This window comes from Puma concolor, unplaced genomic scaffold (genome assembly GCF_028749965.1).
Source record: "Puma concolor isolate L17-30 unplaced genomic scaffold, mPumCon1.1.hap2 unalloc_scaffold_5, whole genome shotgun sequence".
Classification (NCBI taxonomy): domain Eukaryota; kingdom Metazoa; phylum Chordata; class Mammalia; order Carnivora; family Felidae; genus Puma; species Puma concolor.
The window spans coordinates 1,715,309-1,787,397 of record NW_028240258.1 but is presented as its reverse complement, the minus strand read 5'-3'; the positions used below and the strand labels follow the sequence as shown (position 1 = coordinate 1,787,397).

Genomic DNA, 72,089 nt, shown 5'->3' with positions numbered 1-72,089 from the left:
ATATTAACTTCTTCCTTTACATCTGCAAATAGTTCCATATATACTTCACTGCTCCCATCTTCTCTCTCTTTTCTTAAAGCCTTTGTCTTAAAGTCCATTTTGTCTGATACAGTATTGCTACCCCAGATTTCTCTTTGCTTCCATTTGCATTGTATTTTTTCATCACTTCACCTTATTATTTTTTAATGTTTGTTTATTTTTGAGAGACGGAGGGAGAGAGAGAGCAAGCAGGGGAGGAACAGAGAAAGACAGAATCCAAAGCAGACTCCAGGCTCTGAGCTGTCAGCACAGACGCTGATGTGGGGCTCAAATTCACAAGCTGTGAGAGCATGACCTGAACCTGAAGTCAGACACTTAACTGACTGAGTCACCCAGGCACCCCTCCATCACTCTATTTTAGATCTACATGTGTCTTTAGGTCTGAAGTGAGCCTCCTTTAGACAACATATAGATTGGTCTTGTTTTTTATCCATTCATTCTCTGTATTTTTTTATTGAAGCATTTAACCCATTTACATTCAAAGCAATTATTGATAGGTATGTATATTTTGCCATTTTTAGAATTGTTTTTTGTAGTCCTTCTCTGTTCCTTTCTTCTCTTGGTCTTCTTCCCTTGTGGTTTTATGACCTTCTTTATTGATATACTTGGATTCCTTTCTCTTTTTTCTTTTCATATCTATTACTGGTTCTTGATTTGTGTTTATTATTATGTTTGTATACAAGTCTTCTCTAATAGTAGTCTATATTAAGTTCATGGTGGCTAAGGTTTGAACCCATTCTAAAAGCGTTAAATTTTTACTCCTTATAGACATACACACACACTTGTATATATAACATATCTTTTTATTCTGTGAATCCTTTAATTTTTTTTTTTTTTTGAGAGAGATAGCAAGTGCATGTGTGAGCATGGGAGGGCAGAAGGAGATGTAGTATTCCAAGCAACCTCCATGCTTGGTATGGAGCCAACACAGGGCTCAATCCTACAACCCTGGGATAATGATCTGAATGAAAATCAAGAGTTGCATGCTTAACTAAGTCACCCAGGTGCTCCCACCTTTGAATGGTTTTTATAGATACAATTGAATTTACTGCTTTTGTGCTTTAAACTCCACAGTGGTTGTATATGTGATTAATCTACTTTTATTACGTTATCATTTATCTGTTGATTTTTTTTTTCCTTTCATAGTTTTGTTACTGTTGACTGTAGCCTTTTATTTCTATTCAAAGAATTTGCTCTAAGGTTTCTCCTAAGGCTGGTTTAGTGGTGATGAAATTCTTAAACTATTCTTTTTTTTCTGGAAACTTGTTATCTCTCCTATTCTGAATTACAGCCTTGTTGGATAGATTATTCTTTTTTTATTTTATTTTTTATTTTTTTAAATTTACTTCCAAATTAGTTAGTGTATAGTGCAACAATGATTTCAGGAATAGATTCCTTAGTGCCCCTTCCCCATTTAGCCCACAACCCCTCCAGTAACCCTCTGTTTGTTCTCCATATTTATGAGTCTCTTCTGTTTTGTCCCCCTCCCTGTTTTTAGATTATTTTTGTTTCCCTTCCCTTAGGTTCATCTGTTTTGTCCCTTAAAGTCCTCATATGAGTGAAGTCATATGATTTTTGTCTTTCTCTGACTAATTTCACTTAGCATAATACCCTCCAGTTCCATCCACGTAGTTGCAAATGGCAAGATTTCATTCTTTTTGATTGCCGAGTAATACTCCAATGTGTGTGTGTGTGTGTGTGTGTGTGTGTGTGTGTGTGTGTGTGTGTGTATACCACATCTTTTTTATCCATTCATCCATCGATGGACATTTGGACTCTTTCCACACTTTGGCTATTGTTGATAGTGCTGCTCTAAACATTGGGGTGCATGCGTCCCTTTGAAACAGCACCCCTGTATCTTGTGGATAATTGCCTAGTAGTGCAATGCTGGGATGTAGGCTAGTTCTATTTTTAGCTTTTTGAGGAACCTCCATAATGTTTTCCAGAGTGGCTGCACCAGCTGGAATTGCCACCCACAATGCAAAATAAACCACATCTTCTTTATCCATTTGTCAGTTGATGGACATTTAGGCTCTTTCCATACTTTGGCTATTGTTGATATTACTGCTGTAAATATTGGGGTGCATATGCCCCTTCAAATCAGCATTTTTGTATCCTTTGGATAAATACCTAGTAGTGCAGTTGCTGGGTCAGAGGGTAGTTCTATTTTCAGTTTTTTGAGGAACCTCCATACTGTTCTCCAGAGCGGCTGCACCAGTTTGCATTCCCACCGACGGTGCAGGAGGGTTCCCCATTCTCCACATCCTCGCCAGCATCTGTTGTTTCCCGAGTGGTTAATTTTAGCCACTCTGACCGGGTGTGAGGTGGTATCTCATTGCGGTTTTGATTTGTATTTCCCTGATGATGAGTGACGTTGAGCATCTTTTCATGTGCCTGTTAGAATGCTTTTCTCTTTTCTTCAGCCGTATGTAGGTTATTCTGTTAGAGAGCTGCACTGACGCTTCAGATGAAGTGTTGTTACCTCTTGTTTCCACGAGGTGGCAGGCTACTGCGTTTTCGCCTTAAAGGAAAATGGTGCAGGGCTGCCTGTACACTTGTCAGCTACCAGGAGTTTTTAGCGCTGTGCTGAGGTCTGGGGGGAGCGCGCTGCCTGTTCCTGCAAATCAGATTGCAGAACTTTGGAGGACTTGAAGTGGTTAGAAAAGGGGAATGAGGGGCGTGATGTTTTTATGCACAGGAGCGACCCTGAACCCCCATAAAGGTACTTGTGATTTCTTGTCTTCAAATAGAAGTAATTCTCTACCTTGCATTTTGTAGTTGGCTAATTCACACTAAAGTGTTTGCATGCCCCTCCTCTTTTTTTTTTTTTTTAAGTGGAATTAGTGTATTCTTTCAAGTTTAACTGTAAATTTTAAAAAATAAATGGACTCAGGAGCCTGAGTGGCTCAGTTAAGCGTCCGACTTCGGCTCAGGTCATGATCTCATGGGTTTGTGGATTCGAGCCCCGCGTGGGGCTCTGTGCTGACAGCTCGAGCCTGGAGCCTGCTTCGGATTCCGTCTCCCTCTCTCTTTCTGCCCCTCCCCCGCTTGTGCTCTCTCTCTCTCTCTCTCTCTCTCTCTCTCTCTTTCTCTTTCTCTCAAAAATAAATAAACATTATTTTTTTTTTTAAAGAGTCAGACATTTAACCCACACAGCCACCCAGATGCCCCTGTTCTTAGTTTTAATTTTTAAAGATATTGTGGTGCAATACATATAACAGAAAATTTACCATCTTGGGAATGCAAGCTGGTGCAGCCACTCTGGAAAACAGTATGGAGGAGGTTCCTCAAAAAAACTAAAAATAGAACTACCCTAGACCCAGCAATTGCACTACTAGGCATGTATCCATGGGATACAAGTGTGCTGTTTCAAAGGGACACATGCACCCCCATGTTTATAGCAGCACCATCAACAATAGCCGAAGTGTGGAAAGAGCCCAAATGTCCATTGATGGATGAATGGATAAAGAAAATGTGGTACATATATACAATGGAGTCTTACTCGGCAATCAAAAAGAATGAAATCTTGCCATTTGCAACTACGTGGATGGAACTGGAGGGTATTATGCTAAGTGAAATGAGTCAGTCACAGAAAGACAAATATCCAATGACTTCACTCACATGAGGACTTTAAGAGACAAAACAGATGAACGTAAGGAAGGGAAACAAAAATAATCTAAAACCAGGCAGGGGGACAAAACAGAAGAGACTCCTAAATATGGAGAACAAACTGAGGGTAACTGGAGGGGGTGTGGGAGGGGGGATGGGCTAAATGGGGAAGTGGCACTAAGGAATCTACTCCTGAAGTCGTTGTTGACTATATGCTAACTAATTTGGATAAAAATTAAAAATAAATAAATAAATAAATAAATAAATAAATAAATAAATAAATAAATAAATAAATAAAAGTATATTTATCATGGTGAGCAATAAAAAAAAGAAAATTTACCATCTTAAACATTTTTAAATCTACATTTAAGTAACATGTTACTTATTACTTTTATAGTACTTTATAAATTATATTATTATACTCACAAGTTACGTTTATAACAATAAAAACTAGCATTAAAAAAAGCTCACTCTATTTTTATTTTAATTTTTTATATTAAATTTTTTTTCTTAATTTAAAAAAATTTAATTAAGTTTATTTTGAGAGAGTGTGAGTGGGGTAGGGCAGAGAGAGAGGGAGAGAGAGAATCCCAAGCAGGCTCCGTGCTGACAGCACAGAGCCTAGCACGGGGCTTGAACTCGCGAAACCATGACCTCATGATCTAAGCCTGAAACCAAGAGTCGGACACTTTAACCAGCTGAGCCCCCCAAGCACCCCAGCTCGTTGCATTTTTAAAGAGGAAAAGCTTTGGGGGTTCAGTGTGCCTGTGCTCGTAGGAGTCAGCAGGAGGGTTGGTCCCCAGGAAACCGTCAGCTGTGCACCCTGTTCTGTTCTAGGCAGTGCCCCAGAGAAGGTCTGTTTATTGCTCTGTGATCGGGACAAGAAGAAGGACGCTAAGAAGGCCGGTGTTGGAGTGCTGGCTACGATATACTCTAAGGCTAACATGTACTTCTGCATTTATTCAGTTCTTAAAGTAACACCAGGGCGCAGTCGACTCCCCGGGCTCAGAAGGGCATTGGGTGGACCAGGGGCCTTGCACCACTGTTGTGTGTCTCCGGAGAGCAGCATTGGCACTCACTGCTGATCTTGGGCTTCTTTGTATCATACACGTTCTTGTGCACTTAACGTCTGTATCCGCAGAGATCGTTCCGGGTTGACTGCGCTGAGGTCTGAGTCGCGATTTCTCTTAACGACCCCACGCTGCTCCACAGTCTGGATCCTCCGCTGTTCTACAGAACCTCTGTAGACGGATATTTCTGGTGCCTCTGGTGAAAGCCTGTAACTGCAGCATGTGGTGTCTCTGTACCCGAGTCTCTGTACCTGTACGTACAGGTCGTTGCAGTCCATTTCCAACCTGGGGTTCTTGAATCAGAAGTTTGGGGAGCACGAACTGCGACAGCCACCTCCAAATTTCTCGGGCCGCTTTTCAGGCTCACGTCCACTCTAGCAGAGGTTATTTTCAGTTTAGTTCTGTACTCTTTTCGAATGTGACGGGTGAAAAATGGCTTCATTGGTTAAATGAGCATTTTTCAGGGCACCAGGTGGCTCAGTCAGTTAAACATCTGACTCTTGATTTCGGCTCAGGTCATGATCTCACGGTTTGTGAGGTTGAGCCTCGCATCTGCGCTGTTAGCGTGGACCCTGCTTGGGATTCTCTCTCCCTCTCTCCGCCCCTCCCCTTCTCTCTCTTATGCACACTCTATCTCAAAAATAAAATAAACATTTTTAAAATTTCAAAACAATTTAAATGGGCACTTTTCATTATGAATGAAGTTGGGCCTCTTCCCTTATATTTAGAAGCTTTTTTTTTTTTTTTTTTTTTTTTTTTTTAAGTAGAGGAACATCTTTAAGGATATCAGAATGATCGGAATTCTGTTCCAAGCAAAGCATCTATGCCGGAGAACTGGCCAGTGGAGGGACAGGGAGGAGATGCAGGGCGCCTGCTAGCTGATGGAGGTGACGAGTTATCTAAATAAAAGACCCTTGGGGAGAAGGAAGAGACTTTTGCCCCGAAGGATTGATGGGAGCCACTGTGTAGAACTCCACTTTTGCGTTCTGTATGTCCAGTTTTCTTTAAATGAGGGGTGCACAGGATAATTTTCTGGTTTAGGTGGGAATTAATGTTTTTTTTTTTTAATTTTTTTTAACGTTTATTTATTTTTGAGACAGAGAGAGACAGAGCATGAACGGGGGAGGGTCAGAGAGAGGGAGACACAGAATCTGAAACAGGCTGCAGGCTCTGAGCAGTCAGCACAGAGCCTGACGCGGGGCTCGAACTCACGGACCGCGAGATCTTGACCTGAGCCTAAATCGGCCGCCCAACCGACGGAGCCACCCAGGCGCCCCGGGAATTAATGTTTTAAGCAATACGTATAACAAGATAATGATTGTTCACTTCTGTTTTTATGAAAACATACTTTATTTTGATCACTTTTTAAAATATATATTTGACATATACCATTGTGCAATTTGAAATACTTTTAATAACACTTAGGTATTACAACAATTTTTAAAATAACTTTGTATTAATTTTTAATACGATATGTCGATATTATTTTTTGCCTAATAGAAAAAAGTCTAAGGGGTGCCTGGGTGGCTCAGTTAAGAACCCAACTCTTGATTTCAACTCAGGTCATGATCCCAGGGTCATGGGGTGGAGCCACATCTGGCTCTGTGTTGAGATTCTGTCAGTCTCTTTGCCCCTCTCCCCTGCTTGCTTCTCTCTCTCTCTCTCTCAAAAAAAAAAAAAAAAAATTAAAAAGTCTGAAATGGTGCTTTGTTCAGAAACATGAATGAAATTCTGTAACCTGGTTAATTAGTTAGTATTAGGGTCTGTTGCTGTCACCCAGCACATGGCAATTCACTGCTACAAAATCCTGAAGATGCTCAGAGGAAGGACCACTAAAACTTCAAACTGAGTTTTACGTTGTCCTTATTACAGAGGCACCAGTGGGTACTTTTAAAACAATTTCTCAGGGCGCCTGGGTGGCGCAGTCGGTTAAGTGTCCGACTTCAGCCAGGTCACGATCTCGCGGTCCGGGAGTTCGAGCCCCGCGTCGGGCTCCGGGCTGATGGCTCAGAGCCTGGAGCCTGTTTCCGATTCTGTGTCTCCCTCTCTCTCTCTGCCCCTCGCCCGTTCATGCTCTGTCTCTCTCTGTCCCCAAAATGAATAAACGTTGAAAAAAAAAATTAAAAAAAAAACAACAAAAAAAACCAATTTCTCTGGAATTGGTAATGTGTATTCTTTTCTGCCTAAATTTAAATCTCTGTTTAAAGCCTGCCATTCTCCTCCTTCTCCATCCCCAGGCAACCACTTACCGGACTTCTGTCTCACAGATCAGTTAGCATTTTCTAGAACTTTATGTACAGCTGCAAAGTAAATCATGTGCTCTTAAAAATACAAACAGACAAAACCCGACCAGTTTATAAAAAAGCACTCTGGGGGTGCCTGGGTGGTTCAGTCGGTTAAGCATCTGACTTCAGGCTAGGTCATGATCTCACAGTTTGTGAGTTCGAGCCCCACATCGAGTGAGCTCAAGCCCTGCTTCGGGTGAGCCCTGCTTCTGTTTCTCTCTGCCCCTCACTCACTTGTGCCCCCTTTCTCTTTCTCTCTTTCTCTCTCTGTCTCTCTCTCTCTCAAAAAAAAAAAAGGCACTCTGTAAATTATTCATAGACTGAACCACAAACACATAAATATCCTGTGTTGCCCTGCCCGAGAGTATGGCCAAATGATGAATTAGCTTGCTCAACTCTTATTTAACTTGATTGTACTCCCAGCCCGTCCTCAGAGGCCCAGAGAAGGGCTGACATTTATGACAAAGACTGAGAGTGGCCAGTGCAGGTATGGTGGTTCTCGGAGGTTCTGGGGAAATGTACCTCCATGCAAACTACGTACCCAGAGTTTCATGAGTAGAAACAGCTGTTCACATGCTAACTCCTTCCTGCTAGTATATCTCTTACCCGTAGGCTTGTTTTGTTTCGTTGTGTGTGGTGATCAGGGGAGCGAGCAGGCAGGATGGGATCGAGGGAGGCCGCTTGGACAAAGCCGTGGCGTCTGGTTTCCTGGGCCGTGGGCAGTGCTATCTTGTCATCGCTTAGGAGCCGGGAAGGGAAGGTGAGTCAGGAGGTGCGAGTGGCTCTTACCTCTCCCTGTGAAGTTTCTTTCCCAGACACAAGAGAGAGAGCGCTTCCTTTCTCCCCATGTGGGGTCAGCTGGAAACAGAGACCTGTAACCGTGATCCCCACCAAGTGCACATCTGTTCTCCTGCACGATGCCCAGGTGGTCAGGGAGGGGGCGGGGGTGTCTGCCCGGGAGTCAGGTGAACTGTTAGGCCATGAAGAGAGGCTGAGCCGAAAGCTCCTGCCTAGATCTTCCCTCCGGGCTACTCTGTTGTTCCAACTTTGCTTGGCGGAGGAAGGAAGTGCTACTCACGGGAAAGTTCGGGGCAGATGCGGTAACCTTTTCTTCTGTGTCGCTGACAGTTGTCATCTGCACCTTTGTCCTGTGTGTCCAGGCCACCTCCCTGGGAGAGCTGCCGGGCGGGTCTGGAGTGGCTCCTGTGCCCCTGTTTTCACAGACAGCCACGGCTGTTGTCCTGGGCAGGCACAGAGGGTACACCATGGCCTAAGATGGGCTCGGAACAGGTGAACACCAGAAACTGGGTCACTTGTGGCATTTTCCTGGTCCTACTAGCCGAGTAGATCAGCCTCGGTTGTGGGAGATGTGCTCAGGGTCTGCCTGATGCGCACAGCGTGTTGGGAAAGGGGGCGTCTTGCTCAGACCTGGGGTTAAGGCTGCTGCGCTCTGATCCTATCGAATGTGCACTGAAATGGCATGAAGAGTGCTGGGACACAGTCCTCTCTCTTTGGAGGCAAAATTACCATAGCCTCAGCTTCTAAAATGTACATATAATTTCAAATATCCTCGGGAAAATTTCTTTTAAATACCACGCTATCCATTACTTTGGAAAGCTTGCAACTGCTCTGGCTTTTTTTTTTCTTTCAACTTTGTATGGGAACAGATAGTTTTGGTTACAATGAAACACGCCTGCCCACCTCATCATTTATGGTACTCTCAAACCATCATCCGGTGTTGCAGGTAGTTTTGCCGGGTCTGGATTATCGATAGGGTTGGTTCATGTGATTTTCTGCCTCTTTGCCGGCGGCTCTAAATCCTTTTGTGTCTCTAATTACAGCCCCTAAACTTGCGTTCAGGAGCAGATTAACGCCCAAGGGTAGAGGTTCTCCGCTGGAGGCTGAAAGGGTTAGCCAGACTTCGGGCCGAGTTAGAGATTTCAAGAAAGGGACTTTCAAATCTAGTGACAACAGCTGTGCTCGCTAGGAGCACATTTCTTGCAGCCTGCTTTGTTTTCTGGATGCCACTAAACTACAGTGAACTCCGCACCGCCCCTGTGTTGTGCTGGGAGCCCCTCTGCTCCTGGCTCCTTGGAGCTATCCTGCAGCAGGTGGGTCTGCACGCAGCCCTGACATTGGTTGGCACCGATGTTCTTGGAAGCAGCTATGCGTGGCGATGCGGCAGGATTACAGGCAGGGCTAGGGCGTCGGCAGGCTTCGTTCCTCCCCGCTTCCCTCCCAGGAGCTCTTCCTGGCCCAGAAACCATATATGTGTTTTGCTGGAGGGTGTGTGCCTTGGTGGGGGTGTCGGCAAAAACCTGTGCTTTCGAAGGGTCTGCCATCATTTGTTCGAGTCTCAGGGGAAAAGTTTCTATTTCGAGCATGTTGGGGGTTACAGCCGTTTGCAAATGCTCGTACCCAGAGACTTACGCTGGACAGACACCCTGTCTTGGGGCTGTTTTCCATTCTTTGTTATTAAATGGAATCAGGAGAAAAAAGAAAAACATGCAGATCAGAGTTGTTTTATTTTGGGAAAAGTTGCTTCTATTCCAATTTAGCCTCATTGTATGGCTTGAGCAATTTAATCAGGTGAATTTCCAATTAAGTGAGGTTATTTCATATTCTAAGTCAAATAGAAAGTGGAACAAAGTTAAGATTTTGTTTTTCATTGCAAAGCATGTAAGTGATGTTTATAAAGTTTATTGTGAAAACATCGATGGTTTCTGTTATGTTAAGACATGCAGAGAAAGGTTTTTTTTTACTTCTTTCATATATGACTCATCAGCACTGTTGCTAATGCTTAGAGCTATTTATAATTAGTTTTACTAATGGTTGCACATTTGAATATCCTGAGTTTCTTTGCCAGAAAATCCATTCTCTTGAAATGTAGCCAGTAGGTTGGGCTGGCACCCTTCTGAAACACTCAGTTGAACTTGCTCGAGCATTAGTCCCTCGAAGTTGTACTGTGAACACACGTGGGTGAGATAGTCTTTTTTCCCCTTTTTTCTTACATGAATAGATTTATTGACCTGAAGATTTTAAAAGTTAGTAGAAAAACCAAATCGTTTTGGTCTGCTCCAGTTCTGCCTGCGTTCATATGTGACATTAAAAAAATATATGTATCTTTTTAATGTTTATTTGAGACAGTGAGAGGGGGAGACACAGAATCCCAAGCAAGCTCTGTGCTGTCAGCACGGTGCCCGAAATCAAGAGTCAGGCACTTTACCGACTGATCCACCCAGACGCCCCCGTTATGTGACATTTCTGCACATAACGGCTTCTCTGCGGAAGCACCCAGGAAGAGTGCCGAAGGCTGAAAGACGAACCATGCACCCGCCCTTACTGGGGGAAGGGGAAGGACCAGGGGTGCCCCGGGCCTGTGGAGAGGCGCCCTGCCTCTTTCATTCTGTGGGAATGCTGCCTCTCAGCCTGGCGTTTGTTCCAAATGCAGCTTTGATGTCCTGTATCAGTCTCAGCTCTTTAGGCCGTTTGGGAATTTTTATCTTAATTCTTCTCATGTATAAAGGCAGGAACTCTGTGGCTCGCATCCCATAGGACTATATGGATTCAATCCAGCATGACATCACCGTCCACAGCAGTATGTGTCTGACCACTGCAGGGGAAGGGAGCCCTTTGCCGTTTCTCGAGTGCTCGGCCCTGTGTCTTCATACATTCGTGTAACGTGTTAGAAGCGCTCCGTGCAATCATACCATTAGGTCCTGCCATCCAGGAGCTGCCTGCTGAGGGTGCTCTCATAGGCCTGGATTGGGAAAGCTGTGACAGGTGGTGAGCCAACAGATGTGAGGAGGCCGGGAAGCAGACTGCAGCAGAGTCTTACCTGAGGCTGGGCCACTGACCTGCCCTTGGAAGGCTGAGCCAGGTTTGAGCCGCAAATCTGGTCCTACCTCGGCAATACCAGGGAAGGGCAGAGGGGGTGCAGGCAAACGGACTGCAGGGGGACGGGTGACTAGGTGGCTGGGGGCAGAACGGTGCTGGCCCTGAGCTTGCCTCTGAGCTGCCGGGAGGGCTAGTGCAAGGCCACCAGCCTGCCCACATGTGTCTCCAGCTGATGCCCACGCTGCTGGCCCTGGGGCACCCTCCAGACCACAGCTTGGCTAGATGCCTGAGAGTGTGGGAGCTTGGGCTCCTGTGGCAGCTGCGAGCAGTTGAAGGTTCCGGAGTGAGAGCAAGAGCTGTCTAGAGCAGCGTGGCTAGGAGGTTGATCTAGCAGGAGGTAGGCAGACCAGCAGAGGGAGAGGCTGGTCAGGACGTAGTCATCCACAGGCTTGGCTGGGTCAGAACAAGGTTCATTTTGTGTTTGTAGAGTGCTGGTTTTTATGTGTTTCCTTTGGAAGGACTAAAAAGGGTGCTTGCAGTCACCTTCTCCAGTGCACGCTCCCCCCCCCCCCACCACCACCTTCCACCTCCCCTGCTGGCCTGTACCCCCTCCTTTCCTTGAATTCTAAAGTCTTCACACAGGGCTGTTCCCCTCACCCACGGGTCACCGAGGCACCTTTGCAGTCCTGCCCAGACCACCCCTTCTCTGAAATCCAGGCCTCTTCCCCCCTCGGGCCCCCCGATTCTTTTCTCTAAGATGCCCCCAACGGATCACTATTGATTTCCTCCCGCCAAGGAGCCTTCCCCAACCCCAGGGTTGCCTAAAAGCCCCAGATCCCATCATAACCCCTGGCACAATGCACACCCAAAGCCAAGGCACCTGGCCTCCCCCTCTGGCCTCCCCGGCCTCCCAGCCAGCAGGCCCAGTACAGTCAGGCTGACGCAGCTTGTGGTGACCAAGCACAGACTGTTTGTTTTGTGAGATGGTGCCTGTTGGCTTCATTCTAAAAGACTATGAAAATAACCCAGCACTCACGAAATTTTTTTTAGGCAAGGAAGGGATTCTGTTCTTTATGAGAATGACAAACATTTCACTGAAGCATTTATTTTAATAATTCCTTTTTTTTGTTGTTTATTTATTTATTTTTTTTTATAAATTTTTTTTTTCAACGTTTATTTATTTTTGGGACAGAGAGAGACAGAGCATGAATGGGGGAGGGGCAGAGAGAGAGGGAGACACAGAATCGGAAACAGGCTCCAGGCTCCGAGCCATCAGCCCAGAGCCCGACGCGGGGCTCGAACTCCCGGACCGCGAGATCGTGACCTGGCTGAAGTCGGACGCTTAACCGACTGCGCCACCCAGGCGCCCCAATAATTCCTTTTTTAAGAGAGAGAGTGCACACGAGCAGGGGAGGGGGGCAGAGAGAAAGGGGGACACAGAATCTAAAGCAGGCTCCAGGCTCTGAGCTGTCATCATGGAGCCCGATGCGGGCTCGAACTTACGAACCATGAGATCATGACCTGGGCCGAAGCCAGACGCTTAACCGACTGAGCCACGCAGGCGCCCCTGGATTCATTCTTAATTTTAAATGATACGCTAGCATTTTTCATATTTGTGGTGTAAACCCTGTCCTTCCAAAAATCCCCCAAAGACTACCTCGCTTATAAAATTATTTCTAAAAATTGAAGTAAATTTTTATTAATCTTGGTATGTAATTTGTGGGAAAGGCTTCAGGGGAACAACCCTCATTAGGATGAATAATTTCATCTGTAGGAGTAGAAAATGTTCGTAGCCAGTACTATGGCTTTTCTGTATTTATATGAAAGGAATAGTAAGCACTGATTAGAGGTGCCATTTGGGAAGAGTGACAGTGGCATGAGAGAATACTCCCAAAACCAGGCGGGCCGCAGAGTGAAATGGAGACACAGAGTCTGCAGGCTTCTCCAAATTGTCTAGAGACAGAGAGGAGGTCGTGCAGAGGGCTGTCTTTAGATCATGGCTTCTTTTCCTTGGGTGTCTTTCTGGCCTTTTAATTTTTAAATATTCCATATTTTCTACAATAAGCATGTGTTTTAAGGATTCCAAACATCAACAGCCGTTTGAACAAACAGGGTTCCTTTCCTATATACACTGGGCTGACCCTGGCCTGGTGTGAGCACGAACGAAGCCCCACTGCCTATCCAGTGATTCTGGGATTGCGCAGCCCCCGGCTCAACGTGGGGCGTTGCTGGTCCATCTGTCACATCCCTGCCCACAGCACCTGCTCAGAAGCAGGACCTTCGGCATCTCTGGGTTGGGCTGCACAGGCCTTTGTGGCTCTCGCGCTCCCATTCGCCCCTCATGGCTGTTTGTGAGGCCAGAAATCACCCTCTGTGTTTCTCCCTCCCAGAATGGGCTTCCTTACCGGTCTCTCCAGTTGGCTCACATCTGACTGCGGCCAAGGAAGGAGCATTCTTTCGGTAGCGTCCCTATTCATTCCCGTTCGATATTTGTCTTGGGGCTGTCTCGACCGTAGCAGACATCCCACAGGAAGGAGTGATTCGGGACTGGTTTGCTGTATGCCATTTTGCATTTACTCCCTTCTTTGTTTTTATTTATTATTTTTCTTCCAGAGGGAATGCTTTTTTTTTTTTTTTTAATCTTTGTAATATAATTTACTGTCAAATTGTGTAACATACGGTGTGTAAAGCATGCTCTTGGTTTTTGGGGTAGATTCCCATGGTTCATCGCTTACATACAACACCCAGTGCTCATCCCAACAAGCGCCCCCCTCAATGCCCATCACCCATTTTCCCCTCTCCCCCCCTCCATCAACCCTCCGTTTATTCTCTTCATTTAAGAGTCTCTTATGGTTTGCCTCCCTCCCTCTCTGTAACTATTTTTTTCCTTCTCTTCCCCCATGCTCTTCTGTTAAGTTTCTCAAGATCCACATATGAGCAAAAACATACAGTATCTGTCATTTTTCTGACTCATTTATTTCACTCAGCATAATACCCTCCAGTTCCTTCCACGTTGCTGCAAATGACTGGGTTCCATTCTTTCTCATTGCCAAGTAGTATTCCATTGTATATATAAACCACATCTTCTTTATCCATTCATCAGTTGATGGACATTTAGGCTCTTTCCATAATTTGGCTATTGTTGATAGCGCTGCTGTAAACATGGGGGTACACGTGCCCCTATGAATCAGCACTCCTGTATCCTTTGGATAAATTCCTAGTAGTGCTATTGACGGGTCATAGAGTAGTTCTATTTTTAATTTTTTGAGGAGCCTCCACACTGTTTTCCAGAGCGGCTGCACCAGTTTGCATTCCCGCCAACAGTGCAAGAGGGTTCCCGTCTCTCCACATCCTCTCCAGCATCTATATAGTCTCCTGATTTGTGCATTTTAGCCACGCTGACCAGTGTGAGGTGGTATATCAGTGTGGCTTTGATTTGTATTTCCCTGATGGTGAGTGACGTTGAGCATCTTTTCATGTGTCAGTTGGCCATCTGGAGGTCTTCTTTGGAGAAGTGTCTGTTCATGTCTTCCACCCATTTCTTCAGTGGATTATTTGTTTTTCAGGTTCTGAGTTTGATAGGTTCTGTATAGATTTTGGGTACTAGCCCTTTATCCGATATGTCCTTTGCAGATATCTTCTCCCATTCCGTTGGTTGCCTTTTTGTTTTGTTGATTGTTTCCTTCACTGTGCAGACGCTTTTTATCTTGATGAGGTCCCAATAGTTCATTTTTGCTTTTAATTCCTTGTCTTTGGTGATGTGTTGAGCAAGAAATTGCTGGGGCTGAGGTCAAAGAGGTAGTTGCCTGCTTCCTCCTCTAGGGTTTTGATGGCTTCCTGTCTCACGTTTAGGTCTTTCATCCATGTTGAGTTTACTTTGTGTATGGTGTAAGAAATGGTCTAGTTTCATTCTTCTGCATGTTGCTGTCCAGTTCTCCCAGCACCATTTGCTAAAGAGACTGTCTTTTTTCCACTGGATACTCTTTCCTGCTTTGTCAAAGATTAATTGGCCATACATTTGTGGGTCCAATTCTGGGTTCTCTATTCTATTCCTTTGGTCTATGTGTCTGTTTTGTGCCAATACCATACCGTCTTGATGATTACAGCTTTGTAATAGAGGCTAAAGTCTGGGATTATGATGCTTCCTGCTTTGGTTTTCTTTTTCAATATTACTTTGGCTATTTGGGGCTTTTGTGGTTCCATACAAATTATAGGATTGTTTGTTCTAGCTTTGAGAAGAATGTCGGTACAATTTTGGTTGAGATTTCATTGTATTTTATTATTACTTTAAAAAAAATTTAATGTTTATTTTTGAGACAGAGAGACAGAGCATGAGCAGGGGAGGGGCAGAGGGAGAGGGAGACACAGAATCTGAAGCAGGCTCCAGGCTCCGAGCTGTCAGCACGGATCCCGATGCGGGGCGCGAACTCACAAACGGTGAGATCATGACTTGAACTGAAGTCAGACGCTTAACCGACTGAGCCACCCAGGCACCTCTGCATTTTATTATTTTTTAAAAAAATTGTAAGTTTATTTATTTACTTTGTGTGTGAGAGAGACAGAGGGAGCAGGGGAAGGGCAGAGAGAGAGGGAGAGAGAGAGAATCCCAAGCAGGCTCTGCACCGTCAGCACAGGGCCTGACGTGGGGCTCGAACTCACGAACTGTGAGATCATGACCTGAGCCGAAGTCGGCCGCCTAACCGACTGAGCCACCCAGGCGCCCCTGTATTGCCTTTTTAAAAAGGACGGAGTGCGTGTACTTCTGGAGCCCTGCTGCCCCCCCCCCCCCCAAGTAAGCCAGCACATACCCCAGTCTTGCCATGTGCTGGGTTGGAAGATGTTGCCACAGATTATAAGGCATTTTCTTTTTCAGGCTTCCTTTTTTTATTTGTTTCCTTTGCCTCCACTCTCAGTCTAGTTTATTTCCTTCGTTAATTAAGTATAAAGGAAGATGAAACACATTCTTGATGCGTTAGCACAGAAAATGCCATCTGAACACGAGACTCACGTAGCCAGAACCTTCCTCACGAGGATTTGGAGAAACTCGACGAGGTACATTTTGGGATTGCAATCCTCTTACTTCTGTGGTGTGATGAAGTTGTCCGTTTTTTTGCTCTTGTTCATGGGGAAACTCCTGAAGTCAACACATTCCACATTTTGCCACCCATCTACTTTTCCTCCTTAAGTATGAGTTGTCAGAACGTTTTTATTTTAACGTTTATGTATTTGTTTTTGAGGGAGGCGCAGAGAGAGAGAGGGAGAGAGAGAGAATCCCAAGCAGGCTCCACACTGTCAGCGTGGCTGGGACACAGGAACCATGAGGTCACGACCTGCGCCGAAATCAAGAGTCAGACACTTAAGTGACTCGGCCACTCGGGCACCCCGTGAGTTGTCAGAAGGTTTAAGTTATACATACTTTTCAGATTTCTTTAATACTCTTTACTACTGTTTTGAGAGAGAGTGTGTGTGTTAGAACACACGAGCAGGGCAAGGGCAGAGGAGGAGAGAGAGTCCCAAGCAGGCTCCACACCCAGCCCAGAGCCCATCGTGGGGCTCAGTCTCATGACGCTGGGATCATGACCTGAGCCGAAGTCAAGAATCAGACGCTCAGCTGACTGAGCCACCCAAGCACCCCGGGTTTCTTTAATATGCTTTTAACATTAATACCCTTTAATGTCTTTGCCTGCCTGGAAGAATGTCTGCTCTCTGTCAAGCACCTACAGAGGCTCAGTTTGAGCCTCTTGAGCTGCAGACTGGCCACAGTCAGTGAGTTCTGTCCCAAATTGGAGATGTGGAGGCAATGGAGACTGGGAGAAGCAGATGCGTGGCTCTCCTCACACACCACCGTTCTCTTGGATGCTCTGTGAACATTTACATGGCAGCTGTAGGGATTTGCGACTGAACCTCCCTTATCGTTCCCAGGCGGTGTAGCCAAAAAAAGAATAAGCCACCGATGGGAGGGTGCGGACAGAGGCACAGGAGCCCAGGAAGACGCTGCATAGGGTGTTCACAAGTCCTGGCTGAACGGACTAGAGCCGTCGTTCTAGGGCATCATGAATTCACACGATGGGGACCCTTGGCTGACTTCACAGACACTCTGAGAGGCTCAGAGGAATGAATCCGCCCCTGCTAGTCTCAGTTAATGTCAAGATGTCTGCGTTTACTTAGTGAAGTGAGTAAATAGAAGTCATCCAGGGATGCCTGGGGGTCAGTCGGTTAAGCATCTGACTCTTGATTTTGGCTCAGGTCGTGATCTCACAGTGCAGGAGTTTGAGCCCTGCAATGGGCTTTGTGCTCACAGTGCAGAACCTGCTCAGGATTCTCTCTCTCTCTCTCTCTCTCTCTCTCTCTCTCTCTCTCTCTCTGCCCCTCCCCTGCTCTCTGTCTCTCTCTCAAAATAAATAAATAAACTTAAAAAAAAAGGAAGTGGTCTAAACTGTGTGTGACCCGGCTGAGCTGGGGTCCCCCTGCACTTCTCTCTAGTGCATCTCTCCCCCTCAAGGAGGCTGACAGCTGTGTGCATAGGTATGCTGAAACAGGAAAGACAGAAGACTCCATCCAGGGTCCTACTGATGGCTGAGGCGAGGACAAGATTTATTTACCTGTTCAGAGCAAAAATTGAAGAATAAGGCTTAGTTCACATTTTGGAGCTCATGACTCTCACTCTGCCTTAGGATGGGTTCTGCATTAATAAAAGTTAACAATTTTTCATATCCAGATACCGTGGAAAGCCCCGGAAGCAATGCTATCAGTCACGCGGGAGTAGCTGTAACATATTTCCGTGTCTCACTCCCATCTTGGCACAGGGTTGTCCTTTATTTGCAATTCCTGAGTTGTCTGCGTTTTTTTTTGTTTTGTTGTTTTTTTCAGGAAGAATGAGCTGAGCTGGAGGCCTCACTCCTGGCATGCCACCAAGTTTTCTGATAGCCACCCCGACACATCAGCATCTCCATTCCCCTCTGCCAGCTCCTGTCCTTCCTGGCATGGCCGTCACCACCCCAGGTAGGCACTGTTTCCCACTGGGATGGACGGTGTTCGACATTCCACCAACATCCATGACTTCCCAGCCCTGCCACAAGAGCACCTTTCTTGACTTCAGCGTGATTTTCTTGCCTTGCCTTGCCTTGCCTAACAGCACCTTTCTTGACTTCAGCATGATTTCATTTCCTTTCCTTTCCTTTCCTTCCCTTCCCTTCCCTTCCCTTCCCTTCCCTTCCCTTCCCTTCCCTTCCCTTCCCTTCCCTTCCCTTCCCTTCCCTTCCCTTCCCTTCCCTTCCCTTCCCTTCCCTTCCCTTCCCTTCCCTTCCCTTCCCTTCCCTTCCCTTCCCTCTTCTAATATTTATCTATCTTTGAGACAGAGAGACAAAGAGCGAGCAGAGGAGGGGCAGAGAGAGGGAGGGAGACACAGAATCTGAAGGAGGCTCCAGACTCTGAGCAGTCAGCATAGAGCCCGATTTGGGGCTTGAACTCATGAACAGCGAGATCATGACCTGAGTCAAAGTCCTATGTTTAACCAACTGAGCCACCCAGGCACCCCTCTTTTTTTTTTTAATTTATTTATTTTGAGAGAGAGAGAGAGAGAGAGAGAGAGAGACACAGTGCCAGTGGTGGAGGAGCAGAGAGAGAGGAAGAGAGAGAATCCCAAGCAGGTTCTGCACTGTCAGCACAGAGCCCCATGCAGGTCTCTAACTCACAAACGGTACAATCGTGACCTGAGCCGAAATCAACAGTCAGAGGCTTTTTTTCTGATGAGGAAAAGCTGCTGACACACCATTACCAGTAGAAATGTCTAAATTCTTCACTGGGTAGGTAGGTGTCCAAGCCTTGAAAACAAAAACTAGGGGCACCTGGGTGGCCCAGTTGGTTAAGCCTCTGACTTCGGCTCAGGTCATGATGTCGTGGTTCGCAAACCCCATGTCAGGCTCTATGCTGACAGCTCAGAGCCTGGAACCTGCTTTGGATTCTGTGTCTCCCTCTCTCTCTTCCCCCGCCCCTGCCCATGCTTTGTCTCTCTCTCTCTCTCTCTCCCTCTCTCTGTGTGTGTCTCTGTCTCTGTCTCTCTCTCTCTCAAAAAAGAAAGAAAGAAAGAAAGAAAGAAAGAAAGAAAGAAAGAAAGAAAGAAAGAAAGAAAGAAAGAAAGAAAGAAAGAAAGAAAGAAAGAAAGAAAGAAAGAAAGAAAGAAAGAAAGAAAGAAAGAAAAAAAAGAAAACAAAAACTAAAACACCAAGGGCAAGGATGAACAAGTGTGCTTTCTCATTTATGTTGTTTAATAAATCAGGAGCTTGGGGACTTACCTTTTTGGGCTGAATCCCTTTGGGCCAGCCAGGTCAGTGGTCCTGAGGGCTGTCCGTCCACCCATGTGCCTACAGCAACCACCCTTCTTCTGAGAGTTTTACGTACACATTAGAAGGCAGAAGCGGGGCGCCTGGGTGGCTCAGTTGGTTGAGCCTCTGACTTCGGCTCAGGTCATAATCTCATGGTCCGTGAGTTTGAGCCCCTCGTCAGGCTCTGTGCTGACAGCTCAGAGCCTGGAGCCTGCTTGGGATTCTGTGTCTCCCTCTCTCGCTGCCCCTCCCCCTCACACTCTGTCTTTCTCTGTCTCTCAAAAATAAATAAACATTAAAAAAACTTAAGAAAAAGAAGACAGGATCTGCCTAAGGGTTCGGCAAGTGTATTCCAGTGAGGCTCCCAGGCTGTTCTCTTAAGCATCAACACCCTCTCCCCAGCCCCCAGGGCTCTCCTTATAGAGGAAATCAGGGCTTCACAGCCCACATGCCAGGGTGCCATCCAGCCTCGGGGGCCCAGGGGTGCTTTCCCACTGAGCGGGAGACCCAGATGCTGGGAGTTGTAGGTCAGTGAATGGAGGGGGAGTTCTGGGCTACCTGGAGTCCACATTTCAGAGTCAGAAGGGCTAACGTGTCAGGCAGGTGTGTGGCCACACCACAGGGGTGTTGGCTGGAGGAGGCCTCTCCTGGCCACCTTGGGTGAGTGGCCAGCGTCCTCACAAGTCTCATATTAAAAGGATGATGGCTCTGTCTCCCTCTCTCAAAATAAATAAATAAACTTAAAAAAATTTTTTAGAGAGGTGGGAGGTGCCTGGCTGCCTCAGTGGGTTAAGCGTCCGACTTCGGCTCAGGTCACGATCTCATGCTTCAAGCCCAGCCTCGGGCTTCTCACTGACAGTGCAGAGCCTGCTTGGGATGGTCTCTGTCTCCCTCTCACCCTCTCTCCCCCCCTCAAAATAAATAAGTCAACTTAATATTTTTTAAGCAGGGTGGCTTTGGGTGTGTGCGAGCCCATGTATGAGCGTGTATATGTATGTATATGTACAGGTGTATCTGTAAGTGTGGCGTGTGCACATGTATGTAAGTGCATGCATGCGCGTGTGTGCTTGAATGTATGTGTTTGTGTATGTGAGTGTGCGTGCGTATCTGTTATGGAAGGGCATTTGTGCCTGTGTGTGTAGAGCGAACGTAACCATCTCAAAATCAGTTTTTGATCGTTAGTAAACACCGGTCTGCTACAAACTTCTGAAGTACTCCTGTGAAGGCAATACATCTCAATGCATTGACCTGTTGAAAGTGACAGGAGATGATGGTATTTGGAGTCCAGGGTATTTTTGAAAAACCACAGATTGTCAACTGAGTAGTAAAAGTTAAGTGAAAAGTGGGCCTTTTATTTTCATTATCAAAGTGACGTAAAGTAATACGATTTCCATTACGCCCATTTGGTGGTTTGTTGATGAAAGAATCACGTTTGCTGCCCACATGCGTGTGGGAACGGTGTTGGGCACTATTTATAGCTGCACGGACCTCAAATGTTACAGAGAAATCACCTCCAGGGCACTGAGGGGAGGGTGCAGGAGAACCGCCTCCTGTTCTGTCTGAGAAGGGCACTGCTCTGTCCTTTTAGGAAAGGGTATACAAACCAATGGTCCCCTGCCTTCAGGACAATGTCACTGTCCCCGGTAGCTGCCGTATCCTCAGAGCTTGTAGATGGAGCCCTTGTTGTGTGTTTTCGTTGGTTCTCTTGTTCATTTGTTTGTTTTATAAATGGTCAGTGATGTGCTTTTCCAAATGTTTGTTTATTTTGAGTGAGAGAGAGAGAGAGAGAGAGAGAGAGAGAGAGAGAGAGAGAGAGAGCAAGTGAGCACACAAGAACAGGGGAGGGGCAGAGAGAGAGGGAGAGACAGAATCCCAGGGAGGCTCTGTGCTGTCAGCTCTGTTCTTCCAAATTCTTTCCTGCTGAGCAGACAGCCTAGAGCTGTCCCTACCTAGCTGTAAAGACAGACCAAGAGTGAGGGAAAGGTTGATACTGGACTGCCCCTGAGTGTGAGCTTGTTGAGACCTTAGAGAGGTACCATGAGTTGAGATACAGTCCTGTATTGAAGAGATTAGATATTGTAAAATACAGAGCCCCGAAGTAAGGGCTAGTCCAATAACTTCCAAGGTCCAGTAAATGAGTGAACCATGAGACCCAAGACCAGATATCTAGTTTCCAGGAAAAACAATCATTTCCCTAGTTTTTATATCTTTCATCATTGTCTTTAGCTGTGTTGATGATTTTATCAAGACTGTCTAAGACCTGGCCTGACTCATTTACATATATATATATGTAGTGTGTGTATGTATATATATATATATAATATACACACACACACACACACACACACACACACACACACATACACACACACATATATATGAGCTCATTTACATATATATGTGTGTATATGTATATACATATATATACATACATACATACGTATGTACACATATATGTACATATATATGTGTATATATATATTTTTTTTCGGTAAATCATGTCTCCCCCCCACCCCACCCCATTAGCAGCTAACAGGTCTAAAGTTGGATGATTTTGAAGAATTTTTCCTGCCAGGGAATCAATGTGTCTCTTCTTTGCTTGGAGTGTGGAAGTCAAGTTGGCTACTTGTTGACGAAAAGAAACAGAGAGTTCTGGCACTAAGATAGAGGGCCTAACCCAATCGCCATAAAGATACTGAAGAGATGAGACTAGACACCAGCTTAGCTTTGTGGGAGTAGGTTAGAAAAGACTGGGTTTTTACTTGAGTAAGACTTGCATGCCTGTGTTAGGGGTATGAGGACCGGTGAGGTGGGACAGTGTAGGTCAGGCATTAGGTATATGAGTGTACAGTGCCCCTTGCTAGTGGGCTGGGGCGGGGGAGGGGGTAAAGCAGGGAAAGGCTTGTGCTCCACAGAAAAGGTCATTGTGAGAGTTGGGCTCCATGCTGGGTGATATGGTGAGTTGATCAACTCTGTTATTTTGGGGGACATAAATGGAAAAATCCCCTCACGCACCATGGCTGCTACCAGTGAAATGATACAGGCAGGCTTTGTGGGGGTGTTGAATGTGGTTATGGTGTAAAAGTTAATAGGCCCCTAGTGTGGTCCCATCTCCAGTCTGTGCCATTAGGGCCTTTACAGGATTGCCATTTTTGTGTATTTTTGTGTTGGAAGAAGTTGGAATTGTCATACGGGCAAGAATTGTTCAGAACTGGGGCAGTCTGTTATATCACCATGTGGTAGGGTCCTCTCCTTAAGAAAATTAAAAAAAAAAAAAAAACCACCTCAAGGCAACCTAGCTATGTGTGTATGTGACAATATCCCTCACGATCTTGTAACCTGAGGCCACTTAATCAGACTACATGTTTGTGTGTTACCATATATGGGAGAGACAAAGGAGTAGAAAATATATATTTAAAAAAAAACTATGCCACGTGGCATTCAGGGGCTCTATCTTTGGCTATGAACCTAAATGAGTGGTGCCAGCACAAATGAAGTTGCTTCCTGGAAAGAAAAGCCTTGGTGTCTGACTCTGTGTGAGAATCCTGCGAAAACTAGTGGAAGAAACTGTCCAAGTAGTTTTGGTTTGGGATCCTGTGGATCTAGTTATGTTGTAGGGTTTATAAAGGCAAAAATCTGCGCACTACCCTTCTGTTTGGGGGAATTTTTGTTTGTTGTGTCAAGGGGATACTGACAAGATTAGGGAGCAGTTAAGGCATTGTGGAAGACCACCTGTGTGTTGGCATATGAAGCATTAGTGCAGAGGGGGCTGTTTGTGTTAGCTTTATCCTGATAGGAACTGGTCCTGATATAATAAAAGATTTATCAAATTGAATCATAATTTTGGCTTTAGTGTTGAAATTAGTGTGTTCATCTGTTGAGATGTGTCCACTGCCGAGGTACCAGTTGGCTGGGATGGGGAGAAGTCCCTTGACTGGAATGTGGGAGCATATATACAGCCTTCTTTTCTTTCTTTTTTTTTTTTTTTAAATGTTGTGTTTTTGTCATTTAGAGCCTGGAAGGATTCTTGGGTGGTCTAGAAGTAAAGGTATTGGGAGGGCTTGAGAAGAGTGGAGAGTGGAGCTGAGGGTAAGGGCCCAGAGTAATCAGGACCCTGGTAATACCACAGATAGTGCAGGGAATACAAGAAAAGTAGGAGGAATAGCATACAGAGAAAGTGATTCCACCCTGATAGGAGTAGACACTTCTCATGCATTCATCACAGATTATGACTAATATCCCAGGAATAAGCGTATAGTCTAGAGCGCAAAATGACAGAGCAGCTGTCTTGTCAACAAATCCTCCAGCGAAGCTAAAGCTGCACGGGGGCATCCACTGGCGCCTAATTTGGGCCGTCCCTAGTCCTCGTCAGCCGGGCTTGTCCGCTCCATAAAGTCGCTGTTCCCATTCTCCAAACCTTCCCCCAGTCAGGCAACATCCTCTCCGTACACTTTTCGCTACTTCTGAATTGTCATGAAACCTTCAAATTTTCGATCTCAAACCCTTTCCACTTCCTTCCTGTTTGAGGATTACAGGTTAATCTGTAACCTGTCAGGTGGTGGGCTGCTGTGTTGCCAGAAACAGTTGACTGCCTTCCCTGGGGCTCCTGTCTAGGTTTATTGTCACTTACCCTGCGAAGCCTTCGTCTGCCTACTTCCCATGGGCTGCATTACTCACGTTAGTTTTTATTTCATAGCAGTAACTAATTAAAATGCGGCCAACTAAGCAGCTCCTGTAGTTACCAGGGAGGTAAGTGTGTGAAAGGACGTCAGCCTGCCACTTTCAGCTACTGAAATGCCGCGGGAGACGTTTTTCTGGGGGGAAAGAGAGGGGAGATAGAGGATGGGAAGTTCTGCGAAATTCTCTCTGGAGCAGTATACGGCGTGCAGCGGGTTTCCTTACGCTGTTTCTGGCCTGGGATGAAAGCGCACAACACGCAGCTTTCCCTGCAGGGAAAGTGTGCCTGCAGGCACTTCCGTCCTAATTCAAGCTATCACGCATGCGTGCGTGGTTCTGAGGCTTTCAGTACTAGATCTGCAGACGCCAGCACATTCGTAACCCAGTGTTGGTGGCGAGACTTGGGTTTTCTCCTGTTGCTCTAAAAAGTGTGGTTCTTTTAGGCTTAAAAAACAACCACCAGGCAACAACAGACTAAGGAGTTCCGATTCGGTTGATCCGCCATCGGGTTAGACGTATAGATAAGTGCATATTGTTTCCATTTCGAGGCGTTGCTGTTTTGAATTTTAATATAAAGATCCCAACAGTTGGAGGCAGAATAGAGGTGTACCACGTGGGAAGGCTGAAGACATGCAGGGGTGGAGGATAGTAGCGGAACCCCCATGCTCACCCAGCCCGCCTGAGTTCCTTGTGACTGGGGGCACTTTCCCGATTTCTGGTGATAGGAACTTCCTTTAGCTTACAGGGTAGGGTTATGTAAGGCATAATCTTTAGTTAATAAGCTTTTCCCAGGAAACATGGTGCTCTCCATGTACAGGGTAAGAGCCTGCACAAGCCAGCACCGTGTGCGGATTAGGTTGTAGAAGAAAAGAATGAGGCGGTTATTTAAAGGGGTGTATTGAAGTACGAGGACAAGTGTATTCAAAACAAATGTTAAAAAGAAAGTAGAATACTCAAATATTTCTGGGGAGGAAAGAAGACAGCTGGATTTCAGCTGGATTTCCGCTCCCTCCTTTTGAGGGGACGATGTAAGGGAGAACAAGTGGTATTTGGTTCCTGGAGAAGTTCCTGGGCTGTCAGTAAAAATAAGGAAGCCCCATTTCAGAAGATAGGTGAGTATCGAATGCAGACACACTTGACTATTTGAGTCAGACACACTTGACTAACACTTCTGTGGGTCTGAAAACAGACACTGCAGATGTTCTATTGGTGTTGCTGACAATTCTGTGTATGGAGGGCATTTAAATGGGCTGTTATTAAAAATAGACTCCCATCCTTGGAAGTTGTTCTCTGTCCTTCTCACTTCGCTCAGCATCTGTTACCTTGTCTGGGCTTTGCAGTGTTACTTCTGTTTATTTGGACACTTGTTTCATGGTTTGGAACAAGAGACGAGGTAGCAATGATTAATATGCGGCCCAGGTTCCTTCCACGTGCTGGGATTACCTGGGATGAGGACATTCTCCTAAGGGTTTTTGGCTGGGGCGCAGCATGCCACAGCTTTCCCATTGGAAGCTCTGAGGAGGTGTTGAAGAGTTAGTGTTTTTCCGGTTAGTTCCGCACTTCAGTTTTTCCCTCTAAAATTTTTAAAGGACTGGCCAGACAAGTGCCTCCAAAGGCCTTGGCTGTAATAGAACCATTGGGAACTAAGAGGACTGGCAACCATGGGCTTGCAGGGTAGTGTAAATAATTTCCCTGGACTGGCAGTGCAGTGGCACCAAGAGGTGTGAGCACTTAGCTCTTTGTTCCTGCTCTCCATCTCCTACACACTTGTCTTTAACTTGCTCTGGCTCTCATCACTGCCTAATTTTCCACTCCTTCTTCACTAAAATTTCTTGTTTTGGAAAATTTCATGAAAATATTCTAAGTACCACTTGTGCTCCTCGCCCGCCCACTCAGAGATTAAACAAGGGAGTGCTCATCCTAATAAGTACCCTCCTCAATACTCATCACCCACTTCCCCTCTCCCCCACCCCCCATCCACCCTCAGGTTGTTCTCTGTATTTCAGAGTCTCTAAAGGTTTGCCTCCCTTCCCTCTCTGTAACCAGTTTTTCCCCTTTCCTTCGTGCCACAGTCTTCTGTTAAGTTTCTCAAGAGCCACATATGAGTGAACACATATGATATCTGTCCTTCTCTGATGGACTTATTTCACTCAGCATAATACCTTCCATCCACGTTGCTGCAAATGGCATGATTTCATTCTTTCTCATTGCAAAGTAGTATTCCATTGGGTTTATAAACCACATCTTCTTTATCCATTCATCAGTTGATGGGCATTTACGCTGTTTCCATAATTTGGCTATTGTTGAAAGCACTGCTATAAACAATGGGGTACGTGTGCCCCTATGAATCAGCACTCCTGTATTCTTTGGATGAATTCCTAGTAGTGCTATTGCTGGGTCGGAGGGTAGTTCTATCGTTAATTTTTTGAGGAACCTCCACACTGTTTTCCACCAGTTTGCATTCCCACCAATAGCACAAGAGGGTTTCCTTTTTCTCTGTATCGCCGCCAGCATCTATTGTTTCCTGATTTGTTCATTTTAGCCACTCTGACCAGCGTGAGGTGGTATCTCAGTGTGGTTTTGATTTGTATTTCCCTGATGCTGAGTGACATTGAGCATCTTTTCATGTGTCTGTTGTCCATCTGGATGTCTTCTTTGGAAAAGCGTCTATTCATATCTTCGAGAAGTATGTTCTTGATATCCCTTACAGTGTATGACTGCCACCCGAGTGGGGACTTGGGTAGGTATGAGTGAGTTGGAAGATAAGGGAAGCATGTCTGATGAGGGAGCCTTTTGTGGTCAGGAGCCTCCTTTCTTCCCCTGTGGCTGCATGTGAGTGCAGGATGTGGAAGGCGTCTTAGAGCCAGCACAAATGTTGAGTCTTTTATCCTTGCTGAAGATAAGAGCTCTGGTGAGAGTAATGAGCTCTGTTTTGTTTTGTTGTTGTTGTTGCTGTTTTTTGTTTTGTTTTGTTTTGTTTTTTGTTTTTTTGTCGATGTCTCTGGTGGTAGGGGTAAACTCTCTATGATTTGTGTGGTTGTGGTAATTGTATATCCTGCCTTTCTTTCTTCATTTGATATAAAACTCCTCCCATATATAAACCATGAATGTTCTTGGTCTGAAAGGGGAAGGTCTGTCAGATCTGTTCAGACTGCTCAGGAGTATTCTTGGATCTGCAAGCATGAATGTTCTACTGGCTCTGTTGTAGGGAGAAGGGTGACAGGATTTAGGGTATTAGAATGGTGATGTCAGAGCTCCCCAGAAGAACTTGTGAGCCTGGGAGCTTGTAAGAAAGTGTTAGGCATTGCTGTTTAGGATATCTGTAACATGGTGCGGGGGAAATGACATCTGTATGTTGTCCATATATGAGTTTGTTAGCCTCCTGAGTTAATAGGGCCATGGCTGCTAAAGCTGAGAGGCATGGGGGCCATCCCTTGGTGGTATTATCTAATGTTTTTCAGAGAAAACCCAGCATTTTCAAGTCTGGTCCATGTTTTGGTCCCAATAGTCTTAGAGCTATCCCTCCCCTGTTGTGTATAGGAGAAAATTATTTTGAAGATTGGGAAGGGCCAGAGCTGGAGCCTGGAGGAGGGCTTGTTTTAAGGTTTGAAGGGTTGTGAGGGAGGGAGAGTGCCAACCTAGAGGTTCATGTTCAGGACCCTGAAGGGCCTCATGGAGAGGTTTGGCTATGAGGCCATCTTTCAGAATCCACATTCTTAAGTAACTAAAGGTGTGAAGTTCCTTCTTGGATGATGCGGACTATAAATTAAAGGTGAGTTGCTTTTGTTGTGAGGCAGTCACCCTGTGTCCCAGTGTAAGCAAGTCCTGGGTATGTGGACAGATTGTTGATTAAGTTGGGCTTTGGGGAGGAAGACTCCACAACCTTTTTTGTGTATGAAGGTGAGAAGAATGATAGTGTCAGAAATAAAAGTGGGCAAAGAAGGGCTACAGCAGAGAAAGTTGTCCAGATATTGCGTAAGGGAACAATCGGAAGGGAGAGGTTAGAGAGATCTGATGCTAGAGCTTGTCCAAAGAGGTGGGGCTGTCCCTAAAACCCTGTGGGAGAAATGTCCATAGTAACAGTCATGTGTGTTGGGTGTTGGGTGTCGGGGTCAGTTCAGGTAAATCAAAAAGGTCTTGGAATTCTGGGAAGATGGGAATAGCGAAACACACATCCTTAAGATTGAAGACAGTGAGGTACATGGTGAACACTGGAATGGTGGAGAGAAGTGTGCATGGATTGGGGATGATGGGGTGGGCAGGGATGACTACCTCACTGATGACTTCCAGATCCTCAACTAGTCTACATGAACCATCTGGCTTTTTGACTTGGAAGGATTGGAATATTGAAGGAGAGCTAATAGGTTTCAATATATTGGGGGTAAGGAATTTGGAAATGAGGGGTTGTAAGCCTCACAAGGCCTCAGGTTTGAGGGGATATTGGGGTTTAGAAAGGGAAAAGGTAGGATCCTTGAGGCGTATGGTGACGGAGGTGAGGCAAGTAAGCTTACTTGGCTTGGAGGTGTTCTATACAAATGAGGGAACTGAAGTCATAACTGGAGAGAGTAAAGTGGGAGCAGGGTGTGTGGTTCAGTAAGGAGGCCCAGTAATTGGATTGGGGATTATGGGTTGCAGATGAAGGCGATTGCTAGTTTGGTCATGATGTCTCATTTTAGGACGGAGGATGGGACAGTGTAGCAGAACAAGAAAGGAATGGGTAAATATCTGATCTGTCAGGGCACATGAAAAGAGCTAAGGGGGGAGCTAAGGGTTGAGAAAAAATGCTGTCAATGTCGACAACAGGGATGGGGGAGGGAAAAGAGGGTCCTGAAAATTCACGGAGAGAGTTACCTTGGTCTTGGCCTTGGAGAGGACATGCATGGGAACCTTTTCCAATCCTGGGATGTATTAGTCTGTCCTGAAGAAGTCCCAAGAGATCCACCACTGGGGATACAGCTAATTCCCCCTCATTTGGGCCCCGAAGACAGGTTTGAGGGAGGTGGGTCCCGCCCCCCTACTTTGAAGGTGGGTCATCATTCTCCCAATGGAGAAGGCTCCCATTCTCCTGCTTACAGGCAGGGCAAGGGATTTTGAGTGGAAGTTGGGTGTTGTTGTTGTTTGTTGTTGTTGTTGTTGTTGTTGTTGCTGTTGTTGTTGTTTAACGTTTATTTACTTTTGAGAGAGACACAGACAGAGACAAAGACAGAGGTGTGAGTGGAGGAGGGGGAGAGAGAGGGAGACACAGAATCTGAAGCAGGCTACAGGCTCTGAGCTTGTCAGCACGGACCCTGACATGGGGCTCAAACTCAGAGACCAGGAGATCATGACCTGAGCTGAAGTCTGTTGCCTAACCATCTGAGCCACCCAGGCGCCCCTCTAGTGGAAGTTTTTTGTTGGGAGAGTGTTCATACCAGTGGCCAGGCTTACCTCAGGTGCAACAAAGCCCTGGAGGGAGCTTATTGAACCTTTGGGTCAGGCAAGCTGGGTAAGACTTTTCCTGAATAGTTCCATTAAGGGCAGTAGTCAGGAGCTAATAAACTTGCGATCACTTTTGATCTCTTTGTCTCTTTTTATCTGTGATCCCCTTCTCTCTGTTGTTAAAAAGCTTCAAGGCCAGGTCTAGTAGTTAGATTGAGGACTCTGAGGCTTTCATGTAGTTTTTGAAGTTTCTTTCTAATGTCTGGAGCTGACTGGGAGATGAAATGCACAGCCAGGATCAATTCCTTTGTGAGACTTGGGATCAAGCCTGGTGAATTTTTAAAGAGCCTCAGATGGACAAGTAAGAAAAAGGGCAGGGTTTCATCTGATCTCTGGGTGATCTCCCTTGACCTTTCATCATTGACCTGTTTAGAAGCTGCCCCTTTTGTGCCTTCTTTGAGGCAGGTGACGATGTGGTTGAGCTTGACCTTGTCTCCAGAAGGGGGCTGGTAATTCCAATGGGTCTCAACTAGGGGAACCACTCCATTTCCAGGAGCATATGGTACAGGCTGTCTGTGGTTTAAATCATCAGCATATTCAGTAGCCTTGGGCCAAATCTTGGTGTTTTGTTTGTTTGTTTGTTTGTTTGTTTGTTTGTTTGTTTGTTTGTTTTACTCTGGTGTGGTATATAGGTGGAGAGAATAACATACAGGTCTCTCCACCGTAAGTAATAGGAAAGGGCGAGATATTCAACTTCTTTAGTAAACCTGGCAGGATCAGTTGAGAAAGAGCCAATCTTAACATTCTTTATGAGAAAGATCTGGCAAGCAGAGGGGAACAAGGACTCAAACAATGGCCTCTGGCCCAGCCACATCTCAAAGAGGGAACTGGGTGGCAGAAGCATGGGGAGGTTGGAAAGAGTGGCCAGAATGAGGATGGACAGGAGAAGGATCGGGAGGTGGAGGCAAGGGCTGAAGGGGAATGTTGATGGGGTGCCAAAGGGTCTTAGGGGAAGCTGGGGAAGGGGTAGTTGCTGTGGAGGTGTGAAGTGAGGGATCGACTGTGGGTGAGTGGAAAGGCAGAGATTGGTCGGCAGGGTCAAGGCAGGGTCAAGGTCCGAGTCAGGAGAACTTGGGAGAGGGACAGGGGTCTTTTGGAGAGATAGAAGGAGCATACCACAGGCAGCACAACAGTTAGGATAACAAGCAAGCTCGAAGAAAGCTTCGACATAAGGAACCTTGGACCACTTACCCAGGCAATGACAATACAAACTCAGTTAGAGAAGACTGCTGTGGCTAAGATAGCCGTTCTCCAGCCAGACCTCCTGGTCATCTAATTTATATTGTGGCCAGGCTGTATTGCAGTAGAAAATAAGAAATTTGGGCCAAATGTCTTGTTCTAATTGGAAGTGATATTTGGGGGGGGGGGGGGGCGGTGCGGTTTGAGATTTTTAAGGAGGCATCCCAGAGGGAAGTCCTGGAGAGGGATGGACAAGGTATTGCCAATCTGGAAATCTGGTAAAAGGAGAAGGGAGATTTTGAGGACTGGGAACAAAGGGGAAAACCGGAAGGGATACACCTAGATTCAGCCCCAGCCTTCAGAAGAAGATGAAACCCTGACCAGTGCCGAACCCGAGAGAAAGGAGCTTCCCCCAAACTTAAGGGTTTGTGTGTGGGAACGGATCACACACCCCAAAACTGTGCAAAGACACAGAGGAGGCAACCCTCCAATGGTCAATTTATTAATTGTTGACTAAGCCCAGTACTGGGGTTTGAATCCTGCTGTGGGGATTAGTCAGCCCTTGGTGATTATTCCCAATCCTCAGGATCTCAAAGAGCCCACCTGAAAATGAAAATTTTGACTCGCCTGAGATTAGCCAACAAGGATAAGCAGTTGAGATGAATCCTGGTCAGCAGGAGATGGCTAATCCCCATATGTAAGGACCACCAAAACGTTAGGGTGGCCTGTGGCCATGGTGGCAAAGAATTGCACAAAGAGTGGAACAACAAGTAAGACAGAGTTTATTCACTCTCCAAGGGAAGGGAGGGGCCAGACATCTAGAGAGATGTCTGCCCCAGCTTCTGTCAGGCTGGGCCTTCAAAGGGGTTTGAAGGATGTGAGAGGGTTGTAGCTGTGACCCTGGTTGTCTATTCTTGGTCAAGTTTCTCAAGGGTCTCAGTCTGGGGCTCATCTGGGATATCAGTGGTAGTCATGCTAGACATGAATATGCTCAGGTCTACTTTTCAAGAATGTAGGGCATTGTGACCTACAAAAACAGAGTTAAGGCCAAGTGCAGACATCTGTGATTTTTGTCTGTAAGGGGATGCTTTGAACAGATTCCTTTCAACAGCTGACTGGTTGCAGTTTGTTGTTTGTTGTTTTTGGTTGTTGTAGTTTTTGTGTGGAGGGGTGGTGTTTTATGTTGTTTTGGTTCTGTTGGCTCAGCACAAGAAGGAAGTAAAATTTAAGGCAGAGTAGTAAACACCCAAGCTAAATGATGGAGGTACTCCCCACGGAGGCAGGCTGCAAATACTTAGAAAACAATATACACGTTTTACAAATTACATTTGTATATAATATATTTAAGCATATATTTTATGTATATTTTTGTCCCAAAGTTGAATTGACCTCTGTGTTAAGCCACTAGTTAATACGTGAATTAAAAGAAACAACATTGGGGCGCCTGGGTGGCGCAGTCGGTTAAGCGTCCGACTTCAACCAGGTCACGATCTCACGGTCTGTGAGTTCGAGCCCCGCGTCGGGCTCTGGGCTGATGGCTCAGAGCCTGGAGCCTGTTTCCGATTCTGTGTCTCCCTCTCTCTCTGCCCCTCGCCCGTTCATGCTCTGTCTCTCTCTGTCCCAAAAATAAATAAACTTTGAAAAAAAAAAAAAATTTAAAAAAAAATAAAAGAAACAACATTTTTTAAAATGCCTTAAAATAGTACAGAAGAGTCACTGAACAAACCAAAACCCACACAAAAATAAATCTAGGGAGTGGAGAGAATCTAAGCTTTAGTGGCCCTTCTTCTAAATCAGCATTTTCTCGGTTGCTATGAACCTTTGCTGTCTTCCACCGTTCAACTGCCAATGTTGATTCTGTCAATATATGCATAACAGGAGTTTAAGAAATGATAAAGAAAAGGAGCAGAGAGAATATTTGAAGAAATGCTGGCCCAAAACGTCTCAAATTTGACATAAGGCATTAATCTAACACATCCGAGAAACTTACCAAACTTCAAGTAGGAAGAACATAAAGAGATACACATGAAGATGAAATGCATGGTCAAACAGTTGAAAATCAGAGACAAAATCTTGAACTCAGCAAGAGAAAAGTAATTCTTGTGAAAAGTGAAATTTGGGGCCAATTTATTATTATTATTATTATTTTAATTTTTTTTCAACGTTTTTTATTTATTTTTGGGACAGAGAGAGACAGAGCATGAACGATGGAGGGGCAGAGAGAGAGGGAGACACAGAATCGGAAACAGGCTCCAGGCCCTGAGCCATCAGCCCAGAGCCTGATGCGGGGCTCGAACTCACGGACCGCGAGATCGTGACCTGGCTGAAGTCGGACGCCTAACCGACTGCGCCACCCAGGCGCCCCGGGGGGCCAATTTATTATAAACCACAGAGGTAAGGAACCAGTAAGATGACTTATTTGGATGTCAAAAGAAAAAACATCAATCAAGAATTTATATCTGAGGAGAACAGCAAAATGGACGTGGATTCTTCCTCAGAAAAAGTGCAGAACAGGATAATTGGTTCAGCAACAAACAGAAGAAGATACTGAAGCAGATGAAATTTGCAGAATGCCTAGGAAAAAGGTGGATTTGAGCAAAGTAAATTTGAGGTTGTAAAACATTGGGTTACAAAACAAGTAACAGACATCCTTGTGTCTGAAGATGATGTTGCAACTGAGTTTATATTCAGCCATCTGGAAGCAAAGAATCCAGACTTCAAAATGATGCAAGTTAACCTGACTAGATTTATGAATGAAAAAATGCAAGAGAATTATGGGAGAACTGTGCACTCTTCTCAAGTGCACAAGAAAACATCTCTGGAATCCCTTCTGCTTTTGTACAAATGAAGAAAGAAGAACTAAATCATAGACCGGCTGAACAAGAGAGGTTGACATCTAAGGAAAAGCAGAATGAAGAGAACAAATGTTCTCCAGAATAGATCACATACTGGGTCACAAATCAGCCCTCAACAGGCACAAAAAGATCCAGATCAGACCATGCATGTTTTCACCACAACACTTTGAAACTTGAAGCCAACCACAAGAAAAACTTTGGAAAGACCACAAGGACATGGAGGTTAAAGAACATCCTACTAAAGAATGAATGGGTCAGCCAGGACATTAAAGAAGAAGTAAAAAAAAAAACAAAAAAACAAAAAAAACAAAAAAAACACATTGGGGCATCTGGGTGGCTCAGTTGGTTAAGCGTCCGACTTCAGCTCAGGTCATGATCTCACAGTCCATGAGTTTGAGCCCCGCGTCGGGCTCTGTGCTGACAGCTCCGAGCCTGGAGCCTGCTTTGGATTTCTGTGTCTCCTTCTCTCTGCCCCTCCCTTGCTCATGCTCTGTCACTCTTTCTCAAAAATAAATAAAAACATTAAAAAATAAAATAAAAAAAACCATACATTAAAACAAATGAAATTGAGAACATGACAGTCCAAAACCTTTGGGTTGCAGCAAAAGCAATCCTGGGAGGAAACATATATTTCAATTCAGGTCTATCTCGAGAAACAAGAAAGGTCCCAAATATGCAACCTAACCTTACACCTAAAGGGACTAGAAAAGGATTAGCAAATGAAGCCTAGTCAGCAGAAGGAAGGAAACGGTAAGGATTAGAGCAGATATAAATGATATAGAAACAAAAAAGCAAAAACAGTAGAACAGATCACAAAACTAAGAGCTGCTTCTTTGAAAGAATTAATAAAATTGACAAACCCCTAGCCAGACTTCTCAAAGAGAAGAGAGAAAGGACCGAAATAGATAAAACCATGAATGAAATGTGAGAGATCACAACCAACACCACAGAAATACAAGCAATTATTAGACAATCCTATGAAAAGTGATATGTCAATAGACTGGATAACCTGGAAGAAATGGACAAATTCCCAGACATTCACACACTACCAAAACTCAAACGGGAAGAAGTAGGAAATTTGAATAGAACCATAAACAGTGAAGAAATTGAATTGGCTATTTAACATCTCCCAACAAATAAGAGTCCTGGGCCAGATGGCTTCCCTGGAGAATTTTACCACACATTTAAAGAACAGTTAATACATATTCTTCTCACACCCTTCCAAAAAATAGAAGTGGAAGAAAACTTCCAAACTCATTCTATGAGGCCAGCATTACCTTGATTCCAAAACTAGACAAAGATCCCACTCAGAAGGAGAATGACAGGCCAATAACCCCGATGAACATCGATGCAAAAATTCTCAACAAGACACTAGCAAATCAAATCGAACAGTACATTAAAAGAATTATTCACCACAACCAGGTGGGATTGATTCCTGGCAGCCTGCAGGGCTGGTTCAATACTCACAACTCAATCCATGTGACATACCGTTTTAATGAGTGGGTGATCAGCACTGAGGAAGGAGCTCCCTTGTTGCGATGAGCACTGGGTGTGTGTGTGGGTGATGAATCTCTTGGTTCTACTCCTGAAACTGGTATTGCACTGTATGTTGACTGACTTGAATTTAAATACATAAATTTAAAAAAGAAAGAAGAACTGTTCGGAAGATGGTGGTGAGGAAGACGCTGGGTTCACCGCGTCCTGCTGACCGCTTAGATTCCACCCACATCTGCCTAAATAACCAAGAAAACCTCCAGAAGACTAGCAGAAACAACTCTCCAAAGCCAAGCATAGACAAGAGGCCCACGGAAGAGGGTAGGAAGGGCAGAGAGGCGGTGCGCCCTACATGGGCTGGTGGGAGGGAGCCGGGGCGGTGGAGGGGCAGCCTGCCCGGCAAGGCAGAGCCCCCGAGTCTGGCTTGCAAAAGCAGAGGGGCCGGACTGCGTGAGTTCTGACAGCCAGCGGGACTTAACATCTGGAATGTTATGAGTCAACAGCTCTGCTCGGAGAGCAGGAGGGTGAGAGGACACCGGGAGGGAGAGGTGTTGAGCCCTGGAAGACAGAACTAGGCTTGGTGGGGGAACAAAGGCGCTGTGGCGAGCGCCATCTCCCTCTGCCATCCGCCAGCCAACATCCCAAAGAAACCAGTTCCCATCACCAAACTTGCTGGCACCGCGCAAACGCCGAAGTCTGTGCTTCTGTGGATCCATCCCTCTGACGGGCCTGCCTCCCTTCCGGTGCTGCAGGGCCCCTCCCGCAGGGGACCACCAAAGGCAAAGCCAGCTGAGCCTGCCCCTCCCGCCCCTGTGCACTTTGCAGATCCACCCCGGCCAATATGCCAGACCCCATCAAAGCAGCATCGCAAGCCTGGCAGTGTGCAAGTAGCCCAGACAGGGGCACCCCACTCCACAGTGAGTCCTGCCCCTGGGAGAAGGGAAGATATGGTACACACCAGTCTGACTGTGGCCCCACCCACCAACACAAGTTACTCCTGACAGCACAGGGGAAGTGCCCTGCAGTTGGGAGCCACTGCAGGAGCCACTACCCAAAATGACGAAACAGAAGAAGTCTCCTCAAAAGAAACTCCAGGAAGTAGCGACAGCTAACGAATTGATCAAAAACAATTTAAGCAATATAACGGAACAAGAATTTAGAATAACAGTCAGAAAATTAATCTCTGGGCCTGAAAAAAGCATAGAGGACAGCAGAGAATCTACTGCTACAGAGATCAAGGGACTAAGAAACAGTCATCAGGAGCTAAAAAAAAATGCTATAAATGAGGTGCAAAATAAAATAGAAGTGACCACAGCTCGGATTGAAGACGCGGAGGAGAGAAGACATGAATTAGAAGATAAAATTGTGGAAAAAGAGGAAGCTGAGAAAAAGAGAGATAAAAAAAAATCCAGGAGTATGAGGGGGAGAATTAGAGAACTAAGTGATGCAATCAAACGGAACAATATCCGTATCATAGGAATTCCAGAAGAAGAAAAGAGAGACACAAGGGCTGAAAGTGTACTTGAACAAATCGTAGCTGAGAACTACCCTGATCTGGGGAAGGAAAAAGGCATTGAAATCCAAGAGGCACAGAGAATTCCCTTCAGACGTTGACTAGAACCGATCTTCTGCACAACAGATCATAGTGAAACTGGCAAAATCCAAGGATAAAGAGAAAATTCTGAAAGCAGCTAGGGACAAACAGGTTCTAACTTACAAACGGAGACCTATAAGACTAGTGGCAGACCTATCTACTGAAACTTGGCAGGCCAGAAAGGAAAGGCAGGAAATCTTCAATGTGATGAACAGAAAAAACTATGCAGCTGAGAATCCTTTATCCAGCAAGTCTATCATTCAGAATAGAAGGAGAGATAAAGGTCTTCCCAAACAAACAAAAACTGAAGGCATTCATCACCACTAAACCAGCCCTACAAGAGATCCTAAGGGGGATTCTGTGAGTGAAATGTTTCAAGACCACAAAGTACCAGAGACCTCACTACAAGCATGAAACCTACAGACATCACAGTGACTCTAAACCCATATCTTTCCGTAATAACACTGAATATAAATGGACTAAAAGCTCCAACCAGAAGACATAGGGTATCAGAATGGATAAAAAAACAAGACCCACCTATTTACTGTCTACAAGAGACTCATTTTAGACCTGAGGACACCTCCAGATTGAAAGTGAGGTGATGAAGAGCTATCTGTCATGCCACTGGAAGTCAAAAGAAAGCTGGAGTAGCCATACTTATATCAGGCAAACTAGACGTTACATTAAAGGCTGTAACAAGAGATGAAGAAGGGCATTATATAATAATTACAGGGCCTATCCATCAGGAAGAGCTAACAATTATAAATGTCTGTGCGCCAAATATGGGAGCCCCCAAATGTATAAAACAATTACTCACAAACATGAGCAACCTTATTGATAAGAATGTGGTAATGGCAGGGGACTTTAATACCCAGCTGGCAACAATGGATAGATCATCCGGACACAGCATCAATAAAGAAACAAGGGCCCTGAATGATACATTCGATCAGATGGACTTGACAGATAGAGTTAGAACTCTGCATCCCAGAGCAACAGAACACACTTTCTTCTCAAGTGCACATGGAACATTCTTCAAGATATCACACACTGGGTCACAAAACAGCCCTTCATAAGAATAAAAGAATGAAGACCATACCATGCAGACTTTCAGACCACAGTGCTATGAAACTTGACATCAACCACAGGAGAAAGTCTGGAAAACCTCCAAAAGCATGGAGGTTAAAGAACGCCCTACTAAAGAATCAATGGGTCAACCGGGCAATTAGAGAAGACATTTAAAAATATATGGAAACAAATTAAAATGAAAATACAGCAATCCAAATGCTTTGGGATGCAGCGAACGCAGTCCTGAGAGGAAAATGCATTGCAATCCAGGCCTATCTCAAGAAACAGGAAAAATCCCAAATACAAAATCTAACAGCACACCTAAAGGAAATAGAAGCAGAACAGCAAAGACAGCCCAGACCCAGCAGAAGAAGAGAAATAACAAAGATCAGAGCAAAAATAAACAATATAGAATCTAAAAAAACAAAAACAAACAAACAAACAAACAAAAAACCAAAACGTGTAGAGCAGATCAATGCAACCAAGAGTTGGTTTTTTGAAACAATAAACAAAATTGATAAACCTCTAGCCAGGGTTCTCAAAAAGAAAAGGGAGATGACCCAAATAGATAAAATCATGAATGAAAATGGAATTATTACAACCAATCCCTCAGAAATACAAGCAATTATCAGAGAATACTAATGAAAAATTATATGCCAACAAACTGGACAACCTGGAAGAAATGGAAAAATTCGTAAGCACCCACACACACCCAAAACTCAGTCGGGAAGAAATAGAAAACTTGAACAGACCCATAACCAGCAAAGAAATGGAATCAGTTATCAAAAATCTCCCAACAAATAAGAGTCCTGGACCAGATGGCTTCCCAGGGGAATTCTACCAGACGTTTAAAGCAGAGATAATACCTATCCTTCTCAAGCTGTTCCAAAAAATAGAAAGGGAAGGAAAACTTCCAGGCTCATTCTATGAAGCCGGCGTTACTTTCATTCCTAAACCAGACAGAGACGCAGCAAACAAAGAGTACTACAGGCCAATATCCCTGGTGAATATGGATGCCAAAAATTCTCAACAAGATACTAGCAAATCGAATTCAACAGCATATAAAAAGAATTATTCACCATGATCACGTGGGAATCATTCCTGGGCCACAGGGCTGGCTCAGCATTCGCAAATCAATCAATGTGATACATCACATTAATAAAAGAAAAGATAAGAACCATATGATCCTGTCAATCGATGCAGAAAAAGCATTTGACAAAATTCAGCATCCTTTCTTAACAAAAAACCTCGAGAAAGTCGGGATAGAAGGAACATACGTAAACATCATAAAAGCCATTTATGAAAAGCCCACAGCTGATGGGCTTCCCTCAATGGGGAAAAACTGAGAGCTTTCCCCCTGAAACCAGGAACACAACAGGGATGTCCACGCTCACCGCTGTTGTTTAACATAGTGTTGGAAGTGCTACCATCAGCAATCAGACAACAAAAGGAAACCAAAGGCATCAAAAGTGGCAAAGATGAAGTCAAGCTTTCACTTTTTGCAGATGACGTGATATTATACATGGAAAACCTGACAGACTCCACCAAACATCTGCTAGAACTGATACATGAATTCAGCACAGTCGCAGGATACAAAATCAATGTACAGAAATCAGTTGCATTCTTATACACTAATAATGAAGCAACAGAAAGACAAATAAAGAAACCGATCCCGTTCACAATTGCACCAAGAAGCGTAAAATACCGAGGAATAAACCTAACCAAAGATGTAAAAGATCTGTATGCTGAAAACTATAGAAAGCTTATGAAGGAAATCGAAGAAGGTACAAAGAAATGGAAAAACATTCCGTGCTCATGGCTTGGAAGAATAAATGCTGTTAAGATGTCAATACTACCCAAAGCAATCTACACATTCAATGCAATCCCAATCAAAATTGCACCAGCATTCTTCTGGAAGCTACAACAAAGCAATCCTAAAATTTGTATGGAACCACAAAAGACCCCGAATAGCCAAAGTAATATTGAAGAAGAAGACCAAAGCAGGAGGCATCGCAATCCCAGACTTTAGCCTCTAACTACAAAGCTGTAATCATCAAGACAGCATGGTATTGGCACAAAAACAGACACACAGACCAATGGAATAGACTAGCAACCCCAGAATTGGACCCACAAAAGTATGGCCAACTAATCTTTGACAAAGCAGGAAAGAATATCCAGTGGAAAAAAGACAGTCTCTTTAACAAATGGTGCTGGGAGAAGTGGACAGCAACATGCAGAAGGATGAAACTAGACCACTTTCTTACACCATTCACAAAAATAAACTCAAAGTGGATAAAGGACCTGACTGGGAGACAGAAAAAACACCAAACCCTAGAAGAGAAAGCAGGAAAAACCCTCTCTGACCTCAGCTGCAGCAATTTCTTACTTGACACATCCCCAAAGGCAAGCGAATTAAAAGCAAAAATGAACTACCGGGACCTCATGAAGATAAAAAGCTTCTGCACTGCAAAGGAACCAATCAACAGAACTAAAAGGCAACCAACGGAATGGGAAAAGATATTTGCAAATGACATATCGGACAAAGGGCTAGTATGCAAAATCTATAAAGAGCCCACCAAACTCCACACCCGAAAAACAAATAAGCCAGTGAAGAAACGGGAAGAAAACATGAATAGGCACTTCTCTAAAGAAGAAATCCAGATGGCCGGCAGGCACATGAAAAAGATGGTCAACGTCACTCCTCATCAGGGAAATACAAATCAAAACCACACTCAGATACCACCCCACGCCAGTCAGAGTGGCTAAAATGAACAAATCAGGAGACTATAGATGCTGGCGAGGATGTGGAGAAACGGGAACCCTCTTGCACTGTTGGTGGGAATGCAAATTGGTGCAGCCGCTCTGGAAAACAGTGTGGAGGTTCCTCAAAGAATTAAAAATAGATCTACCCTACGACCCAGCAATAGCATTGCTAGGAACTTACCCAAGGGATACAGGAGTGTTGATGCATAGGAGCACGTGTACCCCAATGTTTACAGCAGTGCTTTCAACAATAGCCAAATTATGGAAAGAACCTAAATGTCCATCAACTGGTGAATGGGTAAAGAAATTGTGGTTTATATACCCAATGGAATACTACGTGGCAATGAGAAAGAATGAAATGCAGCCTTTTGTAGCAATGTGGATGGAACTGGAGAGTGTTATGCTAAGTGAAATAAGTCATACAGAGAAAGACAGATACCATATGTTTTCACTCTTATGTCGATCCTGAGAAACTTAACAGAGGACTATGGGGGAGGGGAAGGGGAAAAAGTGGTTAGAGAGGGAGGGAGCCAAATCATAAGAGACTCTTAAAAACTGACAATAAACTGAGGGTTGATGGGGGGTGGGAGGGAGGGGAGGGTGGGTGATGGGCACTGAGGAGGGCATCTTTTGGGGTGAGCACTAGGTGTGGTATGGAAACCAATAGGACAATAAATTTCATATAAATAAATAAAAATAACTAACTAACTAACTAACTAACTAACTAACTAACTAACTAACAACTAAATAAATAAATAAAAATTTGGCAGAATGGGGTGGAAAAGTGGCATGTGCAGACACACTTCAATCTCAGCTACTTCATTTCCCCTCAGTTTGGCCCAGCTTCTCTGGGTTCTTGGCTAGCCTTTTCCTATTTCTGAGTGGGCTCCAATAAATTCTCTTCCCGAGCTGGTAAAGACCTGGAGAGTTCATAGCTGATTGAAATGAGAATCTGAGGTGGTCAAAGTACTGAATGTGTATTCGATGAAAAATTTGTAAACACTGCAAATTTAAGTGTAAGACACAGGCCAAGGTAAATGGAGAAAAGGCATTTTACAATTGTCTGTCTCTTTCAAAAGACTGACAGTCTTGTGGGCAAGATCTGAGTCTTTCCCTTCTATATTTCTGGCGCCTGGGACAGACAGAGTAGATGTTCCTCAGATGCCTCTTATGGGCTGTATTGTGACTCTCCCAAGATTCCTCTGTTGAAACTCAAAGCCCAGTACCTCAGGATGTGACTGTATTTGAATACAGAGCCTTTAAAGGGATGATTAAGTTAAAATGAGGCCATTAGGTGGGCCCTAATCCTACCTGTCTAGTGATCTTATAAGAGGAGGAATTCGGGACCCACAAAGAGACACCAGGGGTGGATGTGCAGAGAAAAGGCCATGTGAGGACACGGAAAGTGGCCATCTGCAAGCTAAGGAGAGAGGCCACAGGAGAAACCAAATCCGACAGCACCTTGATCTTGGATTTCTAGCCTTCAGAACTGTGAAACAATAAACTTCTGTTGTTTAAAAAAAATAAAAAAGAAAGAAGAAGAAGAAAGGATGAGAACCATATGATCCTGTCAATAGATGTAATAAAAGCATTTAAAAAAATGCTGCATCTTTTGTTGATAGAAACCCTCAACAAAGTAGGGACAGATGGAACACACTCCAACATGATAAAAGCCACATAGGAGAGACCCACAGCTAAGATCATCCTTAAACAAACAAACAAACAAACAAAAAAAAAACAAAAACAAAAACAAAAACAGAGCTTTTGGTCTACGGTCAGAAACAAAACAGGAATGTCCACACTCACTATTACTTACCCTTTAACATAGTACTGGAAGTCTTAGCTGCAGCAGCCACACCACAAAAATAAATAAAAGACATCCAGATGGGCAAGAAAGAAGACAGACATCCACTATTCACAGACTACATGATACACGATGTAGAAAACCTTAAAGACTCCACCACTAAATTGTTAGAGCTGATACATGAATTCAGCAAAGTTGCAGGTCATAAGATCAGTGTGAAGAAATCTGTTTCATTTCTATACACAAATAAAGCAGCAGCATGAAATTAAATGAAGAAATTGATCCCATTTGCAATTCCACCAACAATAAGGTACCTAGCAATAAACCTAACCAAAGAGGTTAAAGATCTGTACTCTAGAAACTCTCAAACACTTCTATAAAAGAAATTGAAGAGGATACCAAAAAAAAAAAAAAAAAAAAAAAAAAAAAAAAAAAAAAAAAAAAAGGAAAAGCATTCCATGTTCATGAATTAGAAGAATAAGTATTGTTAAAATATCTACACTTCCCAAAGTAATCTACACATGTAGTGTAGAATCCCTATCAATAAACCACCAGCATTCTTCACAGAGCTAAAACAAACAATCCTAAAATTGGCATGGAACCACACAAGACCCTGAATAGACAAAGCAAACCTTAAAAAGAAAAACAAAGGTGGAGGCATCACAATTCCAGATTTCAAGCTGTATTGCAAAGCTGTTAATCATGCAGACAGTATGGTACTGGCACAAACACAGATCTATGTAGATCAGTGGAACAGAACAGAAAACCTAGTATTGGACTCACATCAATATGGCCAACTAATCTTCAACAAAGCAGGGAAGAGTACCCAATGGAAAAAAGGACAGTATCTTTCACAAATAATGCTGGGAAAACCGGACAGTGACATGCAGAAGATTGAACCTGCACCCCTTTCTTACACCTACACAAAAATAAATTCAAAATGGACGAAAGACCTAACTGTGAGACAGGAAACCATCAAAATCCTAGAGGAGAAAGCAGGTAGCAACCTCTTTGACCTTAGCCACAGCAACTTCTTACTAGTCACATCTCCTGAGGCAAGGTAAACAAAAACAAACCTGAACTATTGGGACTTTATCAAGATAAAAGCCTTCTGCACTGCAAAGGAAACCATCAACAACAGTAAAAGGCAGCCTACAGAATGGAAGAAGCTATTTGCAAATGACATATTGGATAAATGGTTGGTATCCAAAATCTGTAAAGAACTTCTCAAACTCAACACCCAAAAAGCAAATAACCCAGTTAAGAAATGGGCAGAAGACATGAATAGTTATTTTGTTCCCAAGAAGACATCCAGATGGCTAACAGGCACATGATAAAACGCTCTACATCACTCATCATCAGGGAAATAAAAATCAAAACTAAGATGAGATACTACCTCACACCTGTCAGAATGGCTAAAATTAACATATCAGGAAACAAAAGATGTTGATGAGGATGTGGAGAAAGGGGAGCAGTCTGCACTGCTTGGTGGGAGTGCAAACTGGTGTAGATACTCTAAGAACAGTATGGATGTTCCTCAAAAAACTAAAAATAGAACTACCTTATGATCTAGCAATTGCACTACTACTACATATTTACCCAAAGTATACAGAAATATAGACTCTAAGGGGTACATGCACCCAATGTTCATAGCAGCACTATCAACAATAGCCAAACTATGTCAAGAGCCCAAATATCCATTGACTGATAAGTGGATAAAGAAGATGTTTTATCTATATACGGAGGAATATTATTAACCCATCAAAAAGAATGAAATCTTGTCATTTGCAATGATGTGGCTGGGGCTGGAGTATATTATGCTAAGAAAAATAAGTGAATCAGAGAAAGACAAATATGATATAATTTCACTCATACACAGAAGTTAGGAAACAAAATAGATGAACATGGGGGAAGGGAGGAAAAAAAAGAGAGGGGCGTGGGAAGCAACCCAGGAGAGACTCTTAATGATAGAGAACCCACCGAAGGCTGATGGAGGATGAACTCGACTGGTGATGACCATTAAGGAGGGCACTTGTTGGGATGAGCACTGGGTGTTGGATGTAAGTGATAAATCACTGAATTCTACTACTGAAACCAACATTGTTCTGTATGTTAACCAACTAAAATTTAAATTAAAAATTGAAAAAGAAAAGACTTTTATATCCAGTAGAATTACAGAGAACGAACTGAGGGTTGCTGGAGGGGAGGTAGGTGGGGGGATGTCCTAAATAGGTGACAGGTATTAAGGAAGGAGGGCACTTGTTGGGATGGGCACTGTGTGTCATATGTAAGAGATGAATCACTGGTTTCTACTCTTGAAACCAAGACTACGCTGCATGTGAACTAACTTGAATTTAAATTAAAAAAAAAATGGGAGCAGTGCTCAAGAGATTTGCTAATAAAATACTGTTAGTACCGTGCCATATAATAAGTGGTAAAGGTAGGGCTTCATGCTGAAATAAAAACACAAGACAAATTTGAAGCCAGGTGGTCAAATAGTACTGTGAAAAGTAAGTATATGGGTAAATATAAGTCACCATTGCTGTGTTTTTTTTATAACTACTCCATTTTTTTTCAACATGATACAACAGAATTACATGAGAATTTCACTGAAAGCCAGTGTCTCATCCTTAAATTGCATGCAAATATCCTTGTGTTCCATAACACATCCATGTGTCTTGTGATGTAACAGCCATGCAATCCCTAAATGTTTTCCAGTAAAAAATGGTGCTACAGAAGTAATCCCAGGTTTATCTTGGGATAATTTATTCTTCAGGGGTGTCACCATCATGTTTCTTTTGATCTCAGCTTGGGAGTCAGTAGTTATAGACAATGGGGAACTTTCAAAGACTCCAGCAGGGCACCTGCAGTGACCATGAAGAGAGAGACAGCTAACTAGCAGAGAGAAAAACACCCTAAGCATCTAAAATTCCTAGTTTGTCTCCCATGCAAGTACTAACAAAGATCTCCATTGCTTTGCTTCTGATATCAGAAGCGTTCACAGTGTTACAGCCATAGCTACCAGGAACCCCGGTGGGAAACCTTTAGAGCCTGCACCGTGCAGCTGGGATATTAGCTTCTGGCAATCCCACTGCTAAAGCCAGTGGCCCAAACCCACCTATGACTTCTGCCTGCCACCTCCAGGCTCTCCATGCCAGCCCAGATGCTCCCTGAGAAATGTCCTCTTTCAGACCTGATGTGTCTGCCTTGCCATAGCATTGCACTATGTACCCCAGCAGCCTGTTCCTGGCATTCTGCAACTCCTCAGTCTGCTTCCCACCAGCAACAGCCTGGGTTGTAGCAGCGGCAGAAAGACAGCCAGCCAGCCAGGCAGCCACCTGGGTAGTGATGCACATGGAGGACCATAGACTTCCATCACCCTCCTCCCTAGAATCCTGGAGGTCTCTTAACCCAGGTCTCTAACCTGGCTTGCCCAGCTCAGGTTTCCACCTTTAGGTAGAATCCACCTTTAGGTAGATTCTGTGAGATCTGGCCAAGAATCCAAATACCTGAGCTCAGGACACATGCAGCCCAGACACCTTCTCTAGACACCTTGCACAGCCCACACCAACCACTGAGAGCTTCTCTTGTTCTTCCCTAACATTCCCTACAACTGTGAGCTGACATCTTCCAAACGACATCAGTAGGCTTTGCTGGAAACCACTCCCACACAGGCACTGTGTTAAAACCCTGCTTTGTGGTTGTCCATAGGTAGAAAAGAGGATTTTAGATAAATAGTTTCAGCTGAACTTCAAATCCCACTGCCACATCTGAGGATGGATGTACTTGCATTGCACCACAAGAGATCACTTCCTTGGGCTGACAGTCATCCAAGGAATCACAGGAAAACAAAAGGTGGTATGGTCAAGTGTTCTCTCCTTCCATCGGACCTGAGTCCTGTGCAGGACCTATTGCCTCCTGGGAAGTGTTCATTTGTTTGGTTTTCTCTCTCTATCTCTGTCTCTGTCTCTGTCTGTCTCTCAAGATTTTTAAAATGCTATTTATTTAATTTTTTTATTTACTTCATTTTGAGAGAGAGTGCATGTGTGCGAATGGGGGAAGGGCAGAGAGAGAGGGAGACAGAGAATCTGAAGCAGGCTCCAGGCTCTGAGCTGTCAGCACAGAGCCTGTCGAAGGGCTGGAACCCACCAACAGTGAAATTGTGACCTGAGCCCAAGTTGGACACTAAGCTGACTGAACCACCCAGGCACCCTTGTTTTTCCTTTCTGTGTGAAGTGCCCAACTTCATGAAAGTACATTTTCATTTCCTGAGGAACCAATCAGGCCTGTCTGCCTGTTTTCCTTGAGAGTAGAGTGTGCATGCAGTGTGTATTATGGTGCACAGGCATGAAGTGGCAATTGTTGGCATGGCAGCTTCTCTGTGGGGTGAAAGGAAAGTCATTCTTGGAGGGAAAAAAAAAAAAAAAACCACGTGGGAGAAAAAGACTACATTGTGGAGGCTGGGATGGGCAGTCTGTGGTTTTGATAGTTGAGGTATGCATGTGAACTGGCACAAGTTAGGATGCAAGAATATGCCTGGGAATATTTGTAGGAATGTTTGTACTCATACATAGTTGGGGTTGTGGAGGATGTTGGGGTTGCAAAGGAAGGCTAGAACCATGCTGCCTACGTATACTGCAGTTGGGCAGAGATAACAACTGTGGTGCCTAAGGAAAGGGACAAGAGATGTTGAGTGTGCCCTCAACAATAAATAAACAATAAAAGATGGTTGGCTGGTGGCTGGTGAATGGCAATACTATACAGTAGTCACCTTAATAGTCAAACTGTCTCTCAAGTACTAAATAGAAGTAGCTTAGCTTCTGAGATCAGAAAAAAAAAAAAAAAAAAATTAGTAGTGGTTGGCTTCTCTGGCTGGGTGCCTCAAGTAAATGTGACTCCAGGAACTATGCTGCAGGCTCTCTGCCTCCAATTCCAGTTGTACAGCGCTCAGACCACAGCACTGATCATCCATCAAGCCAGCAGCCTCTGTGGTGGCAGAGCTAAGCATTATTTCCTCCAAACTTGGTCCTACTGCCCTCTGTTGTCAGTGGGGCAGGAATGCAAGCAGAATGAGGAGCAGTCAAAGCTGTGCCCTGCTCTTTGTCCTACAGTAAAGAATAGAGGATCCTAGTTGCAGTCCCTCTACCAGCCCAAAACTCTCCAAGACCTCTCCAACTTGGCTTCCAAGATTCCATGAGATCTGGCAAGCTCAAGAATGTGTATCTAGAGGCATTTATGGGAACTTCTTTTACTTACCAGCACATTCAGTCTCATTCTCTCTCCCTTCCTGCCTGACTGCAATCTGGACCTTCACTGAGAGACATGAGGCATTAACCTAGCACCTGCTGCTCATTCTCAAAACGTCCCTCCTCTACCCCCATCCCTACCATCCACCTAGACCAAGACATGGCTCTATTCCCTACCGCAAAATGAAGATAGCTTCTGATGTAGATTGCAAGGCAGTCTGGTTCCCAAGTCAGAAGTAGTTGTCATTTGGGCTCAGACAGAACATGATGGCAACAGAGCTCTCTTGAAGCCTTTTCAAATACAGTTCTTGCTGACCTGGTATGGGAAGAATAAATATCTCCTGGGATGTGTGTATGTTTTGCTTTGTTTTGTTTTCTTTCTCTGCATGGGGAAGCTTGTACTTAGTGAAAGTACCTGTTCTTTCCTGAGAGCCCTCATGATAAAGATGCCATGGGCACGGGGTCCATTTAATTTCCTGGGAACTTGAGTGCACCCACAGTTTGTATGATGGGGATCCAGAAGCAAGAGGACAGTTATTCCTGGGGACTCTTGCCTGTGATGGGGATGGAAGTCATTTATTGGGAAGGCATTCCAAGTTTGTGGAGATAAGACTACACCAGGGAAGTTTCAGATAACAGCTGTTTAGTGTGACTTTAACAGCATGATCACTTTTGTGAGTTGAGAGGAACTGGTGTGCAGGCAAATGGCAAGGACTAAAGAGCCCCTGCTTGTACACTAGGAGTCTTGAACACCTCAGGAGGATGGTGGGAGTGGGAAATGGAACAAGAAAGTTTGAGAGGAGCCACATTCTGCTGGCAGGGAGGAAGCAAAATCTTAAGCACCCAGAAGTTCTAGGTGTTCCAATCCTATTTGGTTTAGGAGATCAGAAGACACAAGTGCTAGGATACATTCAAGGTTTTAAGGCCACAAGCATCCACAGTTCCCTTTAGTGTCTCAAGGACCCATGATGCCAAGGCATGCCACACCCAGCTGAAGGCAACTTTGTCCTGAGGTTTCCCAGGCCACTGTACCCCACCAGTGTACTTTACACCAACACAAACTGCAGGATGTGCGAGAACCTTTCTAGCCTGACCCTTTAGTCACCACCTCTGGATCCCACCCAACTGACCAGGCCAGAACATCACACTGACTCAATCCCCTTCCCCCAATGTCCTGGAGAGTCTGGCAGGCTCTCCTCTTTGTCTTGCCTTGCTTCCTTCTCACCAGAGGTATGCAGGTGGCATGCAAGTATGCAGTGAGTCAGACCTAGCACTGGGTGCTAGGCATGCAAGTATGCAGTGAGTGGCATGCAAGTATGCAGTGAGTCAGACCTAGCACCCTGCTACCCATTCCAGTGACAAGAGGTATCTGCCATCCTTTATTCCAGCAACTGGTCTCCTCTCCCTGTACTCGACAGGTATGGCTGGGCTTGGCTATGGAAATACCATGGTTTCAGAAATCGTCAAAGCCTACTGCCCTAGGTGTTAGGGCTTCAGGCACAGAGCCATTGGAGCCTTTCCCAACTCAAGGCCCAGGCTCACATCTCCTTCCAGACCTCTGCTCAATGCATTCCGGGAGCCATCACTGTGCCCAAAGGACAGCTTACCAGTCCTGATGCTGTTCCTGGCACCACCCAGACCACCTAACCTCACCAAACCAAGAGTTAGACTCTTCCAGGCAGGTGGAAAAGAAGTGAACTGCTGGTAGAGACTATGACGAAGAAAACAGCTCCCCATTGAAGAAAGTTTGTGCTTGGACTGCATTCAGACATAAAGACTTAACAATGCTGCCTCCTGCAAGTATTTTAGGGAGGCAAGGATTTTGACTTGTTGGGATCTTGGTGGGCAGGGTTGGAGGGCAGGAACCAGAGCATGGTACTCCCTGTGAAACAGACTCTTGCCCTGCTCCTTCTACGCCATTACCACTGCGTCTACTATCTTTGGCTATGGGAAGGCAGGCAGCAAGCCAGCCTTAGAATAGTGGCTAGCTGCCTGTGCCAGGGACAAGAGTACTCTGACAGGTGAAGGTCCACCCACTACCCCACCTTTCTTTTTCTACCCTAATTTGACCCACCTACATGAGGCAGGTGGTGCACCAGCAGGGCACCAACCCTTGTCTGCTGCCCTTCTTCAGAATTGCCAGTGATAACCAAACCATCATGACTTTACTTGAAGGTCTCTGCTAGTGGGAAAAATGGAGTTGTTACACCCTCTGGTGAAGAGTATGTTGCTTGGTCGAAAAGCTTCCTTAATCTGCTCATTGCTTTCTAGTCTTTGCAGCAAAAGGGCCACAATCTGGAAGGGGTGGTGGGCAAGGGCAAGGGGGAGGACCAGCATCTAAGGAGACGGGAGACAGCTGTTTCAGTGAACTCACTCAGCAGCCAAGTCTGGAGAGGAAAGAGCAGTGTCAGGTCTTATAAAGCGGCTCTACCTTATCAACAGCCAACAAACGGCTGGTGAGGTTTAAGGTATGTGTTAGAGGATGCAGAGGCAGAGATGGGACTATATGAGAAAAGTCAAAAATCTAAATGGCTAAAAAGCAACAGCTTGCACCGGGAAAAGCAAAACAACACAAAACACCAAACGAAACACGTTGAATGCCTAAAAACTTGAGTTTGGCATGAACCCACATTTGAGCTCTGATCTCAGTCTTCACTGAAAAATGAACAGAGACAAATAAGGAAAACCAATATTGGCATGTTTGTGGAACGGTTATCATGGCAGTGGAGGAGACACAGTTTCATCTGTCAGAGTGGAATCAGGGAAACATGGGAATAGTCAAAGCCTTTATGGAGGTTAACACTGACTGGTGGTTGTGTTGCAGTGGGATTTAGAGGTTAGTCAAAGTAATAAATAAGACTATTAAGAAGCAGTAACATACAACACACTTTACTGGGTGATGCTTGGAGGGGTTTTTTGAGAGAGGAACGCCCTCGTGCATGAAAATTAAGGCAGATGCTGAGTTGGGTAAGGAAACTCCATAGGAAGCACACTTAGAAATGTTGTTCAGCAACTCTAGAAATTCTGAGTCAAGAGAGCTCCAAACGGTAGTAGTTTCTATTTCATCACCCAGCACATGCTGAGGGAAGATTTTCAGTATTTGCAAACTAGGAAAATCTAAATGACTAAATTCTGCTTGTTTGGGGTATTTTTTTAAAACAAATTTTATGTTTTTAAATTTACTTCGAGAGAGAGAGAGAGAACTTTTAAGTTTTTAAGTTTATTTTCAGAGAGAGAGACAGAGAGCGAGCGAGCAAGCATGTGCATACAAGCAGGAGAAGGGGAGAGAAAGAGAGAGAGAGAGAGAGAGAGAGAGAGAGAGAGAGAGAGAGAGAGAGAGAGAGAGGGAGGGAGGGAGAGAGAGAATCCCAAGCAGGTTCAGTGCTATCAGCCCAGAGCCCAATGTGGGGCTGAAACTCACAAGCCGTCAGATCATGATCTGAACCAAAATTAAGAGTTGGATGCTTAACTGAGTGAGCCAGTCATCTTTGGCTCATTTATGTAACAGTGTGATCTTAGAGGTGACGGAGGCAACCCAGAATGGTTAAGAGCTGGGGTGGAAACCCCAGACAGAGGGGTTTCCTTATGAAGCAGCTGCTTGTGAAGATAAGCAAACAAGAGTTGTCAGGGTTGTGATGGACAAAAAAGAAGCTAGTGTGATAAGGGCCAGAGAATGGAGAGGCAGAGCTGGGATTTTATTATGTGTATATAATGAGAAGGAGAAAGAGGCAATATTTAAGGCAGAAAGAGAAACAAACAAAAAAACCCACGGATGTTCAAGAAGCAACTGTTGTGACACCTGGTTAGCTCAGTCAGTTGACTCTTGATTTCAGCTCATGTCATGATCTCAGGGCTGTCGGATGGAGCCCCACTTCGGGCTCTGTGCTAAGCATGGAACCTGTTTAAGATTCTGTTTCTCGAACTCTGTCCCTACCTGCTCACTCTCCCTCTCTCAAAATAAAAAATTAGCACTTAAAAAAAAAACAAAACAAAACACACAACCTGTCCAGGGCAAACCCATTCATTCACACGTGGAGAGCTAAAAACAGACAGCTTGCAGCTATTCCTTTGCTATGTTGATTGGCACACTACAAACCACAGTAGGTCAGTTATAAATAAGATACTGTTTCATGTGTATTGCTACAGGACTTCATTTTTTATTTATCACTACTGGGAAGCCATCACAAACAGAAGAGTGGATGATGAATGTCAGGCATGGTTTACAGATCTGCATGTGTTACTGAATTACATGGCAAAAAGTTATGTTTATTATGTGGTAACATGACAGCTGTTAAAGAACACAGTAGGTATTGGTGTTACTAGATTAAGCACTCATTATATCCAACCCCATAGGAAAACAACAGCCAGAACAAGTAGAAAATTCAAAACTGAGAGACTCATTTTAGCAGCATTTCTTCAAAAAAATAAGTGTCAGTATGCAATCAAAGTAGGTCTCCAATGGATGAGTCACTGACATCCAAATAAGGAAAGCCACTTATACACACTGGGTTAACTAAATCATATATGACAAGAGCAGCTTGAAGAACTGTATCCAGAGAAAGTAAACTTAATTAACCTGTTGGAGAGAATAAAGAGTTATGCACACACATAATTATTTGAAGTCTACTTCTCTGACTGCTAAGGTGGCAGACAGTACTGCTACTGCCTTTGTTTTTTTTCTTTCTGAAAACAGTGTCAAGTTGGAAGCAAGTAAAGGATGGACCTTTATTAATAGCCTATATGGGACAATTGCTGGTACAAGTATTTTCACAGAAGTTGAGAAAATTCACTGATTCCGAACACAGAATTTGCCAAGAGTATTACAAGTGGTGGTGGTAAAAATGTGTGGAACACATAAGCCAAATAAACAATCCTCTTGAAAATATAAGGTGTATTTCTGTGTCTATCCTGTATTGCTATTGGTATTGGTGTCAATGAACTTTACTCACTCTGATGAACACAAACATAAACATCATCACTTCCATGAATTTTTGTCATCAGAAATAGAAACTGAATAGCCTAGTAGCCATATCACACAGCACTTTGAAGGCTTAGTAAAGTTATACTGCAATTTTTTTTTTTAGTCCAAATCAAGATTAAAATTTTCCAGAAAGGGAAGAATTACCCTTAATCACTATTGCAGCATACTAAATGGCTTTGGAAATTAACTTTCTGGTACAGATTTGATGTTTCTTAATTCAACTATAATCACAGGGTAAATCTGACTTCGTGTTGCCCCCTTACTGGAAAGGAGGAAAGTACTTTGTCGCTGAGCACTTAGTAAGATTATTGTATGCAGACGATCTCAATTCTTTCACTAGGGTAGCAGTATTTTCCATTACACAGTGATTTCCAAATGGTGAAGTGCAAATATAAGCTCTGACAAAAAAAATACACAGGCAAGACATTCCCTTTGAGAATTAGTGCAGAATTTCACAGTGCACACTGAGAATCATAAACCTAACACATCTGTGTGGGACACCAATACCCATTAAAGTTCAGAAAATGCTTATTAGATATATATGAAATATCAAGACATCACATTTATTTAATCTGATCCTGATGTTACATTAAGATATCACTGTTTTTGTAACTGGTAATGAAACTGAAATTGCGGTAGCAGAATATTGGTAGATTTGCAAGTAACAAAGCTATGTCTGAGGATAACTGACAGAGTGGAAAAGACCAACAGGAAATAAAACAGAAGACAATAAGGAGGGTGGCAACAATCATATGTATGGAATTTTATAAAGAGATATAGGTCTACACTGGCTGGGGAAGCAGGAACCGAAGTAAAAGCATTGATTAAGACATTCAAACCATAACCACAGAATCTGATTACTGATAGAGATTAAGAAAAATAGAGTGTATGGATTGGATCACTGACACACACAAGAATATAAATATGAACAAAGTGTTGTGCTGCTCATGCTTTACGTATTTACATATTGTACTAAACTTTTAAGAATAAATGTTTTAGATGTCATATTTATCATCTGAAAAAAAGGAAAACTAAGAGGCATAATATACTTCTAAAGTTCAGCTCCATTAAATTCATGAGGCAAAGCCAACTGCATATAGGTTTGGTAGCAGATTAGCTAAACTTTATGAAACAGTGTACAGTAGGAGGAATCAACTCTACCTTACTGAAAGACTAACTGAAAGTTATATTAATCAAGACAATGGAGTCTTGCCAAAGACGCAGACTGATAAATCAATAATGAACGGAGTATTACAGGTGCACAGAAGTACAGGCAATCGATTTTCAACAAAGGAGTAACAAAATGATTCAATGGAGGAAGAGTAACTGTCCAACGCTGCTGGAACATTGGAATCCATAAAGGGTACATGACCCTTGACCTAAGTCTCATATGTTATATAAATCAACTCTTCACATGTCCACCAATAAAGAATTATAGAAATTTAAAACTAGGTTTTTAAGTGTACCACTTACAGTCCTTAATTGTTATACTCAAAGAACACAGATCCACAGGTTTAGAACATACCAGTTGCTGTTTTATTTTTAACAAAGGGAATCAAATTAAAATACATAATAACAGCTTGAACCAAGAACTACTTCTTTTGCTGTATTCTTTTTGACACTAACAAGTAATTACACAATACAATGTCTTTTCTTACAATGTGAAACAAGGTGAGAAAAGAAAAGGAGGTAGAATAAAGGCAGAAAAAGCCCTGAAGCACCAAAGTATTTTAAAAATAGAAGAAGAAAAAAGAGCAATACAAGAAAAATATGGAGGAAAAAAAAAGAAACAAAGAGGTATATATGCCTTTCTCAAATTTTATTTGCCCAAGTCTAGAATTAAACTGGGTTGGGAAATCACGCACTCCTTTCTAGTCCCAGTCATGCTGCAGGCAAGAAACTTCTGGGAAGGGGCACACAGGGCCTTAGGAACTGAGCTTAATAAAACGTTGTCTTTAAGACAAGATATCAAAACTCTGAATTGACAAATTCTATATAGGAAACGAAGTCCAGGAACTAGGAAGGTTCAAAAGGCAGCAAATTAAAAAAGCCTTTTTCTGTTTGTTGTCACAACTCTTCCTGCTGAGGGTAGGACTGGTATAGAAAAGGGGTTAAAGAAGGTAAAGGGGCTGTAGGACCAGAATCTTTCTGTTGCAAGCTATTTTGGTTCCCTTTCAAGTTGGGGCTATGGTCTGTAGGAGATGTCAGGAATATATTTTCACTATCTGTTTCTTCCTCAAACTGTTCTTCTTGGCCCTCCTCAAGCTTAATCCCTGAGCTCCGAGCCTTTTTTGACTGCAGCTCTTCTTGAACAAGATCCTTACTTTGCCTACCCAGATCTGTTTGCTGCTGCTGCTGTCGCCGTCGTTTCTCCAATGTCCGGCTTCTAGTCCGATTTCCTTTATGTTCATGCTTCTCCAGCTACAATGACACACAGGCAAGCACAAACCACTTGTAGCCCAGTGGTCAGGCGTGGGCTCCCTGACTGCCTGGCCTGACCATCTGGCCCCGCCCATGACACTTTTCCTCACCTCCATAAGTGTATGGATCCGCTCCAGGTCTGGAGGCTGTCCAGCCTGTAGCAACTGCCAGATGCTATGGTTCTCATCTAGAGTCACCTCAAGCAGATCCCCCTCCAACATGAGCTCTTCGAGGGGGGCCCGGGTTGCCTCAGGCAGATCCAATACAGGGCCAGTCAAGTGTGGTAACAGTGAGGACAGTACCTCCAGGTCTGTGAAGTTTTAGGGACAGGCTGAGTTAGAAGCCTAGTCTTATCCCCAACATTTTGACAGAACCAAGGACCAAATGGGTCATCTTGGTGGGATCCACTCAACAGCATACATAAATCTAGACCTATGTATCTTACCTGATCTCTGCAGAGGGGCTACCTTCTCATGACTAGTCACACCATCCACATTTGGCAGCAACCCTGGGACCTGCTAAGGAAAGTAAAAATGGGTAGGGTAATAGGTAACAGAAAAACCAGATAGTATTTTTCTTGCCCCAACTTCAAATTGTGACCCTTTCCCTCCTGAAGGAGTGAGATATACACTGATAGCACGGAGCAGTGAGGTATCTGGACAGGACAGAAAATGGGACAGGTAGACTAGACCAAGAGAGACTAAAAATTAAAGAATAAACACAGGCTAGAGCCTAAATAGGGGTAGGGCTAGGACACAGAAATTTAAGAGTAAGAGCTGGGCAGAGCAGCTAACCTTATGCATATCCTTGCCACTGCCTTCTCTGAGTAGGTGAGAGGCAGGGGCTGAAGGGTAGGCAGGTGCCTCCTTGCCCCTGGGTTCACTCTGCAGCTGCTGGCGAAGTTCACCCAGCTGTCCCAACAGAGCAGTCACATCCTCAGAGGCCAGAGCCTGCCTGGCACGACCTTGCCAGACAATGGCCCTCTCTGTGAGACACTGCAGGGCCTCACCCTCAGGCAGCCGTACTGGCAGTCTCTGCAAGGCTACCAGCAATGCCAAGATGGTCTCCAGACGTGGGCGCCGTGAACGCATGCACAGTGGACATAAGAATTTGGTGTCCCACTCCCACCAGGCCAGCAGTGGTGATGACGTAGGACTGGGCCTTGAAGAGCTGAGGAGGCGGGGTACTGACACACATTGCCCATGGAACCAATCCTGACACAGGTCACACTGAAGAGTTCCCACCCCAGCTGGCACCTGCCCACACACACAGATGGAGGTTGCAGAAGTGGTCGATGATGCTAGTGGACGGGACTTGGCAGAGTTGGTGCGACGCAGGTGTAGGATACCCTCCTTCTCCTTCTGTTCCCCTTCCTTGAAGGCTACAATCTGGCAAGCCCAGGACAGAGGAAGAGGAGGTCAGCAGGCTATTCCATTCCCTTTTCCAGTGCCTTTACCATCTAACTCACAAACCAAGAAAAATGAGGCTTACAGAGGCAAGTGTCTCCCTATGGTTACCCAATTGAGATATTCTTATCATAATCAGACTCTTCTCCCCGCATATGCCCAAGGTCCTTACCAGAGAGCCTGGGTCTCTGAGGTCCTGTGCAGTCAGTCCTAGCAGCTCTGTGTCAGATCTGTACAAGCCCAACTCCTTCCCTATCCACCGGCTACGCTTGCTGCTGTCTGAGCCAGCATTTACACACGGGCAGAGCACCTGAAGCAGTAGACAGGGGGAGTATGTCCAAGATGCCCCTCCCCAACCCTCTCTGGGTGCCCCAATTCCCCACATTCTCACAATAGCCACGCTAGGGGCACAAGAGGCTGTGCATTATGATTTTAGGCCTTACCTCCAGCAGGGTGTAGCATGAATTCTTTTTGAGGAAGGTCTTGGAGGCTTTCTCCCTCCAGGAGTGTGCTGTCAGTACCTGAAGCTCTAGCTGTCTCAGCTCCTCCAAACCTACAGGTAGGTCACGGCCTATAGCCACCAGGCCCTCCAAGTCATCCAAGCAGGGATAGTGGTCACCGTTCTAGAGCAGGGGCAGGAGATAGCTCAATTAAATTATGTCACAGACTATTATGTTTAGATTTCTACTGATCAACAGTGAGCATCACACTGCATAGTTGTAAGGAATATCCAGGACCTATTCTAAAGAAAACAAGGAATAGCAAACACTTTCTCCCAGAACTCCTACTTCACTGTCATGGGAAAAAAAAAATAGCCCATTCCACATCAACTATTTTGTCTGGTTTGCCTTCTCTGGCTCTCTTCCTTTGGGATAGTCTCTGCTGAGGTCTAGGGCTATGTTTTTGGTTCTCCTTCTGCTATTCTTAATCCTGATATTCTCACCTCTAACCTCCTACCTCTACTTATTAGAACAAGAAAACTGAATTTAAAACGCCTAAGGCAGAATAGTAGAGAATTATGACACAAAGTCCTTACTTGGATCTCATCCACATCAGCAATCCAAGCCTGTGCCTTAGCCAGAGCATCTTTGAGTGCCTGGATGTTAGGCAGGTGAACTGGGATGTTTTCTGCCTCTCGGATTATGGCTTCCAATGTAGCTGGTGGATGCTTCTGTCTACAAATGTTTGGAAAAAGAGGAATCCACCCTTAAACGTTATATACATAGGCAGTTTTGTTTGTTTTGTTTTTGTGGTCCCAGGTTTCACTATCAAAAGCATAAGCAACAAAAAGTTTAAAATAGTAACTGAGCAATAATCCCTCCAGTCTTAGGAATGTTTAACACTGACAGCATGTGATTCTCTTGTAAGTCTGGTCTACTATCTATCACCAGCATGATAAATATTTTATCAATTATTACCTTACAGCAGAATAGTAAATGAAAGGCTGGATGACATGTCATACCAATCCTTTACAGTTTAGCAGATGTTGAACTGGGAGTCTGATTTTAGGGATCAGATCTTAGGATCAAGCCCAAACTCTCAGAACTGGAGTCAGTGTATGTATGGGGACAGGCTGGGCCCCACCTGGCCTCCAGGCAGAAATGAGCCTTTTCTTCCCAGCGCTTTGCAATGGTCAGCAGCTCCTGAAGCTCAGCCCGGGCCTTGTCCACAGAAGGGCTGGAGGCTACTTTGGCACCTGTAACCAAGAGCCCTTGCATGATGACCAGAGAGCCCCTTTGGCCTGAAGGGGCCAGTGCTTGTTTCACCTCATCTAGCCATTGCGCCTGCTCCACCTGCTGCTGGAGCTGATGGGCTTCAGGCACCCGTACACCCAGCTGCTGCCCCCTCTCCAACAAGGACCGCAATAGCCCTACACTGGGGGGCAGTAAGGTCAGGGCCTCCCGGGCCTCAATTTGGTAGGCCTCCACCTGTTCCAGGACATCCTGCAGACATATAGGATAAAGAAGAGACTCTTTAGCCATCCAGATATGCAACCACTTCCATGTGTTCCCCATGTTCTCTCTTAGGCCTTTACACTTATCATCAACCATGTAATGAGACAAGATCTACTTAATATCAACAAAGTTTGTTGGTAATTCCCCCTGCTTCTCCTGTAGTTTATCTCAAATTTACTGTTCCAGGCCCACTTTCACACCATGTTATCTTTCTAGAAAGCTTCCTGAGACCCTAAATTCTAAAAACAATACCTCATTTCTTCCACATTCTCCAATCCCGTGAGCCAGATCATTGTATAGCCCTCTGTTTAGTATTCTGAATTACTTCTGTTTGGGACATTACCTTCTTGAACTATACAGCTATGGCGTATACTGTGATGTAGCTATACAGCAATTACAAAAGAGATAGCACTGAACCACCCTTCTTTACAGCTTCTAAGAAAGATGTATTATAAGGAGCTAATTAGAACAATTAGTTTCCCAAGTTTCCCTACTATCTCAGATTTGCTAATATCTGTTCGTATCCCCTCTTCACCTTGACATCCCCAATATGATGCATGGCACAGGGAAGGCTGCCCATCTGCTCAAGAAGGACTCGTAGCTCAGTCAGGGTCAGTTGTGGAGTTTCTATCCTGTAGGAGTCAGAGAAAAAAAAGACTCATTCATTGAACCTGCTAAGGCCATAGTGCATGCTTTATGAGTAACCCAACTTATTTTTTTTTCCATTTAAGTAGTATCTTTGAAGATCATCTTTATAGTTTAGGCACTATGAGTCAGTAAGTTAAGATGAAAAAAGCTTGGGGACATTCTGTATTTGAAATTGTTAGAGCAGACTGAAGATACCAAAGTGAGGCAATACAAGTTTCTGAAGAAATGTATGCTGTCTGAGGTATCACTAGATAGAAAAATTAAAATAAAGGCAAACATTTCTTTTTGAGAGAACAAAAATGTAAGATGGCCTTTACAAAGCTTTTGTTTTCTACATTTTTTTGAGGTAAGAGTTATAAAGAAATGAAAATGAAGAATAAGAAAACATAAAACTAAAAATTCAATAGGATCTAAGAGTAGTAGTTTTCACAGTAAAGGTAAAAATAAAACATCTGGTAATTACAATTAACATAAATATCACAGGTTTTAAAAAAAAACACAAAAGGAATTAAGAAACAAAGACTTCTGTGATGATGCAAAAAAATGAAAATAGCAGAAGACAGAAATAAGGAGTTGGTTAAGCTGGTGGAGGAGTAAGCTTGCCTCCTACCTTTAACACAGCTAAGTATAAAATCATTCTGAACACCCAAAAAAGTGATCTGAAGTCTGGGAAAACAAAGCTGATGTCTACAAGCGGAAAGAATGACCACCTAATGGAAGGTAGGAACTGCAGACAGTTGATCTGAGGGAGAAAGGAGCCACAGGTGTTGAGGAGAACAGGGAGCCCACAAAGCTGAGAGAGGAGAGAGAGACAACGCAAAAAAGAATGAAAACACTCCCAAGGGATATTGTGGGAAAAGCTGTTCCCCAAAACCACTGACTGGGAAAAAAGGGGAGGATTTAAATACCACAAGGGTTTTATAAACAGCAGAGTCTAGAGTCTCAAGTTTCAGAGGTCAGCACCATCCCAGGGTCCTGCCTGGTGACATTACCAGTGGTCCCCTGGGGAAGAAGGAAGGAGACCTGGGAACAGGCAGTGCATTCCGAGGATCCCCTGGGTGTCAAAAGGAGAAATAGTTCCCCTGCCTGGCGCTGATGTGGTAGAGATGATGGAGACTCTACATGGACAAAGGAACGTGGGAGCACCAAGGAGCTGCTCTGTTCACCGTACAGAAACAAAGATGTTGGCTGAGGCAGCAAACCCTGGCACTGGCTGCCTGCCATGATTTACGAAAAACTTGGAAACCACTATGCAGTACCAAGACTATCTTCTGGGATAAGCCGACCAGCAACAGCACGGCAAGACCCTCCCTCAGAGGATCAGGGTGGGGCCACGCCTTGGTGGTCTCTGAAGCTTGGAGTTTTGAAACACAGCAGTGCCTTACAGAAAACACAGGGGGCTGTGCTGCTGGCATAGACAACTGGAACACAGAGTGCAGACAGGGAGCTGACAGAAGCTGAAACACAGGAGGGTGATGTTTCCTTGTCCAGGAGTGCTTCCTGAAGAGTGGTAGGACCTCCCCCTCCAGAGATGAGAGCTGGACAAAGCCCCTGCTTACCAGCAGGGATCCACCTCAGTGAGCTAAACCACACCACCAAGTGGAGACCAAAGCCTCTACACCAAGCCCTGCTTGCCCCAACCTCCAGACACATCTCCACTAGGGCAAGTCCACCTGAGAATCAGAGCTGCAGGCCCCTCCCCCAGAAGACCAGCACAAACCACTTTGAAGCACTTGGTCTACTGATTATAATCAGTAGCACTGGAAAGCTTCAGCTACATGGGAAATAAGATCTAGTGTCTTTTTTATTTTAATATTTTTAAAATACAAAGTTTTTAAATTTTCTGTTTTTTACTGTTTACTTCATATACATGTATTCTTCTAATGCTATGTTTTGGACTTAGCTTCTTTTAACAAGCCAACCAAAACACAGCTAGATCTGTTTTTTGTTTTTGTTTTTGTTTTTTTTTCTTTTCTGAACAAAATGACAAGATGGGAGAATTGACCCCCCAAAAAAAGGACAGGAAGTAGAAATTACAGCTAGTAATCTAATCAATACAGATACAAGATGCCTGAATTAGAATTTAAAATGACAATTATAAGGATACTAGCTAAGCTTGAACAAAAGCATAGAAGACACTAGAGATTCCCTTTGTGCAGAGAAAAAAAAAAAACAAAAACTAAAGTCTAGTTAGGTCAAAATTAAAACTATAATCAAGTAGCAACCTCAAATAGAGGCCATAAACATGAGTATGGATGAGGCAGAGGAATGAATTAACTATATAAAAAATAAAATGATGGAAGATATGGAACTAAAAAGAAAAGAGAATAAACAGTGACTTATTAAAACTTATTAAAACAGTAACACTTGTATCATTAAGAGTCTTGGAGGAGAAAGAAAAATGGGCAAAAGGTTTATTTGAGAAAATTAAAGCTGAACACTTCCCCAATCTGGGGAAGGACACAGACATTGAAATCTGAGAAACTCCCAATGGATTCAACAAAAACTGACCATCACCAAGATATACCATAGTCAAATTCACAAAATACACAGAAATGCAAAGAATCCTGAGAGCAGTAAGGGGAAAAAAAGGTCCTTAACCTACAAGGGAAGACAGATCAGGATCACACCAATTCTGTCCACTGAAACTTGGCAGGCCAGAAGGAATTCACAGGAAATATTAAATGTGCTAAATGGGAAAAATATGCAGCCAAGAATTCCTTACCCAGCAAGGCTATCATTCAGCACAGAAGGAAAAATAAAGACTTCCCCAAACAAAAACTAAAGAAATTGGAACCACTAATTCAGCCCCACAAGAAATATTAAAGGGGACTCTTGGAGTGGGGATAAAAAGACCAAAAGCAACAAGACTACAAAAGACCAGAAAATATCTGCAGAAACACCAACCTTTGTTGGCATTAATAGCATTAATTCCTGTCTTTCAACAATCACTCTGAATGTAAATGGACTAAATGTGCCAATCAAAAGACACTAAGTATCAGAATGGATAAAAAACAAGACCATCTATATGCTGCCTATAAGGGGCTCATTTTAGACCTAAAGACCAAGGGGAGATAGAGAACAAATGATCATGGTTCTGACAAACCAAAGAAAACCAGAGTAGCCATACTTACATCAGACAAACTAGGTTTTAAAACACAGACTGTAACAAGAGATGAAGTATATCATAATTAAGGGGTCCACCAAGAAGACCTAACAATTGTAAATATTTATTACAAGTTGGGTGCACCCAAATATATAAATCAATTAATAACAAACATAAATTAACTTACTGATAATAATATAATAATAACAGAAGATTTTAATAGTCCACTCAGCTCATCTAAGCAGAAAAACAAGGGAACAATGGCTTTGAATGACACACTGCACTGGCTTGTCTTAACAGATATATTGAGAACATTTCATCCTAAAACAGCAGAATACACATTATTCTCGAATGCACATGCAACATTCTCCAGAACAGAGCTGCATATCCAGAACTGGGACACAAATCAGCCCACAACAAGTACAAAAAGATCCAGATCATATCATGCATATTTTCTTTTTCTAAAAAAAATTCTTTTAACGTTTATTTATTTTTGAGACAGAGAGAGACAGAGCATTAACAGGGGAGGGGCAGAGAGAGAGGGAGACACAGAATCGGAAACAGGCTCCAGGCTGTGAGCTGTCAGCACAGAGCCCGACGCGGGGCGCGAACCCACGGACCGCGAGATCATGACCTGGGCCGAAGTCGGGCACTTAACCGACTGAGCCACCCAGGGGCCCCTCATGCATATGTGTTTTCTGAACACAATGCTATATGAAATTTGAAGTCAACCACAAGGAAAAATTTGGAAAACCAGAAATACATGGAGATTAAAGAACACCCTATTAAAGAATGAATGGGTTAACCTGGAAATTAAAGGAAAAACAAAAAAAGTACATGGGATCAAATAAAAATGAAAACATGATATTGCAAAACCTTTGGGATATGGTAAAGATGGTCATAAGAGGGAATATATTACAATAATGGCTACCTCAAGAAGCAAGAAAAGTTTCAAATACACCTAACTTTAGCTAAAGGATCTGGCAAAAAGAGGCATAAATAAGAGTTCATCATATCAAAAATGGAATAATCTAAGTAACAAATTCCTGGACATACTTTTGGGTATAATTGTCTGTAAGAAAGAGGATTTAAAGAGGGCTGAAGTTAGATGGATTAGAACCTGACACAGATTAATATCATAAATACTAAAAACCATGGCCATATGATATGAGTTATCACTAGGTCAAGGCAGGAAAAATTTCCTTTCTTTCGAAGTAGAGAAGGAAAAGAGGTTGATTATGAAAAGGAAATTCATTACTACTTTTGACCTTTAATTTTTTAAAAAAATTCTCTGAATTTGACAAAATAGGACTTTGAAATATTAATAGTTCCAGCTTTCTTTTAGCTGAAATTTACAAAGCATATGCATATAATCATACATTTTTTAGAAAAATAAACTTATTTATAATTATATACATTTGGCAACTGAAAACTAAAGAAAATGTAAGCCCTAAAACTGTATGTACCTACAGAGCCAATAATTAATTTTGTGGAAACCTGATGCCCTAATTTTATAAAATGTGCTAACAAGTAGGACAGAACTGCAATTTTTGTACTGTATTTTCATTCCCATTGTCACTCATAGTATAAGTATGCTTCTTTAAGTTATCCATGTAAGTTTTGGACAGTAATATGCTCATACATAGAAACTATTAACTTCTACTACATGCATTATTTATGGCCTACCCTTTTTTGTTGTCCATTTTCATATACAACCATCCTTTTTTGCCCTCTTTTCCAACATACCTGGCCTCTTGACCACTGATCAGCCCCAGGACTTGGGAGACACAAGCCTCTGCTTCATTTAGGCAGTTCCTTAATCGCTGAAGTAGTTCATTGTTAGGAAACCTCCTCTCACGAGCCTCAGACTCCAGTGCCCTTAACTCTTCAAAGCCTGAAGACAGAGTAATAGTTGTAAGAGGTAGACAGTATTAGCAAAAGCTGGCAGAGGGTATCTGGGGTGATGAAGAAAAGAAACAGAGCGTGCCCATGGATCCTTCCATTTCTCATCACTTACTGCGCTTCTGGCCATCCTCCACTTCCAAAGCTACTCGTACTTTGTTGGCCCAGTTGTCAAAGGACTCAGCCCGAACCTTCAGCTTATGCAGCATGGCAGGAAGCTCATCCAAGGTGTACCGATACCTAGAGGAAGGGGGCAGGGAAAAACACATCTGGCCCAGCTCTGTAACTTCCTTGATGTCCTCCAAGTAGGCCCCATGCTCACCGCAGATACTGCCGCCTACTAGAGCACTTGCAGAGGTCATTGATGTGGGAAAGGCAGACAAGGCCATCTGGGCAGTCATAGCAGGCCAAGGCTGATAGGAAGCATGTTGTCTTGCACTTGATGCACTGGCGCTCATCATCTGGGAGCAGCTCGAAAGCCTCTCGTTCAGCCTCCGTGATGCCCTGGGGGTGTTCAATCCATATATACTTTAAAGACTAGGAGCAGGGTTGTGGACACCCCACCTCAGCCAACACTGAGCCCTTGTTGTGGGCTCAACCTTGTAAGGACAGCTGTAGAGAAAGTGGAAGAAAAAAATATAAACACATACAGTTTCTGTCTTTCCACTTCAAAATGTATGAGTCACACACGAGGCACAGAATGACTACTCAATTTGTATGTCTCCCTTCCGCAGTCTACTTTATTGAATCTCTAAGCCGTGCTGCCCACCACCCACCTTCTCCAACAGAGCTTTTCGTAAACGTCGCTCCTCCTGCACCATAATGAACATCTCCTTGTGCACAGCCACAGCCAAATTCAGGTCCAACTTCTCTGGGAAAGCAGCCATCTTGCAGATGAGCTCCTCATGGGAGAAGACACAGTAGCGCCGGAGCCGGCGGTAGTGTTCAATGCACTGGCGTCCAGTAGGTAGCTGCAAGTAGTTTAAGACTATGTGTGGCCATCTGCAGCCCACAGTATTTAGCTTCTCCACAATGATCTCTGTCCACATTCTTTATCCCTCTCTATCTACAAGCTTACCACACTCTGGACTCACCCAGTCAGCAGTGCAAAAATTGACAGCCTCAGCAAAATTGTAGCCTTGGTTAAAGCCACTGTGGTAAGCGCGAGGAAATGTGATGACAAATTCTCCTGCACACTGGTTTGTGCGGACAACCTGAAAAGGAGAGAAGGGAGTGTGGCCCAGGACTAAACAGAATGTGGACTTAAGAATGTCTTTGAATTTTGTTATAGATGTGGGAAATGAGTGGAAAAAGCCACAGACTCTATATTCATGTATGTATACCTTACAAAACACAAAAAACTGTGAACTTTAAAAGTGATGATATGCAGAGAAAAGTACAAAGAAAAATTATATGCAGTTGAAGAAGGAAATACGAATCTTCCACAAACATATGATAAAGATTCTTGGGGCGCCTGGGTGACTCAGCGGGTTAAGCTGTGGTAAGCTCTGTGCTGACAGCTCAGAGCCTGGAGCCTGCTTTGGATTCTGTGTCTCCCTCTCTCTCTGCCCCTCCCCTGCTCATGTTCTGTCTCTGCCTCAAAAATAAAACAACAACAACAACAACAGAAAGATTCTTAGCTTCTTCAGTAAATAAACTTTAAAAAATCAGGGCATGATATCAACACAAATAATGAAAGGGATACTCCAAAACCCATCCCTCCAATAAAAGAATAATTAAGTTAGCAAAAAGTATCAAAGTACTTTAAAAATTCTGTAATAAAATCACTAACTACCAATACTAGGAGGATTTTTGATGGAGGAAAAAAAAAAAACTTTTAAATTCTGGTAAAGGAACTCTGTAGTAGTGTTAACTTTCCTGCCTAGAATCCCCCCAACCAGTATCACCAGCTACCTGGGAAACAGTAGTGTCAAAATCCTAGTGCAACTTGCTGGTGCCATGGAACACAACATGCATTGTTGTTTTCAAAGACCTGAGGCTGTGTGTGTTGGCCTGACTGATGGCTCCCAAAAACAACTGGCTCAAAGACCTGCCATTATTTCAACTGCCTCAGAATTTGCCCAAAAGAGAAGTGGACTCCTAGGCTCTGCTGGCTGAAAATATACAAACACAAATGCATTAGCCATAGCCACCTGTGGTAAAAGAGAATGGACAAACAAGAGAAATTCTAAAATGACTGGAAAGGAAAGAAGGCAGAAGAGATACTTGGGAAAACAAGGGCTCTGAAAAATTCACACGTATCCTGGGAATTGAGAAGGCTATATACATGCTAAGAAAAACCTGAGAAGGTATTAAACTCCATCTCTGGTTGACTTTCAGGTTCCACTCAAGTAGAAGCTGAAGGCTAAATCAATATTAAACAGCTTCACAAAGTAGTCAAAAAGGGCTCAAAACAGACCCAAGAAAGACTAGGAGGCAGTTTTGTTTTTTGGTTTTAAGGAAAAGTCCATGGTAACAAACAGGAAGAACTGTGGATTTGACAAGATTACTTCAAGTTCTGAAAAGCTGCACGATATTATTATTCACTGGGGAAATGCAAATTATAGCCAGAAGATATACTTCTGACCACTATTCCAGCCATAATAAAAAAAATTCTTTGTAAACAGGAAAATGACACGGTTGGCAAGGGAAAGAACAGAAGGGAACACTGGGGAATATAAACTGATGCAACCACTATGAAAAATTTTAAATTTTAAATATAAAAATAGCATATGACCCAGTAATTCCACTTCTGATTATATAACCTAAAGAATGAAAAGCAAGGAGTCAAAAGATAAAAAGATATTTGTACATGGATATCCATAGCAGCACTGTTCATGACAGTGAAAGAAAAGACACTTAAAAAAAGAAAGCACAGACTACTTTAAGAAATAATGGCTGAACAAGTCCCAAATTTTGGAAAAGACTGAATCTATACATGGAAATAAGACAAAATCAGGTATAATCAAACTGTCAAAAGCTAAAGACAAAGAATCTTGACATATCAAGAGAGAAATAATTCATCTTACAATAATGAATATTCAGTAAGATTATCAGATTTCTCATCACAAATCTGGGATGTCAGAGGGCATATGATAACATTTCTAAAGGATAAAATTAAAGAGAGATGAGAGGAAGGGAGGGGAGGGAAGAAAAGAGAGAAAAAAGTAAAGAGAGAAAACTAAATAGAAAAGAAAAAAGAAAAGAAAAGAAAAGAAAAAAGAAAAGAAAAGAAAAAAGAAAGGAGGGGAGGGGAGGGGAGGGGCGAGAAGAGAAGAGAAGAGAAGAGAAGAGAAGAGAAGAGAAGAGAAGAGAAGAGAAGAGAAGAGAAGAGAAGAGAAGAGAAAAAAGGAAAAAGAAGGGAAGGGGGAGGGGGAGGGGAAGGGGAGGGGGAAGGGGAGGGGGGAGGGGGAAGGGGGAGGGGGAGGGGGGAGAGGGGGGAGAAAAGAAAAGAACAAAAGAAAAGAAAAGGAGAAAAGAAAAGAAAAAAAGAAAGAAAAGAAAAAAGAAAGAAAAGAAAAGAAAAGAGAAAAGAGAAAAGAAAAAAGAAAAAAGAAAGAGAAAAGAAAAGAAGAAAAGAAGAGAAAAGAAGAAAAGAAAGAAAAAAAAGAAAAGAAAAGAGAAGAGAAAAGACATTAAGACCCTACTAGAGTAAATACAAAACTGAGGAAGTTTATCTCTCATAGATATGCTCTATAAGAAATGCTATAGGAAAATCCTCGAGATGAAAGAGCATTCCAGTACTTTATCTGGTATTTCTATAGACAAATGTAAAAACCAGTATTGTATTTTTATTCATGACTTCTATTTTCTTTGTAACTGGAAAGTGCATAAACAATAAATATAAAACTATGTTAATGGACAAAGAATGCATAAAGATGTAATTTGTTAGAATAACAGAAAGGAAGAATACAGAGCTACCAAGGAATAAAGGTGTTGTTGTTGTTTTTTTTTTTTTTTTGAAATTTACTACTGAAGATAAGTTGGCATTAATTTAAATTACAAAGATATAAATTAAAATAGTAATTGTAATCACCAAACAAACCATTAAGCAATAACTAAAACATTAACAATAAACAAAGGCATTAAACCAATATACTAGAATAAACCAATTAACAACAGAGAAGAAAGTAATAGAATTGAGGATCAAAAAAAGATATGATAGAAAACAACAGAATGGCAGAAATAAATCCTTCTCTACTGGTAATTACAGGTAATTTTAAAAATCACACTCAGAAAAACTACAGAATGAACAGAAAACACTGTTCAACTCTTGTCAATTAGAAACTCATCTGGATAGAAATAGTTTAAAAGTGCAACAGTGGAGAAATTTATTCCACGTATAATGGTGACTAACAGAGAGCTAGTGACTACATAGTAACAGAAAATATAGGCTTGAAGTAAATAACGGAACTGAACGATATACTGATAACTGAGATAATTATATATGGATAAAAGCTAAACTTATCAAGAAGATAAATGAAATACAGAAGAGAAAAATAACACAGAATGAACAAAACCAAAAGCTAATTCCTTGAAATGAATAACAAAACTGATGTACCTTTAGCTACATTAAGGCAAAGATATATCTTTTATATAATTATTATAATTTGAGGAAGATTCAAATTATTTTCTTTTATGTTTAGTTATTTTTGGAGAAGAGAGAGACAGAGCATGAGTGGGAGAGGGGCAGAGAGAGAGAGCAACATACAGAATCAGAAGCAGGTTCCAGGCTCTGAGTTGTCAGCACAGAGCCCGACATGGGGCTCGAACTCACTAACTGTGAGATCATGAACTGAGCTGAAGCTGGACGCTCAACTGACTGAGCCACCCAGGTACCCCGAAGACTCAAATTATTCAAATGAGAAATGAAAGTGGTATACTACTGCCAAGTTAACAGAAATAAAAAAGAGGTAAGAGAATACCATAAAAAACTATGTGCTGAATATATGTGGGAGAAAAAAACATTAGCAAGAAGCAGGAGAGAGGACAAATGGTGCAACTAAACAGCTGTCTGATTTCATTATACATCAATTTTCAGACTTACCTGTTTTTTATGAGACAGTAGTGATGTTAAAGAAGGAAAATCACATGCAAGTAAGAATTTATAGAATGTCTGTAATGGAGGGAAGCCCTGAAGATGCCAAGATCATTTTATGAAGATGGAAAACAAAAACGGACAGGAGTTATTAAAGAAATTGTACAGAAATTGACCTAGACCTTACAGAAGTACATATCAGAAAATTACAGCATGCTGCAGAGATAGTGCACTGCTTTACCTTCTACAGGACTGCTGGCTTTTGCAAAATTGGCTAATATAAATCAATCCTTGATATTCTCAAATCTGAAACCACTTCTTGACTCCAATTTAAGCTTCATAAAATTAGAATTTATACCCATTGATGTTAACAGAAAACCAATCCTAGCCTAGGAGTATCACAGTCCAGCTTTTAACTTTTATGTTACTTAATAACTATCCTTTCTCTGCCTTTTAATGATATACTAGTTCTCCAAATAGGATTGCAGCTTGACCGCAGTACAGACAAGAAAAGAGACATATGAGACTAAACCTGATCTCCATATCAAAATGCATGTAACTTTATTTACTCCAAAGGGAAGTTCTTCCTTATTCCGTTCCCACACTAGGACAGGCATTAAATCTGTTTTGCACCTTATTTCCAGGTACTCACTGGGATACCATGAGACATGAGGGTGTTGGGATTCATAAGTGTGACAAGCTGATGTAGCAGGTCAGGCTGGCTATCAAATAGCTCGGGTGTCAGCCTCTTCATCACCTCCTCCAACTGCTCTGCTGCCAGTGAAGGTACCCCATACCAGGTTTTCGGCTCACCCCTGCTCAGGTAAAGAGGAGACATAGAGTCTGGGCATATCCTTGCACATGGCAGAAGTCTTAATATCCATCCCAGCCATTTGGGCCCAACTCACCAGTGCAGATAGTTAATAGAGTAACTCCAGTGATCCTCAATATGCCAACAAAATGCTGAGAATACCATGCCTACATAGAGCCAGGGAACCTTCATGCCTGAGATGTCTGCATTGATGTGGCACAGAACAGACTGATCAAGCACTGGCATTACATTCAGATTCCAACCACTGGTCGCATATTCCTGTTAGGTAAGAGATTTGCCAGACTAAGAATGAAGCATGATGGGGTGAATGAAGACAAACTAAGCCAGGCACATACAGGAAGACAACTGTATTGTCAGAACATGCTATCTGCTTTGCTTTAGGAGTAAAGACTTAGTATTCATGGTACCTCAGGAAGTATGTTATTTCTGAATGCAAATCTTCTTTTGGGTAGAGAGAACAGTGTAACTCAAAATATTAATTATTCATAATCCAGATTAAAACTCATCTGCCCTGATGGGGCACCTGCATGCCTAGTCAGTTAAGCATCCGACTCCAGCTCAGGTCATGACCTCACAATTCCCTAGTTCAACCCCTGGATCAGGCTCTGTGCTGACAGCTTGGAGCCTGGAGTCTGCTACAGATTCTGTGTCTCCCTCTCTCTCTGCCCTTCCCCTACTCACACGCTGTCTCTCTTAAAAATAAATAAACATTAAAACATTTTTAAAAATAAATAATTAAGTCCAAGAGAAACAAACAAAAAGATTCATTTGCCCTGAAACTAATAAGCACTCTTCAGAGATGTTCTCTAAAGTCACATTATCCCATTATCAGGCAATTACTAGGTATAATTAGGTCTTTAATTAATCCTTAAGTATTTACATCTCCTAAATACCAAAATATTTTTCCCTTACATGCCTCTGTATTACAAGGCCAAATAATGAAACAAAAACTGTGTTCAAAATCTTATCCAAATCTTAGCTATACTGAGTTTTTTCCACAGAATATTTCAGACATTCCATCACTCTCAAACTACCAAACTTATTTATTATTTATCTATTTATACCATCTCATCCATTTGTGTATGTTGTGTTTTGAAACACAACTTATGAATGCATTTAGGAGAAGTATAAGAAATTTTTGGCTGAAAAAGCACATCAATGAAATGTCAAAGCAGGACTAAAGGCCTATCTCTACACAAAAAAAACTGGCAAAAATTAGACTCATCTTGAAAATTCTGAATAGTCAAAGGTCTACTGAAACCACAGGAGAACTCAAATGAATAAAAATAGTAAAGCTCCATGAAATTATAACTTAATTGTCCACCCCCACCCACTCCACAATGTGATAATCTTGAAGACAGCAGCCTACATGGGTCACATGGGTTCCTTATTCCAGAAAGAACAACATTTATCTTGTTCTCAAAAATTTTGTTTGACTTGTCAGGAGGAGCACCCCCAAAGAAAACTAATGCAAAAGGCTTATCTTTACTGTGCGTAACTCAGATCTGAATTCAAAATCAGCAATGGAGAACATTTCTTGAAAACACAGATAGGCAAATGAACCAATGAATCCTTCCTACAACAAAGCATAGCAGCTGCAACAAACAACAGACAGTGGAAAAGTTGAGAGTGAGACGCTTTCTGGATTAAGGGTTTTGAAAGCTTCCATATATTCATTCCAAGGAACCTACAAGGAGAAAGGTATCCAGGGTAGGGAACAAGCTAAGAAAAGGTACCTAAATTTTTACTTCTGCCTGAACTTCAAGCTCTGTGCAAATAAAAAATAAAGAGTTGTAAGCCTATATAAAGGCCTATATGTAAATACCTATATAAGCACTAAAAGTCATAGACAGTCATAAAGTCATATAGCCAATCTGTAAAGAATGGAAGAATACTCAGAGACAATGTGACAAAAAATGTCTGTGCAAAAATAATTTTAAAAACTCACTTAAAACAGGTGCACCACCTGTAAGTAGTCTAATCTTGAAATCATTCTAATGTATTGAATAATAAATAAAACTAATCGCATTTATTTTTTCTGCTTTCCAAATGTGAAAATAAGATTTTGCAATCAAAAACTGACCAAAAGTAATTATGAAAACAACAGTAAGAAACAGTAATTGAACTTAGTTAATACCTCCTAAGAACAGAAAAATCAGTTGAGGCTTTTAGCTTCCTGCGAAGTGATATCATGGTGATAAAAATATTAATTGCTACAGTTATTGAATGCTAATTATGCACCAAACTCTGCTAATTTCCTGACATACATTATTTCATTTAATCATTACAACATTTTGAGGTTGTGAATATTATCTCCATTTTTTTGGTGGGAAGATTTTGAAGGCTTAGAGGGAATAAGCCTCTTACCTAAAGTCACAGCAGCAAGTATAGGTTCAAGCCGGAATTTGAATCCAGACCTTGCTGATTCTAAAGCCCTTGTTCTTAGTTACTTTAATATATTACTTCTTGTAGAATAAAACC

General features: G+C 43.2%; 1 protein-coding gene across 4 annotated transcripts; it reads right to left on the bottom strand.

Annotated features, from left to right (window-relative positions):
- Positions 1-53,813: 53,813 nt before the first annotated feature.
- On the bottom strand, positions 53,814-69,901 carry KDM5D (lysine demethylase 5D). 4 transcript variants are annotated; one of them, XM_086696592.1, is made up of 16 exons: positions 69,685-69,900; positions 69,429-69,591; positions 64,833-64,952; positions 64,515-64,709; positions 64,061-64,242; positions 63,854-63,978; positions 63,583-63,730; positions 58,618-58,714; positions 57,712-58,070; positions 57,164-57,302; positions 56,571-56,750; positions 56,300-56,437; positions 55,516-56,109; positions 55,167-55,239; positions 54,832-55,031; positions 53,814-54,721 (listed from the first exon to the last, which is right to left on the bottom strand). In XM_086696592.1, exons 1-16 carry the CDS (start codon positions 69,831-69,833, stop codon positions 54,368-54,370), a joined length of 3,216 nt encoding a protein of 1,071 aa, XP_086552718.1. In that variant the 5' UTR covers positions 69,834-69,900; the 3' UTR covers positions 53,814-54,367. The 4 variants fall into 4 exon arrangements, with proteins under 4 accessions (XP_086552718.1, XP_086552719.1, XP_086552721.1 ...); XM_086696593.1 differs by having other exon boundaries at positions 55,167-55,236; XM_086696595.1 differs by lacking the exon at positions 55,516-56,109 and having other exon boundaries at positions 69,685-69,901.
- Between the last annotated feature and the right edge of the window lie 2,188 nt (positions 69,902-72,089).

Bases quoted from the DNA above. Each gene is read 5' to 3' on its own strand.
- KDM5D (XM_086696592.1), bottom strand. From the start codon at position 69,833: ATGCCAGTGCTTGATCAGTCTGTTCTGTGCCACATCAATGCAGACATC. The intron at 64,953-69,428 runs GTGAGTACCTGG...TCTCCTTTTCAG, and splicing joins TCATGTCTCATGGTATCCCA to GTTGTCCGCACAAACCAGTG. The intron at 63,979-64,060 runs GTGAGCATGGGG...CCCTTCCTCTAG, and splicing joins AGTAGGCGGCAGTATCTGCG to GTATCGGTACACCTTGGATG.